This window comes from Mangifera indica, unplaced genomic scaffold, assembly GCF_011075055.1.
Source record: "Mangifera indica cultivar Alphonso unplaced genomic scaffold, CATAS_Mindica_2.1 Un_0112, whole genome shotgun sequence".
Lineage (NCBI taxonomy): Eukaryota > Viridiplantae > Streptophyta > Magnoliopsida > Sapindales > Anacardiaceae > Mangifera > Mangifera indica.
Window position 1 is genome coordinate 1 of NW_025401204.1, and position 71259 is coordinate 71259.

Here is a 71259-nt window from a genome sequence, read left to right on the forward strand (position 1 = left end):
AAATGGTAGCATCTGTGGGGCATACATGTGAGAAATCTGTTGATTTGTTGACTCAGTATATGAGTTACAAGGTATCCGGGCCTTGTCCTGATGATTGGAGCTTGGTCAGAAGCTGATTTTGCGTGGATGCGAGCCTTTGCCTAGAAGGAGATGCTTTGCTAAGTCTATTCCTAAGGTGGGTCTTCAATCTTTTCCTAATTCTCTTTGGAAACCTGTTAATGATAAAATTGTTACTTGGAGTGGTCTTGGCTGTAAGAGTTTTAATTGTTCTAATAGTAAAAAGTTGAGTAGGGAATGTGTTGGTTGTTTTGATTTGGTTAATGGGTATGAGAATCAAAGATATGTTTACGCCAGAGGCAAGAATGATTTTCTTATTGATGATGTGTTAGGTTTGGGAAGTGGAGGAATTAGAATAGGGTTTGATATTGGAGGTGGGTCTGGTACTTTTGCTGCTAGAATGGCTGGGAGAAATGTGACTGTGATCACTAATACATTGAATGTTGATGCTCCATATAGTGAATTTATTGCTGCAAGAGGGCTGTTTCCCCTGTATTTGAGTTTAGATCATAGGTTCCCTTTTTATGATAATGTGTTTGATTTGGTTCACGCATCTAGTGGATTAGATGTTGGAGGCAAACCTGAGAAATTGGAGTTCTTAATGTTTGATCTCGACCGAATTCTGAGGGCTGGTGGCTTGTTTTGGTTGGACAACTTTTACTGTGCTGATGATGAGAAGAAGAGGATTTTGACTCGTTTGATAGAACAATTTGGGTATAATAAACTAAAGTGGGTTGTGGGGGAAAAGGCAGATAATGGAAAATCCGAAGTGTATCTGTCTGCTGTTCTACAAAAGCCAGTGAGAGTGTCATGAGACGGTGAAAAGGTAAGCATACTGTTTAATGTATCTAGCCTTATGGACACGGAATTAGTGTTAGTTCATTGTCTCAGAGATCCTCATGAAATTCATTTGAATGTGGAATAAGTGATGTTTCTGTTCCCCTAACAGAGGTGGGGATGATAATCTGTTCTATAGTTGAAAAAGCTTTTATCTATTTTACTTCATAAATCTGTCAATATTTTAGATTTTTCACTTTCTCTGAGAATTTTTAGTCTATGTTCTCATGTCTGAAGTCTGATCCAATTAGCGAATTTATTGTTTTCAGATGGGAATACAGATGAACCTTGTTTAATGGCTGATTTGCAGTATGTTATTTAAATCTGTTAAATGCGTTGGGTGCTTCTGGACTTGTGTGGTCTCCTCAAATTTGCTATCTAGTTGTAGTCAATAATTTCACTGGTCCTTGCCTTTTTATCTTTATCCTCATTTGATGAAGCAATTGCACTATATACAGCCATCCCTATTCCTGGTTTTTGTTTTGAGATTTACAAACCTTAGAAAAATCACACTTCAAAAATTAGCTATTGAGATTAGAGAGTCTAACATCATATAACATCTGGAATCCTAGCATACTATCACGCTTTAAAGTCCTGACGTCCATGCGGACCAACTATACATTAGCTATACTTCCTAATATTGTAGTTGTTTGGATTGTCAATAGTTGTTAAAATTGGTATTAGAATCATCTCCACGTCTTCCAACATACATGCTGCACGATTGTAGTTGGAAGACGTGGAGATGAGTCTAATACCAAATAATACGAATCTTAAGAGAATCATACCTCAAAAACTAACTGTTAAAATTTAAAAGTCTATAACTATAAAAACCCCACACTAAAAGCTATACTTCTCATTGTGAAATCCAAATCTTATACCTTGTACTTGAAATCTTAATAATATATATGGTTTTCTTTTCTTCTTCTTAAAACCCTGCATTAAGGAATCTTGAGTGATTAATCGAGGCACATTTAGTATGCACCCCCTACACCTGCTGAAAGGACTGAGTTAAGGTTTATCTTCTTTCTCGTGGAGCACTATTACCATGTATGTGATGTAGTTTATCTCCATTTTTGTGCTTGAATTTTCTTTTGCTATTTTCACATAAATTTTCATTTTGGAATTGGGTATTTATGGCATTGCCCGATAAGGTACAGGTCCTGCCCAGATTATTCCTATTTCCTAATCAGGAGAAAGGCAAAATCACCTTTCATCTTCTGATAAGCATTAATATGATGATACTAATATTAGTAGTTTCATTTCCTCTACTCTTAACAAATGTAAAAATAAAGGTGATGGCCTCTACATCTTTCCTTGAAGCAATGTTCACAGCACCATCCATATATTTTGCCAGTGGGTATCACATAATAATCACAAGGCCTTCTCCTTCCATAAACAACGCAGTAAGCAAGAAAATCTGGGATTCACTGAGCGCCACTTCGACCACCACCTGCCGTGGAACATTCAATGCGTTGCATCGCAGCACTGTTGAGAAGCTTCATTCCCTCTTCACTCATCTGCTTAACTTCTTGAGGTGACAGAATCCTGATGCACCGGACACACCCAACAAATTCTCTGTATGCAAGCATGGAATCAACACCATCAAAAACTTAGCACTGGAATGAAACACCAAAATTTTTTACGTGGAATTGCACTTAATAATCAACACTTACTCCCAAGGATCATCTCCGATAAGTAAAACGTCGTTTTCATAATCTACGTACACCAGTTTCCATTCAGAGCCTCGCGGGTCACTTAGCAGACCCTCAAGTCCAAACATTTGCTCAATGGCAGAGCATAGTTCATCATAATTTTTAAAAGTCGTGACATCAATGGACCTCCCAACGGATCCTGCCTTTTGAACCTGTCAGCCAGACAGAATTTGATATCCATTGGTTAAGTGCCATTAAAATTTAAAAACAATAATGATTCAGGATAAAGTTTGTATAGCAGGTGAATGAAGATTCAGCCCATCGCTGACTTTTGTCAGTAAGCAGCCTTGCCAACCTGATGTTTCTCCGAGGAAACTCAGACATTCAATACAAATGAATTCATAATTTGAAGTCCATGAATTTATAAGCAATCTATAGGGCATGATATAATATGTATAATGAGAAGGTAGAATTTTAGTACCTTGGTATATGTCCGCACAGGCAGAGCTACTGGCTGCCACGAGGCATTTTGCAATAGACCGCTCTCATCAAATTCCACATTACTTGAAGATGTGCCACCTGAGTTGTCTTGGAAGTCCTGCTTAGAGACAGCCTGAGAATCTGCTAGGCTTGCAGAAGTAATCTGAGATTGGACATCCTGGCTGGAGCCGAAATTGTTAATTAAACAGTTACAAGGATTCTGGAAATTAGCATCCTTCAATGTACAGAACCCATCCATAATTGTACTTGAGATGGAATGATCAATCATAGCGCTTGCACCATTAGTAGCATCAATGTTAACACAGGTGTAAGTCCCACTTTGATTATTGCTAGCATCCGACAGATCCCTCAACGCATTGGAGTTTAGGCCACAGGGATTGAGCTGAGCAAATGGAGTATACAGGTCAACTTGGGTTGAGAATGTCAGATTATTCAGATGATGATCCCACATTTCCTGGCCTGGTGAAGGTAAAGGGGGATTGATTACTTCAGGGAACACTGCTGAAGGGTCTGGCATTCCAGACATGGTTAATGGCCCTGTTGTTTTACCATACATACCAGCAAGTGATTGACAAGAGGTGTGCAACATCCATTCATCAGTGTCAATGAAAGGAAGTAATCCATTCAGATTACCAGAATCATATTGGGGTACATTAATCTGTGGCCCGTGCAATGCAGCTGATCCCTGTTGTGACTGCATTGACCAAGGACTGGTTTGCAACTGCATTGGAGCCTGGTTCAGGGTATGGCACGTAAGCTGGTTTACTAAGATCTGTGGATTTAGAGGACTAGTCACCAGTTTTTCCATGCTGCTCTCTCCCATAGAAGTTAAATGAATAAGCTGATCAGCTGATTGCTCAGGCTCTGATCCGAAATTGTCATTATTAGTTCCAGCTGATGTTTGCTTCTCACATTTGCTTGGGGGATTTGGTTTCAATGAACTTATATTTGTGGCATCATTTTGGTCAACACATAATCGAGAACTATTTTGGTTTTCTATCCTTGCATTTTCTGACTGGACATGCTGAGGTTTCTGATTCACTACAGCCTGCAGGGTCTTTGCCTCTTCTGCTGGTACTGGAGCTCCCTTGGCATTGGACGATTGTTGCAGAGAAGCAGCACAGGTTCCAGAACTATTACCAAGCTGAGGTTTCAACATCATCTTGATTAATTGCTCAGAACACAGGTTTGATAACGGAGAGTATGGCATAACCCCATTTCCAATCTCAGGACAGATGAGAGGCCTTTTCAATAAATTTCCAAACTCAGTTTCTGTTCCTGGGACCACAATTATGGCAGAAAGATAGGTATCTAACAAACACAAACAGACACTGAACAAATTAGCAATAAACAGACAAAACTCACCTAAAAATCCAGAAGAAAATGGTCGTTTAAGGCCTGATGTCAGAGACGGAAATATGAATAGACTTTCAGGAGTCTCGATTTCCCATGGACTAACCCTTTTCTGCTTATCACTACAACCTGGCTCATCCCACTCTACCTGTTACAAAGCAGAAATCTGGGTCAACTGTCAAACCGGAAAACTACACACAGGACCAGCTTTTACAACCAAGAACATAATGAAGAAATTCATGTCAGATCAGAATTGAATGACATCTAGAAATAATCTACTGTACCTGAAGATTCCGCCATTTGGAACCAGGCCACCTCAGTGGATCCAAATCACTAACCCCAACAATTGTTCCCATAAATCTGTGGAAAACAAGAGAAAAGATTAACAAACCATAACAGAAGCAGAAACAGAAGAGATGAGATATCAGATTCCATTTTTTGCAATGTGAAAAGTGCAATACATTTACTGGAAGCAGATGAGAAATTCTGTTACTACCACCCTTTCTTCTCAAGATACCTAAACCTAGAATGAATAAGTAGTCAACACCAGAAACAATACCTCCGTTTACCCGACTCCTCTGTTTCAAACATCATTCCAAACCGCATACCAACAGAAATTTGGGTCCCAAATACAGACTTTCTATATTTAGCCACAGGAATAACGAATTCTGCAGGGCATGCCCTACAAGATAGCATGATCAAGGACAAGTTTCAAGAATCAACAAGTTATGGAGAAAGAGGGTAACCGCAACTGGGAACAGAATAAGTCAAATAATCTATGTTATACAAACCTTGGGTTGTAGAAAACAGTAAATGGGCTACGATTGGAGGCAGCATAAGCTGCAGCAGCAAGCACACCAATGTGCATGCTATCGGCTGATAATACCGAAGAAGGTAATGCTGTTTGTTGGCGATTTGCATGCCTTACACCAACCAATAACTGTGATTTTTCATCCCTTCCAACATGAAACGAACTACAGTGAGATAATCATGTTCGTATAATTTTTATTGTGAATTCATTAAACAATCCTGAAAAGCATAATTTGTCTTGAACCCATTAAAGTAATTTATTACCTGTTTAAGCACAAATTGTCAACATAATAGTTTCCTAAATAAGTCAGCTACGTAACTAGACTATTAAGCATTTATAACACCACATGAAGGAATTAACTGAATAAAAAGTTTTCCACATAGCAAATTGAGTCAAGTTTCATCACACAAACTAGGCCAATTACAGCAGATTCCATTTTATAGAAATCACATAACCAAACCAAGCAATGATTTCATGAGAGTTATTGGGTAAAATGAGGCCACAACAAGAAAAAGTACTTATTCACATTGAATGAGCAAGAACAAATGACATATTTACATAACCAACGTAGGAAGTTACCTAATAAATAAAACAGAATCACCAGCTCTGAGCCTTTTAGACCCAACAAACAAACTCCACCCTGTTGTGAGAAGGTGCCTTTTTGGCTGCCCTGCATAAAGCAAAATACTATGATCATACTGACGCCGATCAACTGCCAAGAATATACTTAGAAAATATGAATTATCTGAATTCCAGAAGCACTTCTTCCATGCATTATCAAATTAACAGCAATATATAATAATATCAAAAATTATAAAGAAAAGCATCCTCACCGCGGTATATATGGCGAAATGTCCAGGTATTATCATGCAGGTCACGAACAACAAGTTCTTGTGTTGGCGGTTGCATTGAATAATCCTGAAAGAAATATAATTCCATGCTTAAATATAAATACACCATTCCGTCATTACTGCTTGCAAGGTTTTCCACCAGAGATAATGCTCACCAATGGAGGAAAGAGCTTTTCTGCAGCTCTACGTGGCACTGAGAAGCCACCATGTGTGCTTGTATCACTTGCAGTCAGAGTTTTGCAGAAAAATTCGGTTGGATGTTTGCTGGGCTCTAGTCCAAGGTCCGGTATCAGGAAGATGTCCTTTTCCTTTTTTTTAAAAGAAAAAAACATGTTTTATGAGAACAGTATAAACATATGCAATTCTTACTGGGAATTTGATGGTCTGCCAATATACATTTCTAAGGCTTCAATATTTCATATCGATACATTCAAGAACTTTCTTAAAAGGTAGGAAGATCAAACTTACAGAATTCAATGGCTGAAGACTCATTTGGGCATAGACTTCATCCGAATCTTTGTCTGCCTATAACAGATTGCATATAACAGATTAGAATATGTGGAAAATGGATGGCTTAATGCCGTAAACTAGTACTATATAGAGAGGAAATTTATAATCAGCCAACAAGACATACATGTAAGGTAACATTGTGAACTTGGCACAACAACTGAGATGGAAGATTAGGATAGTTGGGAATTTGAGAGGTTGCCGATCTCTTAGTAGATGCTGCCACCTGATCAATCAATAAAAATTTTCATAAATTACAAATGACGGAAAAGTGGCAATTAGAAAACTAGAATGCTCTTATTTTCACACTGAATATGGTTTTCAAAACACTCTCACTACATTATCGCTTCCAGTTGTATTATTACTAATACATCTTGTAGTTTATACTTAATATTGAACTCCTTTAATCACAAACTATGAGAGAAATCTGGCAACTTTTTATTACTAAAATGATAACACCTGATTCTCCCAAAAAGTAAGGAAAATGTCACAGAAGTCTCATTCAAAGGCACATGCATGCCAATATTCTCCGAATTAATTCCCACAGAAAGCCAGAGTAAAACAAGAAGTAAAACAGATACGAGCAACGTTAGTGTCATGTCCCCAAGGGATAGCTTGAGTGACAAAAAAGAAAGTTTCATATATAGGAGAAAATGGGTTCAAGTCTCCTCACATTTCAAGATTTAAAAAAAAAAAGTTGGTCCCTTGGCTTCTTATGAACCAGCCAAAAGGCCTGTATATTTGCTCAAGGGAAACAACCAATTCTCCGTTAAAGCCATGACAAGGAAGCAAAATATAATGGGGCTATCCAGCTGGTATGTAACATGTAATCTTTCAAAAATGCTTAAACCTTACCTCAGAATCTCACAAAAAGAAGAAGAAGAATTTCATTGACCAAAAAACCGATTGAATACCCACAGGTTGCTTCCTCATACTTTTATATCATAAAACAAAGGTTTTTTTAACTATTTATATATTTTCTGGTAGCCAAATAGTATATATTTCTGTATAGAGAAGCAAAAGAACAAGAATTAGAAATACATGCAGACCTGTTCACTATGTCCCTGAGGGAAGTAATACACATGACTACCCGGATGAGGCAAAGAAACAATGGGACCTGCGCAGGCATGCCATAGCTCCGAATTCATAGCTTTCCTTGCCCCTGAAATCAACCAAGACAAGTTTTTTATACGATAAGACTCCGGCAATGCTTCTTCAAAACTACATTAAGTGCATCAAGACAGTTAAAAATTATAAATAATTGGCCATCAAAACCATTTTGTTTAACTTAGGTATGCTCAAAAGATGACTATTGAAACCTTTTATACATTTCAATTCACAGAAAAAAGGGAAAATTTTAACGCAAAGCAAAAATTAAATTTGTGAAGCAAGCCAAACCAACAATCTTGAAATGCTTCTTAAAAAGCATGTGTTGAAAATGCAAAACAAACCAGACTGATCCTGCATTTCTTTCAACAACTTCATTTCCTCGAGCAAAGTAGTTTGTGCTCGACCAACCAAGCCTCCAGCTTTGATCTTCTCTTCAACAGAGCCCATCATCTTCATAACAAAACGCAAAATTCAAAAGCTAAAGCCTTTTACCCATATTTCATTTGTCTTTTTCTTTTATTCCAATCTTCCAAAACTAGGATCGACCCATGTCATGGAATCTACGGTTGTTGACAATCAACCAATAAAAGTAAGCAAAAGTCCAAAGTCAAGGAACAAAGCCTGCAGAAAAGGTTGGTAGCTACTGAAAAAAAAAAAAAAATTCTACAAAGTGGGTGGGGCTATAACGCAACCAAAAAAAAAAAAAAACCATCAGTTTGCATCGAAGCACGCCAACCAAAGTATGAACCGTCTCCCTTTCTTCTTGTTTTTATCTCCTTCAAAGAAACCGACCTTTCAATGAAACCCACTCATCGTCATAATAACACAACTGAACTGATTCCTTCTTTAAGCCAAAAGCCTCAACATCACCCCCTCCTTCTCTCTCTTTCTCTGTCTACATAAAGTAGCTATATACTTGGTTCAAACCGGAAAGAGTATGCATGCTCTTATCCTGCTCACACACCTTCAGTAAAAGGCGATTCCCTTGCAGCTTCAAACTGTGTATAAATATTTAAAGATCAAATGATAGAATGAATTATAAAGAAATACAAAAAGCAGAGCAACACCAAGCAAACACGAAAACTCAACAGTACTTGAACTGTTACACACCGTATCCAAAAGAGAAAAGAAAGTTTTTATCTTTCAAAAAGGAAGGAGGCCAGTCTATATTGTCTCGGTAGATGGCGCATTGTAGCATGTGGGTTAGGAGTATCACCTCACTTTCAGCTTTTGCTTACCTTACCTCCATTTCTTTTCCTGCTCTATTTTGAAAATCTTCGCAAAATCATATCATGATATCATGCATTATATTTACACCTCATTTTAAATTCTTTAGCTAAAGAGACATATAATTGAACAGTAATTGAAGCAAACTAAAAAGAAAGGAAAAAGGGTTGTCTCTATGCTTTTGCGCTTGATATTTGACCGTTCATTACGCATGCAGTTCACGCCAAATTAATAGTGGCAGAGCCAGAGGCGCAGGTTAACCTGTGAAACGTGTCACTAGGCCGAGTAATGGGTCGTGGCTGGCGGGCGCCGATTCTCATTACAGTACAGATAGTTGTAATAATGTTGATTCATTGATTATTATGATCATCCCTTCATCATTCATGCCAAGAGCCTTCTTTAGGCATAATAGTTAACAGGGGATTTTGCAGATAAAGCAGGCATATTTTGTTGGGTTGAAAATGGAAGATATTTCATATTTGTATCAAAATGACAAAGATTATTTGGTGGGTGGAGCACTCCTGGGACAATCTGCTAATAAAGGGCAAAACAGAAAGAGGGAGAGAGAGCTTGAGGTTTTCCGAATGAGATAAATCAGTCAGACTCAGTCATGCTGTGAACATGACATGATGATAATATGAAACGATGTATTTGCATGGTTGAATACGCAAGGAAACAAGCCTCACGTACGTATCCCCATTCGTATATAGAGATTTCCTACAGTGTAAAATGGGCAAAAAATCAGCCCTTGTTCTACCAAGTACGAAATTCAAATCTTAGACTTAACCAAATCTTCTTAAAATTAGGAATGTCTAATATTCGGCAGGCCCGAAAGGTGGTAAGAGGATTCCCCTAAGAACAGGAATAAGGACGACTTCAATCCGTCTTCTCCCTTATCCGTCTCTTTTCTAGTTCATTCGTCTCCTGTGTAATTCTTATCATATGTAAGAATTATAATATGTTTATGCTTTTAATAAATATTTTATTATTTATATGTAATAATAGGATAAGAGGGAGAAAAAAATTTTCTAGCAAAGATGATGACAAGAAGTAGATGGGAATTTTTTCTCTAAGAAGTGGATGAGTTTTTCTAATATCTTCGTATAAAGATGGAACAGAAATAATACAAAAATTCCTTCTATCAAGATAAGAGTGGGATGAAGATAAAAGATTACAATATTTGACTTTTTTTTTTTTTAATTTCATTACTAATTTTTTATTCATCTTAATATATCAATCATTTTCTAATGTATCGGATTGCTGGACATGACATAATGTATTATATGATGTTATTTCCCATATCAAGGTTGGTGAGAAACAGTGATTCGGCAAAATTTAAAACTAAAGTTCTCAAATCTTCACGAAGGAAAAGCAATCTTGTCAACTTTTTTTAATCGCCAATCCCCAGACACGTTATTTTGTATAGGAAACGTAAACAGCGCATGCATTTACATGGATGTGGGTCATTCGTGATGGGAAGGTTGGGATTTGATTTGGTTTGGAGATCGAGCGGCACGCGAGCTTAGAGTTGGAGGGGCCTCCAGTCCACTCTGGTGCACATAATTCAATGGCTTTGGAACATAAACTCGCCGTATCCTCCTCAGCTTAATTTTTAACTCTAAAACGATGCGTTTAACCCAAAACCCATCAGTCTTCTTCAAAGCACACATTGGGTTCCAGTTCATTCCACCGTATAAACCTTACTGCTTGACCTAGGGCTGCAGACGAGCCGGCCTCGTCAACTTTGAGACCTCTAGTGGTCCAACTTTGCTTCCTTTGACCAAGCGATATCACACAGCAAAATCAAGATTAGTCTTGTTGATGGGAAGTGAGTTAAAATTGATGAAGAGGGGCCTCCGAGATCGAGTCTGGGATCCACTGTTCCACGACATGATGTGAAGGGACCATTGAGTTGCAATAACAAAATGCTGGCTTCATCGGGGCCCTGATTCATCCCTTTGAAAGATTTATATTATAACAAGTTATATATGCATTCGATCTAAGGGAAGAAATTTCAATTTAAATTCAATTCGATTCAAATCTTATCTTTTTAATATTATTGTATCAAAGTATGTTTTGTTGATTTTTTTTCTTCATTATTCGTTTTGGATTTGAATGATTTTTTTCTTTTACAATTTCAAACAAGTCGATATAACATTCTAACTAGTTTAATATATTAATTACTATCAAGATACTATCTACCCATCATAGTTTTGTTTGTACAATTTACAAATTAACATACATCTTAACAATCCACTAACGAGATTTAGCACTTTGTCTCAATATCATTCAAAAGCACACGTAAAATTAGTTTAAATATGATTTAAAATATTTCAATTAAATAATTTGATCCACTCCTAAGATATTACTCATTTTGTCATTCTAATTTTATTTTTATATTTAACACCTATATTGTAACTTAAAAGTTTTTATGCTTTTTTAATCAGACAATATAATGTAACTATATTTATTCAATGTCTCCCGCATGCCTTGCGGATAAGATATATGATATAACTGCATTCAAACTCCATCCGATAATAAGACTCGAATACACCCATTTTTCTTCCCCTAATAATTGAAACTAGGCAACGCGCCATGATTTTGCACTAGGAAAAAATAAAGGGGTGGGAGAAATGATTCCATGGCATATCAGGCCTTGTTAAATAAAGAAAATGCGAGATAGACAGAAGAATATTGATGTATAAGAGACAAAATTCCATGCCCAATCATGGCCGCTCTTGTGGACCGATGATAGAGTGTTGTTATTATTATAGTTACGTCAAGTCCTGGAAAGGGTCCCGTTTCGGTCAAGTTGGTAAACGATGATGAAAAGTGAAAAGCAATGCAAACACTCAGAGAGTAGTGATGGCATCTCTACAGACAGATAGGTCAGGTGGTGACTGGTGAGTATACTCATAAATTTGACAGAGAAAGAGAGCATAACGTAAGCCAAAAGCATAAAAAATGTCAACAAGGCGGAGGTGGGAAAGGGCGTCCAGTCCAGAGATGATTGTTGGAAGTGAAAGAAGAGCTAGCGTGGTATGGGTGGGGGGACATCGAAGCAGTATTGTAAGGTGTAGGGATGTAAGCAGACATTTGCTTCTGAATCTTCTGACTTCTGACCACTCACTACTCCATTCCGTCTCCAGCTCTTCTTTTCTCTTTTATGGCTTGTGGGCCGAGATTCAAGGCTGCTTTATTGGCTGTTCTATAATAGATGCGAAAAAGTGCCTTTCCTTTTGTCTCTCTCTTGTCTCTACCCATTCGTTTTCCATCCCACTATTTTCATCGTCAATTCTGTCTCTGGTTTTGCATCAATGATGCTGCCCTTTAGTCAAAATGCCTTACAACTTTAACAAGTAATCACAATTTGTTATAGCTTTAATTAATGTTTGATTCGGTATGAGATATTTGAACAAGTAAAATTCAAATTGATTAAAATATTAGTGTTTAAATTGTCTTAAATCAGATATAACATAAATTTATTTTCTGAGTTTAATTTGAATCTCATTTTATCTATTTCGAATAGACTTTATTAAATTAAAACCAATTTTAAGTGAATCTTGTTTGGACTTGGCATCGATTGAATTCAACTATAGTTTTAATGTTAAGTATGACATATTCTATCTTTATAATTCGTTTTTTGGTGAAAGTTTGATCAAAATCCAGCAAAAATAATTATTCTTCAGCTAATATAAAAAAAAGCCTTGAATGTCCATCATTCTCTAGAGTAGGTTAAGTTTGGGCTTAACATAGAGTGGATTTGATTTAGATTGAGTTTAAGATCAATTAGAACTTACATTAAATCTATAATATTTAATTTAAATTCAAATTTATTTAAAAAAATAAATAATATTATCAATAAGATAAATAATATTATTAAATTGATAAATCTGAGTCATCTCGTATCAGAACCACCCAGAGTTCTGTCAAGACCACTGCCTTGGAACATTCTTTCACTATCCTTTTGGGCCATAGTCCTGAACATGGCAACAAGAGGCCTAATTGACAACAGTCCCAAATTCAAAGCCCAAATGGACGGGTCTATTAGATATTTACACTCTTTATTCAAGCCAAGATCCACACCAGAGCACAAGCTTCACCTGACTAAAACCCTAAAAGGGGAACCCGGGTCTCGTCGGGACGAACTGGAAGGGTTTTAGAGTAGCAGAAGCTAGAGTACATAGAGCAGAAATATTTCGTCTCTGAAAATTGTGGTGATTGGGTTTAAACTAGAGCTGTAAATGGGGAGATTGAAAGTATGAGATGCTAATTTAGTTCTCTGCTTTTCAAGTTCGTTTTTACACCCCTAACTGCTTTTGATTTTTTTCTAAAATGTTTTGTTTAATTACAGCTAATGTATCTTTTTTTATTTTTTGAATCTTGTTCTTAATTTCGCTTCTCTTATGACACATGAACTTGTAGGAATTAGTTTACATGGGTATTTCGTGTTTGGTATATTTCAACATTGATTTGGATTAATTTCTGTTGAAGCCATTGGGATTTCATGATCTGTTAACGAGCTTATGAGGCCATTTTCGAAGTCTGATACTTGTTTATATATCAAATTTTTACTCATTAGTCTAGCCTGGCGTTTATGCCCATCGGTCTTGTTATAATTTTCTTAGTTTGTTTTATATTGCAGATTTAGTGAAATATTTGATGGTGTTGTACTGGCTTACGATGTCAACATTCTGGATGAAAGTGCAAAAATCCTTTCTGGGATTCATCCGTATTTTGGTGTGAGGCTAAAAGCAGAGCTCTTACTTTTTTCTCCAAAACCAAATATGCTCTTAGGTGGGTTTTTCAGGATCTTTCACATTCTTTACTACTCATTATCTTATATTGTTATGAACATACAATTGTTTTCATTATTTAAGCTACTATCAAATTAGGAAAATATTATGAATTTCATATGGTTTAAAAAAATATGATTTTCCAAGGATGCATAGCAGTACATAATCTTAATCATCGTTGCACATCAGTCATCTTGCACATTCATTTGGTTTCTAATAATGTTCCTATTTCAGAAGGAAAAGTAGTGAGGCTTACACAAGAGTCCATTCATGTTATTGTTCTTGAGTTTTCGTCTGCTACTATAGTAGATGATGACATATGAGATGAGTTCTACTATAAAATTGTATGTACTACATATTATTTTGTTTTGGTGTTCTTGGCATTCTCTCCCTTATTTCTCTGGATTGATTTTACAACTGTTTCTGTGGAAAGTCAATAAAGATTACTTACAAAACTTCCTTATTTCAAACTTAGAAACATGGTGAAGAAGTTTTTGCTAGCAGATCCCATAAGCAGCATGTGATAACGGTTGGAACCATGATACGATTTCTGGTCAAGAGGTGACACATTGCGTTTCTAGATTTGTATTTTACTTGCCCTAATAGCTTCCTATAGGAAGTACTCTTTTATTTGCGATTGAGTGACAGTATGCTTAATATCTAAAGATCAATTTAAACTCTGTTTTGATGGTATGCTTCATGTATGAGGCTTAAACTTAGATTTTATATTGCTTGATCTCTTACCCCTTCATATTTGCAGTTTTGATGAGGAAATCCTTCACATCTTTGGATCCTTAAGTCCAGCTCAAACAGGTAGCATCCGTTGGTTGGATAGGAAATCAGAAGATGTTTCAGTTGATAGGTTTAAACTTATCTTGGACTCCTAGCACCTTGAAGTTTTAAAACCTGCAAAACCTTGATCCTAGTACACCTGCTTATGACTATAATTGCTATATGATTATGTAGGAGTACTAGGAAGAGGAGGGAGGGTTTGGAGATAACAGAAATGCTGGACAATGGGATCATTGGCGATGGAGCATCTTCATTGAGCAACGACCATTGGATGAAAGAAGCATAGATAAGCCGAAGATCATTAGAATTTGCTGTGGATTTCTCATTTGTGTAAGGCATTTTCTTGTCTAGGTATCTTTACAATTATTTAGATTAACTAGTCCGATTATTATTAAAGATTCTAATTTTTTTTGGTTAGTGTTGAATTGTCTTGTGATTTTCCCTTTAATCCCAATGTTTGCTGGTTTCAGGTCTGAAAGCTTTGTACTAGTATAAACTCAGACTTCATAGCCAATTAGCCATGTTTACTACCACCTGGTGGGTTCAATATGATGATCTCTGGATTTCGATTGGGCGATTCTCCTCTTTTTGTGGATGTAGTAACACATGTAGATTTCAATTGGTCTATTCATAGGACTGATGACTTCACATGTGAAATCCTTATTCTATTATCACATTCATTTCTGAGAACCCTGCAAACAAAGAAGGAGAATAAGGCTTAGCAAAAGATAATGGGCTCAGAGTTGCTGGAGCTTAACTCAAAACTTGGGCATAATCACATTATGTAAAGTCAAAGTAAAAGTCTGAACACACTGCTTTGATTGTGTGAAATAGGTTTCTTTTGTTCAAGATAATTTAAGTCTAAACATATGAATTGGCTTGTCTATTTTCCTATTTGCAAGACTAATTATGCCCTATGAGCTCTGTTTTATTTGAAAAACATCAAAATGAGTCCCCGGATTTGTTCTTTCGATACCATTTGCTATCGATTGTGTCTGTTTTAGTATTCCTTTGTGTATTTTGCTTTCACTTGCTATTACAACTCAGGGCATGCATAGGTTGAGTAGAAGTTGCATGCTTGGATATAGCAGGCTGATTCCCACTTGACGCAATCGATCGACAGGTGAAATTTTGTTCTTGCTAAACAAAATTGTTCGGTTTCCTTTCAGATCTCAGGACAGCCATTTAGAGCTATTTTAAAATTTTTGATATAGCCGAACTGAAAACTCATTAAAAAGTTGGCGCTTCATTTGCTTTGTACATTTGACCTACTACTAACATCGATATATAAATTACAAGTTACTTTTAAATGAATACTTCATAGCTTCTTTCCCTAGTGATACGATTCATATTCCCTCTCCCCCCCGGTAATAATAAGTCCATACATCTTGTAACCGACTGATAGAAGAAAGCAGAGTTGCTTCTGAGGATATATTGTTACTATTTTCTGGTAAGACTGCACCAAGGGTATAATGCAAGATAATTTTGTATGTATTAAATCTTTCGGCAAGGCCCATCAAGGGATGGATCATGCCCCAATAATTTCTATGGTAGAGGGGATTCAAACCAAACTGGCTTAGTTTCGAATTTATGTTTGACTCAAACAATTTGAGTTTGAGATGAAACTTTAGTTTGATAGTTTGATTTGAGTTCAAAGGTTTATCAATAATTTTTTATCGAAGGTTTTATTTTTTTTACAATTTTTTTTTTTTGATGACTTGTTTGTCTTCTCAAATATCATTATTTATTATTCAAGTCAATTTGAATTTGAATTCAAATTGAAGTTAACTGTTTCAAATTTTAATTGAATTTGAGTTAGCTTATTTTCAAGTTTAACTAGATTCGAATTTACTACAAGATTATAAGGTAGTAATTAATCTAATAACTATTAAATTATGTAACTAAAGAGTTTTGAAATTTATATATTATCAAAAGAATTCGAACCCGTACTCTCATGGTGACGCCCAACTTCTTTGTCCCTTAACTAGTACTTCGGGGCAGCACTTAATATATTATTGTTACAGCTAGCAATACTTTGCCTTTGTTAACATCCTAGTCATCTGCAAAAAGACACTTTGAGATTATTTCAGATAAGGATTTTATATAAAGAATAGGTCTCTTCCCTTTCACGGGATTGGCCAATCCATATAATTATACAACTAATGGAATGGGACTGTGACATTAAGGGATAAATCCACCGTCCAAAATGTGGTCAGAAAAGCTGGAACAAAAAGAGAGGATAGATTTTTGCTTTGGAGAGTGCGCTGACATAACAAAAGCAGAAGCTCTGGATTAAAAATAATATGATTAGTCCGTTCTGATGGGTTCTCTAGTTAATACGGTTGTACTGAAATGAGTAGATAGTGCACTTTCTATCTGGGCTGTCTTCTCCTTTAGGTTGCATGGATAGTGGATTACAAGCTGTACAAATAATGAGGTCTGGCCGTGTACGGTTCTCCATCTTCCTCAATCACAATATTTCTCACCGTAGGCACTTGCACCTCTGTCATGACATGGATTAATGAGAGAACAAGTTATTTTTATTTGATTCTTCTTTTTTCCTTGGTGACTCTACTCCTCATCTCATCTTACTATTTACTGTTTCAGTCTAACTCTATTCAAATTAATTATTTTGAATTCAAATAAATTTAAATTAACAACTATTCAGATAAGCTCGAATTCAACCTTAGTTTATTATCTTAATGATTCTAAATAAGCTTAACTTACAGACAATTATGCATAGAAAGAAGACTCCGCCGGTGAGCTTAACACACTGTATGCTTAAATTTGGCATTCAATGTTATAGATAGTTCAACTTCATAATAAATGGCATGCATGCAACTTGGAGAAAAGATTATTTTTTAGCAAGTGGATTTTTTCTTATTATGCAGCACCGCACCAACCTCCAAAAAGTAACCTTGTCTTCTACCTCTTCCATCCCACGAACGGGATCAGGAACCAACCAAAGAGGTCGGCAGATTTGGAACCAGCTTCTTCTTTTTTATATTGAGTCGATTGGTTTTATTTAACTACACAAAATTTAGTGCATATTTTCAATCGTCAAGTACGTTAAAATCCTAATAAAGTTGTCGATACAGTGTTTTTAAAATTGCATCTAATTGTACAAGATTAATGGATGAGGATGATGATGATCAAATACAATGTTCTGAACAATGGAATCGTAAAAATATAATCTTGGGCTGTCATGTTTTGAGTTCGTGTTGATGAAGAAGCTGTCAAAGATCTAAGAAACCCGGCATATGTATCTTCTCATACTAAGTGTAATTATTTGTTTAGTGTGCATTCAAGGCAGGGGTGGCTTAGATTCAAACCACGCTGAGTATGGGGTTGAATCAAGTTTGGATTGACTCTATAATACTCATCTCGAATTCAAACTCATTTGAACTAGTATATAGTATTATTAAAGGATTGTCGATGTCATTAAAGAGGTGAAAAATATGACCGATCAAATGAATAATATCACTAGATAGATAAGTGAGTCAAGCTATTGAACTAAAATTTTAACTCAAGATTAACGGATCGGATCCATGCCTAACTGATACAGGTGGATATAAACTAAACCAAGTCTGATCATCTCTTGATTTAAGTTTGATTCAGATAAAAACTGGTTCAACTCAATTTAGCTCAAGTTTTACTTAAATTCATAGTTTAAATTTGTAGTTTGGATTTGTAGCTAGAGTTGGACTTGAATTTGTGATTCAAGTTTGCAACTCATTAACATGCAAGATGATGTTATTGTACCCAATCATGTACAAAAACAAAAATAACGTCATTTTGTAAATGAGTTATAAACTCGAACCATGAATCTAAATCATAAGTTTACGTTATGAATTAAACAAAACTAAATTGAACATCTCTAACTCTAATTTAACTAAGTTTAAAAAACGAACCAACTCTTTTAACTATACTCGGTTCAAAGTTAAATTAAACAAATTTGAATTAAACCGAACTGAGTCAAGCCGGCTTATGAAAGAAGCCAAAGCTGAAAGACACCCACACGTTTGCTTGCATTTTAAAGTGTTTGATAGCTTAACCACGCCAGGAATAATGAAGACAAATCACCTAAGCCAGCCAAGCTAACTTTCATACGCCGAAAGTTGGTGAAATATAAATCCAAATTACAAGCGTCTGTTCGTGCTCAACAAATGCTTGTTATTTTGTCTCTAAACAGGCCGTGCATGTGCCAGTGAAGTGATTATACTATACAATTATTTCTCATTAGCATGCCTTGTCGGCCTTAATCCAAATTTATTTACCAATCCAAAAGCTTGGTGGATGATGAAAAACGATAAAACAGATTCCTTCCCACAACACTGCCGACAGATCATTCTGTCCACCTTCCATTACTAATTTACACATCTTTTATAGGCCAGAGCGTATTACACAGAATGCAAGCAATTCATGAGTCTGAGAATTACAAAAAGAAAAGTCACCCCATTGGAGAAGGAGAGGGTGGGTCCGTGAGCGCGAGTGAGGCCCGTGACATAGTTCAATACAACTAAGCAGTTGCGAACCTAGACTTTACTTTTCTCTCAAGAACTTCCCAGGTCCTCAATTGTATTATCCATTTTAATAAAATAATAAGAAAATTTTATTGGCCTATTTGGCGGTGGGGGACTCTTTCTTCATGCTTCCAAGAATAGAAGACAACCCCGTGGCAGCTTTACACAATCACGTGGCATAAATGTGCAGAATTGAAGCCCAGTCAACCATTGCTGCCACGACATTTGTTATAACTATGAGAGCATATTATCTTCGAACCTAAAAGATGGTTTGAGTACTTAAAAAAGGAAATTTAAAATTTTTTAATATTATATCAATATTAAAATTTTAAAATTTATCTTATTTAATATAATTAATTTTAATTTAAGATGACGATTCAATTTAAATAAAGTTTTTTATTATAAAAAAAATTCTTATCTTATAATCTAGGATTCTAATCTACTAATCTTAACGTATTGAATTATAAAGTTATTATTTGAATTAAAATTTAATTAATATATTAATCTTATAAATATAAAAATTATCCAAGAGGAGATAAATCCGAACGAAAATATAGAAATTTAATATTACATCACTTTAGTAGATATCATGTCTAACTCTTATTTTACATCACCGTAGTAAATATCAAACTTAACTATCTAATTCTCAACACCATAATTGTAAAATATCTTCCATAGAATTATTAATTATATATATCAGTTGATGATAAAAAATTTTATCAATAATAATTTATCACGTGATTATACATTATTGTTTATACTCGAATTTGTACTTATTATTTAAACAAGTAGTTTTACACATTTTTATAATCTAAATGGATACATAAGAATTATATAATTACAATTTTAGCCATCCCTAATATCAGCAAATATTCTCCAAATCTTCCTACAATTTTTGTCTTAACAAAAGCAAAGAAAATAAAAACAATTTTGAAAACAAAAGAAAACAAAATTGGACAATTTTTAGTGCATGATACAGTCTATTTGTTATTATAGAAAGATTATATTCCATTATTTTCTGCTAAAAATCGAATTATTTCAAACATTGAATTGAACAATGATCCTTAAATCTTAACAAGTGGGGTACTAAAATTGGTTCTGTGACATTTTGGGCGCATGTACCCTCACTGACATTACATACATGTGGACCCATGTATGTGATTGGATCATTCGATGATCAATGAAGTGCCACGTGTTATGATCATAGAGGAATGATTAGAAAAATAAGTTTGGAAGGGGGTAAATAGAGTGATTGGGAGGAAAGACTTTGGCAGTTTGTTTTCAGCCACACAAAGAAGAGGAAAGAATGGGGCATCCTTGCACATGGTGCATTGTTAGATATGGAGAGGAGAAATATGGAACGGGATTCTTTTGGGAAAAATTACCTTTTAAATTTTTGGTAAATTTGAACTACTTTAGAACGAATTTGCATTTGCATGTGGTGGTGGATTACAACTTTTAATAAATTATAATCAAATCAAATCGAGATTAACAAATATCAGTTCGAACTTAATTTAAATTCAAAACTTTAATTTGTGTTCGGCTTGTACATGCTAATATACGATGCACTATATAAAAAAATATCATTTGAGAAGCAGAAAGTGAGGTGAGCTTCATTGTTGGTATTGATATTAAGTCGAGTTTAATTTGATTACCTTAAAGATTATTGAATAATAAATGATTATTATATTTATTAAGATTAACATGTATTAATATTTATTATATTGTGTTTTGTTGGTAGTAATAAAATAATATTAATATGTTATTTTACTTTAATACCCTTATAAAAATTATTGTTAATAAATTAAATTAAGATTATATTTGGTGAAACTAACTTGTTTTATGTTAAAGTTTTTTATTTGTGTACATTCTAAAATTATCTTCATGTTAATAATAAAGTTTGGTTTTTTATGTTATCAAATTATGAATTTTTTCATTTGATATATTTTTTGAAAAATATTTTCAACAATTTTTTCTTTTCTTATTATTATTTGCTAACTAGAGCCGATCTTTATTTGTACTTGACACGACTTATTAATTTGCATGCCACTCAAATATTTAAATGTGGAAATGCAACGACGGAAATTTTTTTAATGTAATTAATTTCAATATGGAGGGCAAATTCGCCAGCGTGAATCTTTATAAACCTTGACGTTCGCATTGTCCCAATCCCCCAATATTCTCTCTTATTATCACTGTTGTCAAGAGTAACTGAAACGGAAGCCAAACAGACCATACTTTCCCTTGCTCTCTCGTCTAGGAAAATGTCTGCCGGAATTGGAAAATGCAGCAAAATCCGTCACATTGTCAGGCTAAGGCAATTTCTACGGAGGTGGCGTAACAAGGCCCGCATGTCGGCTAATCACATACCCCCACCAGACGTCCCCGCCGGACACGTGGCGGTGTACGTTGGCGGCAGTTACAGGAGATTCGTGGTGCGTGCGACGTACCTCAACCATCCCGTCTTCTGGAAACTGCTTGTCCAAGCTGAAGAAGAATACGGATTCACTAACCAGGGTCCTTTGGCTTTCCCATGTGACGAGTCCGTGTTTGAAGAAGTGCTTCGATTCGTTTCACGGTCGTCGGAATCCGGACGCTCTTCTCGGTTCGTGAATCTAGAGGATTTTCAGAGAAACTGCCACGTGGGCATCAAGAAAAGACTTGATTTTTTGATTGAATCTCAACCTCTTCTCCATGGGAAATAAGGTAAAATATAATAATAAAGTTAAAATGGTTTGATTCTGACCCGGGTCTGACTCAGTCCGAGTTATCTCGCTCGTTGGTTTCAACGGAAGATTGGAAACGGAATCTTCAAGCTTAAAAGTTCAAGTACAGAGGCCGAGTTCATGTATGTGATTGACTCGGTTGAGTTGAGTTTAGTAATTCTTGTGGTTAATACTAATTCTTATGGCTTTATTCTGGCATAAATGTATGTTAAATTGGGTGGCGAGCTAAGATTTGAGCAGAGTCATAATATAAAATACTCCGGAGAATTCGTGGAGATGGCAGAATGAGGTGGGTGAATTATCCACCGAGTCGTCCCGGGTTCTGAATAGGAGTAAACAAGACTTGAAGAGGAAGGCGAAGAAGAAAAAAGAGCTCAAATTTGTAAATTTATGTGATTTATTGATTGTTTTTTCTTTATAATTTTTAAAATGAAATATTGCAGAGAAACTCTGGTATGATTCTCCATTATTGAATATTTTTATAGAAATAGAATGATGAGCCCTTGTGGGATGTTATAATGGCAACAAGCCACGTGAAAGCAGAGAGTCTGCCATTTTGCTCTGTTTTTCTCCTGGTTTCAACTCAAGTTTGTCTTCCACTTTGAATTGACACCCTTGCTTGGCCTGAATTCAAGCTGAATCCGAACGCAGGTTGGCTTGAATGTATAATCAGAGGGATGTCTAATGAGAGCGCTCAAGCTGGTGAGCTGGGATTTAGGAAAGTTCGAGTTTGGGCTTAGCCTAGGCTTAAAGTTTAAAGTTCGAAGTTCGTCTTATATATATGGTTCGAATTTATAACTAGCTTTAATAATAATCAGAATGAAGTTATTTTTTATTGTTAAAATAATATTATTTTATCGATTATTTAGATGGATTCAATTCAAACTCAAGCCAATCGAATGATTAATTCATGAATTGTATCAAGTCAAACTTCTCATAACTTGAGTTTGCTCAATTTTCAGAGGAACCTAGAACCCTAACTCGTGTTCGACTTGAGCTTTACCTATTTGAAAAAGAAAACATGGTACACAATCTGTTGAAAAGGACATGACACATTATACTGAACAAAAAGAAAGAAAACAATGTGATAACTCTGACTTTCAAGCTCCTAGTGCTTGAAAGTGGATGCCATAATTTAATTTTTTCAGAGTCCCTGTCCAGAAAGCGATGGCTGAGATTTGAGAGGAGGTTCCGAAAGTAGTAGAAAGCAGGAGTAGTGGAGAATTATGGCGACTTAAACTGGAAGAACGTATTTTCAGGCAAAGTCTAATTTGTTGCAGAAACTAGATTAGATTGGTGGTGGTGGACGGTCCCAAATCAAGTTTCCAGTATTAGGGTGTGATCGAAATGGAATGAGATTTGGGCAAATCCATTATCATCTGTTAAAAACAAAAAAGAAAGTTGGACGGTTTGGTAATGGCTTACTTCTGACCAAGCCCAACATAGCCCAAGGCACTTCTGGTTGCTATTGGGTTCTCAAAAGTGTGCTGTGTGGGTTTACACAGACCCAACTTAGCAATGCAGAATTCCAATGTGCATGTCTCACTATCAGTTGATCCTAGGCCCACCATTAGATAGGCTTATCTAAAAAACCAATTCAAGATTATCAAAAAAGACAATAAACACAGATTTAAAAATAATTTAATCTTAAATTCGATCAAAACTAATATGAACTTGATTTGTTCAATTTAAACTCGAATAGTTTAGATCAAATTCAACCCTAATTGAAGTGCAATATCACATTAATTAGAAGATATAGTTCAAGCAATATAACTTTTTCTTTACTAATTGCGGTGATGTTGATGAATTACAATCCAGGTTCCAGTTTGTATGCTCTTCACTAAAATTCACCAACCTTTTCGGTTTGCATTTACATAGAAGTAGGAATAATGATCTTATTATTGGTGAAGAGTTTTGAAAGACAGCATTGATAACACTGCCGGTTGGTGGGGGCACAAGAAGGTTGCAGGAGCTCTGTGAGTTAGCCAATAGGAATAGCAGTACGTACGGTAATGGTGGGGAATCAGGTTTGGACAGACAAAATTAAATTTCTGCCGTCTTCACCGTGCTTGAAGCCTGGCTGGTTAAACTCATGACCGGATGTTTCATGTGGGCGTCAATAATGCACAAACATGCTCCAAAAGGATCCGTCCAAGATAGGGAGGAAAATTTGGCTCCCCAATCCGACTCCCTAGCCCGCCCTTCCTCGAACAAGATAAGGATTTCTGATGAAAAAGTAGATGAAAATAACTAAAATCTATGTGATAAAGACAAATATGAAAATATTTATCAATTTATTATATATAAATAATTATTATATTTGATAAAAATAAGTAGGTATAAATAATTATTATGTTTGATTAAAAATAATAAAATAATATGAATAAATTAATTTACTTAAATACCCTTAGGTATACTTATTTTAAAATATTTTTTTTTATATTACTTGTTAGATTAATTGAAAATGAGGTTAATTTTATCCTAAAAAATATAATTATAATAAAATCAAGATTATCTTAATAATATTTTAAAACTTAAGATGAAAATGGTAATCAAATTATCACTTATATTATCTGTCATAATATTATTGATAATAAAATATTACTGTAATTTTTTATTACTGACAAACTAAACAAAGTAATTTAAGTAATAAAAAATAAATTATCAAAATAATCTATATTGACTGAAACCAAATAACCCTTTAATGTATTATTAGCCATAAAAAGTCATGAATTATTAAAATATCTCTTTAGCACCTTATAATTTTTTTTTTTTTTATGAAGAAGAAGAAAAAGGAAATTTTCTCGATGGGTGAGAAGACTGCTAGAGCTAAATTCGAATCGAGTTTATTTAAACTTAAGTCTAATAATTCAATATTTTTGAATTCAAGCTTTAAGAGTATTTGACTTGTAAAATAGATGAGTTTGAAAATTTTGATACAAATTGACCAAAACAATTAATTTTTTTATCAATATACATCAAAACAATATCCTTTTTGTATAAAACTGAACTCAAAACTTAATTCAAGTTCGACTTCTTTTAAACGAGTTAAACTCGAACACCTTTAAAATGAGTTTAACAAACATATACTTGATTTCACTAAAATGAATTTGAATTCAGTTCAATTTGAATTTACTTATAAAAATTGCCCATGTCAAGGATAGTTTTCCTCAAAACCATGAAAGTAAAAAATCTTTAATAAGTCAAGAAGGGTGACGAGATTGAGTCAATACACTATAACCTGATTTACCCTATCTCAACTACCAAATCTCCAATTGCAGTTAAAACATCCGACTGTAGCATCACAGAATTCTCTTGTTTTGACTTTAAATTCATGGGATTTGCCTGGATATGGTACCCAAATCAAAATCAATCAATTAAAGTAAAAATCCCTAATAAAAATTTCATAGCTTTTCGTTTTCCCATTGTTGGGCCAACCTGTCTCTGTCACATTCTGTTTTGGATTATTACAGAGACACGTTAATGGTAGAAATGGCCTCTCTTTTGTCTTTTGGTTATCTTTCAACTCTTCATCAAATCCCTGAATCAGAAGATGAATTATTAGGGAATTGAAACTTGATTTTGGAACCAACCTATTTTAAAGCTAATTGCAAAGTTAGATTGGACCCTTATTTTGCTTTCCTCAAATTCAAACCCATGATTGAATTTATTAACGTTGTTTTAATCGTTATTCTTACAATTCTCCCATAAAAGATATTGATAATAAATTTATATTAATTTAAGACTTTTGACTTTTGTGTGATGTGGGTACGAAATTTTTTATATCAACATAATTTTTGACTAAAGTACTTAAAAAGAACATTTGATATTGTCTTTATAATCAGTATTAATATTGATGTTTGTTCTATTTCTACGTAACAAACCTTTTAAAATTATGAGTTATGATCTATTTTGATCTTCATTAATCTTAGTCTTGAAAAAAAAGATAGAAAGAGATTAAAAAAAAAAAAAAACTCTGGATTTGTAATTGAGATGAAATTTTTTGTCATCCGCATGGTCCACCACCCATGGCTCAAGGCAACAAATGCCAAATAAAGGACTATAACGTTGAATTGAGGGCATTAATAATGGTAATAAGATCAGCCGAAAAAAAGGAAAAATATACGATCATGATCTCCATTGGGGGCATCAAAAGCAAAGAAAAAGTGCAGTGCAAGACAGAAGTACCAGACTCCCCCAAATCGAATCCAAGGAAAACAAAAACCTCATTCACTTTGAGAAATCAGAGGCCATAATTCATAAAAGCTGTCTTCAGTAAGATTGGATCCTCATTCCAAAAAAAATCACTTTCTTTGGCACTTCCTTCACCGGTTACACTCGCTGATATGATATCTTATAATTGAATTTAAATTAAATTAAATTTATATTTAATTTGATTTACATAAAACCAAATTTTAATTTTAATTTATTTTAAAGGTATTTAAATTTTAAATTAATGCTGTAAACTCAAAATTTAAAAAGAATTTGACTTTAATAGCCTTGTCAAAACTAACCCGTGCATGCACGTGCGTTCCAACAGATTGTTTCCGTTTTTACACGTCATTTTACATTATTATATAAACATGCGTGCAAAATAATGTGACTTAATTAATACTACTTACTAAATTACAATAGATTTTGGTGACAATCTTAAGGCACATCTGTATTTCCTAACAACTATCCAATCTCATTTTGGTAAATAGTAATATTTTATTCGAAGATGCTTATTCGTTTTAGCTGTCAATGGAATTTTTTCTTTTACGATTCTTGCCAACAAGGAACCATCCCTTTAACTTCTTTAACCTTTTTTTTTTTTTTTTTTAAATAACTTTTTGTTTGCTTTTTAATACCTTTTGTGGTTGTGGTGACAGCAATACAAATTAATCTTTTAAAAATTAATAAAATTATCTATTCGAGATTAAACATGGGCGGATTCAAATTCATTTTAAATCAATAAAGCTTAGTTTTGAGTTCGAATTTGTTTGAGTAAGGGTTCTCATAGATGATGAAAACTAAGAATCGTTAATAAAGTCTAGTTTTGAATTCGAATTTGTTTGAATCAATAAACGGTTCTCGCGAGCCAAACACGACTCACTTGAACCCTTAGCAAAAGTCAGTGTTTCTAACTTTACCTAAATATAGGATTAGATTCAAAGTAAGTTTGTTTGGGTTCAAGACAAGTTTAGTTTGGATGAGCCTGAACATGAGTTCAAGACAACAAATACAAACTCGATCACAAACATATGAGGGAGGGAGCTCAACAAACCTGAACCCAAACCCGAGTCAAGTCTAGTCCAAAATAAGTCGAAAATGAGTTGGGCCCTATTCAAACGTGACTCGACTTGTTTTCAACCCTAATTGAGACTATTCTAACTATAATTCCACTCATTTCAAGATGAAAACCAAATCAATACTGGCCTAATTTAGCTCAAATATAACCTATAAAGGGGTGTAAGAAGATAATGTTAGATTGTATTCAAGGTGAGCTCGAATAAGACCGTATTTATGTTTTAAAATATTAACTTAAAATCAACAAATTAAGATTCAAACTTACCTCAAATATAATTTTACTTTAAATTTATTATAAGCTAATATCAATTTAAATATTTAAATTAACGAAAAAATTTAATTTATTTTATAAAAGGAAGTGTTAGAACTCGTTCTAACTTTGAGCTCAAACATTGTTCTCTCTGATTTATTATTTATTAATTTCAGCACATTGTTTAATAATTAGTTTAAAAGTGGGATAAGTGGATGGTTGGTTGACATTTTATTCTATTATAAGCATACAATAATCGATCACTTACCTCCAATTAATTGAAGCTTTCGAGGAAATGAAATGGGGCCTAATGGGTCAGGTTGGGGGGCATGGCAAGACAGGATAAAATTGGACTGATTGGTTCAAATGCTAGGCAGATTATTGAGTAAATAATATAACTTGGACTTTATAAAAGAAAAAAGAGAGCAGGCCTGAATTATAATCGAAGGCTACTAAGTAAAAAGGCTAAAATAGCCTCGGCCAATATTTGTAGAGGAGGATATGGAAGGCATTGTAAGATTTGTGTGTGCCTAAAATCGTGAAATTAATAACTCATAAAATTTTCTATTGTAATTATTAATTATTAGTTTCGGTGTAATGTGTTTTGTCGTGATTGAGCAGGTGAGCGTTATGCTTCCCTCTGCCGACGCTGTCCGTTTCGATAATCAACATCCGGGTTGGATGAAACGTGGTCGTTTTCTATTTGAGTGGTCTCCACATGATGATGGAATAATGACAATCAACCACTTCCAGTGTTTTAAAAGCCCGATAGATTTGAACCGATGACAAATCCGGTCTGAGTTATTGTAGCCGTCAGATCGGATTAATCCATATTAAACTGAAGGGCCCTCATATTCATTCATAAACCCTAATTTTAACCGTCAAGAATTCGATTTGTAAATGGTAGAGTCAGTGAGTAACATGTGAACTGTCAAATCACGCCGACATCTCAAACGACTGTTCCTTCTTGATTTCCCGATTTCCTCGTCTGACGTCACATGTACTGATTCGATGTCGACAAGAATACACAGGGGCAAACACATCACAGCCGTCGATCACAATTATATAATAAATGAAGCATTAAATGAGAAAGGTGAAACAGAGCTGCGGCTGATAGACAAGCAAAAGTAAGTCAGATAAACAGTAGTAAGTTTGACGGTAACAACATAGAAATGCAACAGTACTTAACTAAGTGACACGTGGCCTATATAAAAGGATAAATTTGAAGTCTCCCCTGATTCAAAGAATTCTTAAATACTTTCGATATGTCAAAAATTTAGACCCTCGCTCATTATCTACCTTAGTTAAATTTTTGGTTAATGTTAAAGTTAAATAAAATTAAACCTCATTTTTTTAAGTTTAATAAATTAATAAATTTTTTAATCAAAATATTTGAAAACTTCAATTTTCTTTTCATTAGAATTTTATTTTTTTATTTAAACTTTTTCAAGATATATATATTTGTTTTTAATTAAAATTTAAATATTAATTTATCAATTTTAAATTGAATATTATTCAAATTTAGTTTGAATTAAATATAATATTTTTAATGCTTTAATGGGTGGATTTTGAGAGTTTTTTCCCCTATTAAAAGGAAAACAAAACCTTAAGCAATTGAAGTGGTAGAAAGAAAGAGACGCTTAACCTGTAGAAAACGACATGGATGCCTGCGCTGCACTTCTAGATACCCAAAACAAAAATCTAACGTGAAATCTCAGAGTCCCTGGAGCTGATAAAACTCCAAATAACCTTTACCTGTGTTTTCTGCTTTTTTCCGTTATTCTCGTAACGTTGACAATCCTGACCAGTGCCCACACAAAATTTAGTGGTAGATTATGCTACGTACGGTCAACAGTATTGATTTTGTAAAAGAAAATGCATTTCACATTTTTTCCAGAGTGGTTAGTCTTTGACATCCAAGCAAGTGACTAGTAAGAAGAGATACTGGGTTTGCTTCGGTTCAAAGTTGTAATTTATCGATGCAGGAATTTGCACCACCGTAATGACATAATTATTTAGAGATATTACGTAAGAGTGATGATAAAATTATAATAAAGAAAGTCTATACCTAACGAAAATATATCATTTATATTATATTGGTCTAGGAATTCGACTGCTCAGATTTTGTAATTACGTGTACCTAGACACCATAAATTTTTACATGATATGGTTATCTATGTGTAATTAAGGAAGGGCATGAGCCCACAATCCAATTTGACTTAAGTTTAACTTAAATAAAAGGTAATTTAACTTAAATTTATTAAGTCAAAATTAAATCAAATAAAAATAATTTAATTTGAATTTGATTCAGTTTATGGTTTGAATTTATAATTTAGATTTATAATTCAAATTTTTTATTTATTAATAAAACGATATCGATTTATCTAATAATAGATAAAATAATATTGTTTTAATAATTATTTAATATAATTTAAATTGAATCATAAATTAAATTTAAATAAAATTAAGTCATTTATCTTGATTATAAGTCAAATCAAATTAAATTTTTTTTAAATTTTAATTTAAGATTAACAAATTTAAGTTAATCTGCAACGTGCTATAACGGTTTTGTGGGCTAAATTAGTTCATTTTCTAATTGGGGTAATTACAGTTTGTTATGTCCTATTTACTGTTGTAATTAATCCAGTGATTTGATTGGAGACTTTATTTGTCTTCAATTTATCATGTGGATGTTATCTCCCTGGTGAAGGCACAATTTTCAATTCTGACGCAACAAAGGAGTCGGAAGGCTATCATTTCTACTTTGATCTCTTCAAATCAACACCCGCAGCTCATAACTTGGGCACTGGCCCTACATTTTAACCTCCTGTGCTGTCATAGTCTGATGCAACAATTCTCACCATACTCATTCATTTGTGAGGGGAAATAAACGGCGCAAATGTGATCATCCATGAAAGCAGATGCATCGCCAATACATGGAATCCCCCGGCTCATTACTCTTCGGCTTATGAGCTGTTGACGGTGGTGGTCCAAAGTCCTAACATGCAATCAACTCAAACACAATTTTGCTAATTATCGGATACAGCTCAGCAGCTTAGCTTCTCCCACAAGCGTGAGGGACCCATTCGCCATTTTAAATTTCTCAAGGCTATCTATGTCAATTCATTATAAACTCCACAACGATGTAAAACAAAAAAACATACTTAAATAAATTATCAGTCCGGGTTTCAAACTTACCAAATTAATTTAGAAGTTAATGTGTTTGGAGCTTAGTTAAGTCTCATAACCACCACCACTGCCACCACCGCTCTCTCTTCCTCCGCCGTCGCAACCACCTCATTGTTTTGAAACCTCTGTAAGTACAGATCTTTCTTGAACAAATTGGATGCTGCGCTTTCTTTTTCTATCTCTTTTGAAGTCACATTACTTCTGGTAGGCCTGTTTTCGCCGCTAATCATATATACAGTTTAGTTTGTTATTATTACCTTTGTTGCCAATTATGCTGTTGCTTGCTCTTAAAAAGAGTAATGTGTTTTCCATTTTTTTTTTCTATTTTTTGAAACCAGTCTTTGTTATTATTTAAAATCTCTGTGCTTCCAAGTTTTGTTTCTTTGTCTGTTTTTGTCGGTGTGGTTTCAGTTCTATATATCTTCCGCTTCAAGGTTTGTTCCTGCTATAAACAATGTCAATACCTCATATTCTTATCTGATCCTGAAATAATCACAGTGTTGCTTGGTGCAGTATCATTTCAGTTAGTATTTTCAGTAGGAACTTTTGCGATTGTTTTCCACTTTTCTCTTTTTCTTATCACTAGTTCTCACAGTGTTTCTGATTAATTTGGATCTCATTTCGTCTATATAAAGGTTTTATTCTTCTTAACTTTAATTTATGACTTTTTATCATCCATCTGAAGTTTCCTTCTGACTCTTAATCTTGAGCTATTGGAAGCTTTACAATCAGATCTTTAAGAGGATGGTACCGTCGTTGTTATACTCTTACTAGAACAACTGAAACAGTGATGTTCTTGATTTTTCAATTAAAAAAAATTCAGTTTTATTTAATTAGAACATAATGCAAGCCATTGTTTACACATTTTTGTGAGTTGCTTTTTTCTATTTAATCGGCTGTAATTCACATCATATCTTCATTTTTTTTTCCCGATCATCTCCTTTCACCACTTTAATAGGCTCTGGCAATAATTTGATCCGTATTTACTTGAGAATTTTTTATTTTTACAATAAAAACTAATTGCTTGTTGGGTTAGGTATGTCTGCCTCAATCACAAATGTATTCATGTCATGTTGTTTTGGAATTTAGACTGATGTGTCTACGCTAATGGTTAATTAGCAAGTTGTGGTTACACGTCAATTTTTAGTATTTGTGTTGTTTTATGCACTCGTTTGTATATCTTTCTTTAGTGGTCTTGTATCATTTTGAAGCTTAAACTTCATTCCTGTGCTAACTATACAGCTTGAGATGGACCGCCGGGGTTGGCCATGGAAGAAAAAATCATCATCTGAAAAGACTGAGAAGGTGTTAGCTGCTTCAGAGTCTGTTGGTACTGCTCTGGCATCTGTTGGATCCCGAACCAATCAGGTAGGTAGTGCCCTTGAATGCATGCCATTTGTGCCTTCCCTTTTTGTGCCATCTGCAATCTCCAACTTTACTGCTTGTAACTGCTTTTCCTTTTCCCCTTGTTTCCCTTGTCTTTGCTTTTCCTTCTTGTGGGATACATAAACATAGGTCATAACAGAATATTTCTCAAGCACACCCTTCTTGTTGATTTGTGTTTCTACTTACATATGAATAGTTATAGTTCAGTCATGCTCATTGAAAGCTGTGAATGCACATTTCAATTTCAACTATTGTAGTCAGATGATTTGCCACGTTGAGATTGTATGGAATAAAATGTTGCTTTGATATAAATGGGTGAAATAGTGACTGCAGGTTTGATTGATAAAATGAACGAGGATACATTAATTAATTTCAAGCCTCAATGTAATTATTTCTATTGTTTAAAATTAATTTTTTTAATTGCATACATAACAATATCTGCTAGCCCCCTTTGCTGAATTGACAGTCTTGTTCAGCATCTCCTTTTTCCTGCCCCACAATGAATTCAATATTAGGTTCTTAAAAGCTCCATGGGTCTCACGGATGCATTTTTTCAATGTGCATAGGGGTGGTGGGTTATAGTTAGCAGTATCTGTTTTACGAGGTTAATTAATTTCAGTGATACTTCTTTTGTAGTTTAAATTGTTCTTCTTTGTTGGTATCTTCTAATTTGACAGGATAATTACAAAAAGCCAACATATGTTCAAATTTCTGTGGAATCATATTCTCATCTGACTGGTCTGGAGGTTCAAGTGAAGACTTATGAGGAACAAATTCACACACTGGAAGATCAAATTAAAGACTTGAATGAACAGTTGTCCATTGCCCAAACAGAGATTACTACCAAGGACAACCTGGTGAAACAGCATTCAAAAGTTGCTGAAGAGGCTGTCTCAGGTATGTTGCAGATCTAATCTGAATACAATACTTTTGTTACTCAAAGGCTTTTTGAAACTATTGGGTTTTTGATTCATCTAGTCTTTAAAATTTTGAAATGAGACCTTCATTTGTGGTAGGTTGGGAGAAGGCTGAAGCAGAAGCATTGGCATTGAAAAATCATTTAGAATCTGTCACACTACTGAAGCTTACTGCTGAAGATCGAGCATCACATTTGGATGGTGCTCTTAAAGAATGTATGCGGCAGATACGAAATCTGAAGGAAGAACATGAGAAGAAACTGCAAGATGTTGTTTTCACAAAAACTAAGCAGTGGGACAAAATTAGGCTTGGGCTTGAAGCAAAAATAGCCAACCTTGACCAAGAAATCATTAGGTCTGAAGTGGAAAATGCTGAGCTTTCAAGGTCTTTGCAAGAACGTTCCAACATGCTAGTGAAGGAAAGTGAAGAAAAATCCCAAGCTGAGGCTGAAATTGAACTTTTGAAAAGCAATATTGAATCATGTGAAAGGGAAATAAATTCAGCGAAATATGAACTGCACGTGGTTTCCAAAGAGCTTGAAATTCGTAATGAAGAAAAGAATATGAGTATGAGGTCCGCAGAAGCAGCCAACAAGCAACATATGGAGGGTGTCAAGAAGATAGCTAAGCTGGAAGCAGAGTGCCAAAGATTACGGGGACTTGTGCGGAAGAAGTTGCCTGGGCCTGCTGCTTTGGCACAAATGAAGCTAGAGGTAGAAAGTTTAGGCCGAGACTATGGAGATACCCGTCTAAAGAGATCTCCTGTTAAGCCACCCAGTCCGCATTTATCACCTGTTACTGAGTTCTCACTTGATAGTGTACAGAAATTCCACAAAGAAAATGAGTTTCTCACTGAACGGTTATTGGCAACGGAAGAAGAAACAAAGATGCTTAAAGAAGCTTTGGCAAAGCGTAACAGCGAATTGCAAGCTTCAAGGAATCTGTGTGCTAAGACTTCTAGCAAGCTTCAAACTTTGGAGGCACAACTGCAAACTGGTAGTCAGCAGAAAAGTCCTTCAATGTCTATGGTTCAGATTGCTGCTGAAGGCTACTCAAGTCAGAATGCTGGCAATCCACCTAGCTTTACCTCCATGTCGGAAGATGAAAATGATGACAAGGTAAGCTGTGCAGACTCTTGGGCAACAGCACTGATCTCTGAGCACCCTGAGCTCAAGAAGGAAAAGAACATTGAGAAGTTGAACAAGGCTGAAAATGCAAAGCACTTGGAGCTTATGGATGACTTTCTTGAGATGGAGAAGTTGGCTTGTTTATCAAATGATACTAATGCAAATGATGCCACTACTCCTCCAAGCTCTGCAAATAAGAAGAAATGTGAAGTTATCATGAATGGCGATGCTTCAGGAGTGGTCAATACTGGCGAGGATTTCCAATCTGAACAGCACCATAATATGGATTTGTCCCAGAGTATCCCAGAATCTGAGGCAGAGCAGCTTCCAATAGTGCAGCTTCGATCAAGAATCTCAATGTTACTTGAGTCCATGTCCAATGATGCTGATATGGGGAAAATTGTAGAGGATATTAAACGTGTTGCTGAAGATGTGCGTGGTACACTGCATCAGCATTGTGCAAGTTGTGGTTCTACAGATGTGCACTCTTCTCATGCCTCATGCAATAGGGAGGCTCCAGGAGATGCCGAATTAAGTGCAGATAAGAAAATTGACTTCTTTCAAGATGAAAAGCCAGTTCCAAAAGCTGTATGTGTTACAAGCCAGGAATTGTTGACAGCCATTACTTATATTCATGACTTTGTGCTGTTCCTCAGCAAAGAAGTAAGGGCAGTTCATGATACATATTCTGAGAGGAATGGATTGAGCCAAAAGATTGAGAAGTTCTCTGTCAGCTTTAATAAGGCCTTGGACAGCAATGAAAGTTTGGTTGATTTCATTTTTGACCTTTCTCTTGTCTTAGCAAAAGCCAGCGAACTCAGAATAAATATCCTGGGCTACAAGGGTATTGAAGTTGAACCTAATAGTCCAGATTGCATTGATAAGGTTGCTTTACCAGAGAATAAGGTAGTTCAGGACTCATCAGGAGAAAGATATACTAATGGCTGTGACCACATTTCTATTCCAACCTCAGATTCTGAGGTTCTCGATGATGGTAATTTAGTCAGAGGCTATGAAGTAAAAACCACTGCTTGCCCACTCTCGCCAGAAGAGTTTGAGGTATTGAAATTGGAGAAAGATAACATGGCAATGGATCTAGCTAGATGTACTGAAATTATGGAGATGACAAAGTCTCAATTACATGAAACTGAGCAGCTTCTCACTGAGACTAAATCACAGTTGGCTTCTGCTCAAAAATCAAACACCTTGGCTGAGACACAGCTCAAATGTATGGCAGAGTCATACAGGTCACTTGAAATGCGTGCCCAGGAACTAGAATCTGAGGTGAACCTTCTCAGAGCAAAAATAGAAAATGTGGAAAATGAGCTTCGAGCTGAAAAGACAAGTCACAATGATGCTCTGGTTAGATGCAAGGAGCTTGAGGAACTATTACAAAGGTTAGCATCCAACTTCTTTTTGCTGTTTTTTGTTATAAGCCACAATATTTCATTTAAGAAATTTACATACTAGCCTATGGAATAAAGTATACTTAAATTTTTGTTGCAAGAAGTGGTTTTTTGGCTGTGGATTCACTTCCCTGCCCTTAGTGGACTTGGTTGTCTTAAAAAAGCTTTAGTGATTCATGTTTCTGGTACCTAGGCAATTGGTTTTTTGTTCCATTACCTCAGCATTGGCGGATTCGTTTACATATTTAGAAATTCTGGAATTGCCATGTGCTTCTAAAAACTATGATCTTATTTCTAATTTCTCCGTTTCCTATTTTAGGAATGAGTGCTGTGGTGAGGCTGATAATGATCTCAAGACCAAACAGGTGAGACTGTAATATAACCTCGAATTAGACTTCCCTGTACTTGATTTAAGTCCTTGTATCTTCCACAATTAGCTGTACACTCACTACTGTTGGTTGACTGTCTTGTAACCTTTTAGAGCTGATGGAAATGTGTGCTAAACCCCCAGTTTTATATAATACAAAAGCATACCAAAAACCCTGATTCTTGTGTAGCATATTTTTTGTTTATTCTAATGCTTGATGTATCGGTAGTTATATAAGCTTACCCATACATGAGTCCTGTGTCTGAATTCGCTTGTCTCATCTCAGGAGGAAGAGTTGAGAGCGGCAGCCGAGAAGCTAGCAGAGTGTCAAGAAACTATATATCTTCTTGGCAAGCAGTTGAATTCATTGCGTCCTCAACCAGAGCTCATGGGATCCCTATACAGCCAGAGGAGTCAAAGGTTCCCTGAAGATGAACCGACTTCTAGCAGCATGAGATTACAAGCCTTGGACCAAGCTGAGACGGATAGTGCTGTTTCTGCCAATATGCAGAGAGTAAGTGCTGAGTCCCCCTTGCATGCATATAGCTCCCCATGTAGCCCATCTGAAACCGAACCAAACATCAATAGAGAACCAATCAATACAAAACATCTGAAACACAGGCCGGCAATGTCAACCTCTTCCTCTTCTTCCTCCACCGCAACTCCAGAGAAACAGTCAAGAGGGTTTAGCAGATTCTTTTCCTCGAAAGGGAAGAACAGTAATTAGGCGGTCCAATTGCAAACAGTAATTAGGGTAATAATAAAAACATCTATCAAAAAGGTTAGAATGATGGTTTGGAATCCTGTTTATTATTGTAAGTAATGACTGTATATGATATCCATATCAGTTAATTTGTATCTTCTTTCTACTCCTGAAATTTTGTTAATTAAACTAGGCAGTTTTGGATAGGGCTGGACTCAATTTGATCGAAGTCAAGTTTAGATCACGTAGGTTAAGTTCAAGCCATGAACAACTAGGCTTGATTTTACTAAACGAGCTGAGTTTGAATTGACTTGGATTGAATCCAAAATAAATTTGTTTTCAAACTGAATTTAAGTCTCAGTTGACCAATCTCAAGCTAAGTTTTTGTTCGAGCGTGGCCTGCCTGCCAGACCTGGTTACAAACTGTTTTGAATAAACTGTATGTGGCAAATGTTATAACGCAACCCATAATATACATGATAGCATGGCGGTCGAAGCTGCGGCCTCAATCTGTTTGTTCATGTTAGTCTTGGGCCAAATAAAGTTGAATCCAATCCAAATTGCCTACACAAATTTCAATTTGAGATTAATTTGACTTTAGCTCGTTCAAATTACAAGAAAAAAAAATTGTTAAGAAAAGGAGAAAAATTACTAACGAAATCTTTTTTAGATCAAACTTAACTCACTTGAATCAAACATTGATCTAAGCCCGGCTAACTCATGCCAAGTCCACCCTTCAAACAATATTTGCAGAAGGCAAATATGCCCGGAAGCTTTCGAGTTGTCCAATGAAGTGAGAAGTGAGACTTATTTAATGATTCAATAAACAAAAATAAGAGAAATTTTGAAACACTGGTTCTAGGTCAAAGATGGAAGGGACACAGCACACTATTTTAGACTAAACTGATACAGAAATCATGGCCTTTTTCCCTGTGAACGACTCATCATCTAATGTTGTCTTCAAAGTGACGCAATACGATTCTGTGCCAGTCTGATTCATTTATCTATCGCACTATGGCTTGCTTTGCTTGCACAAGTACTCTTGTTATATTCAGCATCATCTACAGATTGTCAAAGCAGGCTCCTTGTGAGGAGGCCAGAAAAAAGTACATCCAGAATCTTTCCCAGAAAATTCCAACCACATATTGGCAAAATATCAAGATCAAATATCCAAACCAGACTACAGACCCCGTGAAAAAAAATATCTTGGGTTGAGTGGTTTCAAGTATACAGTAATATTTGAATGTTGAAGAACCCAACAAGTGTGCCCTACAGCACAGCTTACCTCCCAACATTTGTAGCTGTGGCTTTCTCTGTGTCCAGCTCCCAGCTGACTCTGACCAAACCTGTACAAGATTATCATAAATAGTGACAACTACATCATCTACTCAAGAAAAACAGCTTTCAAGCGGCAGAGTTGTGTAGAAAATGGGACTTTGAGATTGTAATCACAGTGGTAAAGAAAAGGATCACATACGATTTATTCCTCCTTAAACCAAACTCCATTGAAATTCTTAAGGAGCGGATAGTTAAACACCAATTACAGGTGTGGGGCGCTGCCTTATAATCCAAGTGGTCTTCGGTAATGAAGTTTCCATATATAAATTGAAAAGAGTTTTTGAAATTCCATGATTGAGGAGAAGGTGGGTCACATCTCTTATTCTGATCAGCTGATCACCATGTGAGAGTTTTCTTGTCCTCTTAGAAGGGTCAAATTTATGTCATTTTACTGGGAAATTTCCTTGCTACCTACATGCTTTTGTTTAAGCTCATAAAACTGCTATATTAGCATTCTACCCATTGACATTGATTGAACAAGGAAAAAGAGTCTGCTATGTCTTCCTTTTATAAGAAATAAATTTGGAGAATTGGCGTTGCTTGCATTGCATTGGTTGCTTTTTCTCTCGATCCTTGAAGTTTCAATTCATGATGAGCAATCAGAGAGGAGAGCTCAGCAGTCAGCCGACACCTCGATTAAGCCTTTTGCCGTGTTCAATTATGCTATCCCATCTGCTCAAGAAAACACATTAATGTGACATCTTAGCAACTTGATTTGATATAATCACATGACTCTTGGAGCGGACTCGCACTGAAATAGCTCAGACTTGAATCCATATTCAGTTTAAATGAGTTGAATTTGAACTGAAACTTTAACTCAAATTTGATTCGTGTGTTCTTCTAATGATACTATTTACTTTAACAGTATATCCCAACTATACTATACATCAATTCAATTTATGTACCATTGATTTATATTAAATTCGAACGAACCCTTATTTATGAGATTTAATTCACAATCTCTTTTGTGACTTTGTGGGTGAGGTTCAAAAATGTGCTCAAGTGGCCTACACTGCACTGCACTATACACCACACCATTTTCAGAAGTAAGAAAAGTCCTGAAACTATCGGCCCTGTGGAGACAGAATATGCCATTTCTATTTGCATGAATTAGCAGGGAGAGGACGTTGAACAAAAATGGAAGAAATGATCCTTAAGAGTAAAAAAAAAAAATTGACATTGAAAAGACATCTAGATTTTGAAGTCTCAAACTTACAGATTTTCTGGTAAGTCATTGAGTTAGAATCTAACCTTTTGTAGCTTAAACAGATTTGAAAGATCACAGCAAAATCTTTAGAAGATCATACTATTGAACATGTGAAACAACTTTGTCTCCATTTCAACTGCTTGTGGTCCATTTACTTCATAAATACTCTTGTTCCAACTTCTCTGCCCCACCTCTTACCCCAAAACGAATTTTACCCGGTTTGAGACCGAATCCACAACTCAATATAAAAAGAATTAGTCTCAGAATTAAACTCTAATTTGACTCAATTTTTTTGATAACAAAAAAACTTTATTAAAGTTTGTTCACTTCTTTCATTACTCTACTATTATTATAACAAGTAAGTAGATAAGTAAGTTTCAAACTTATACTTTCTTTCTTTGACATCGTCACTTTGATATCTAAATTAAGACATTCGATAATATTGTTTATTTCATCAATAGCCTTATAATAACACTGTATATCATTTTAAACAAATTTGAGTTTAAATTAGTATTATAACTTTATTGTAACTTTTGAGCTTAGACCCACTTGGATCAGACCAAATTCAATATCCTTATTCCTTTTAATGAATAACATTAGTATTTTCATGAGATTACGGTGAAAAGGTAAATGATAATATATGTTTAACTTGGAGACTGTGAGGCATGACTATGACTTAAAAAAGAGAGCAAAATTATCGGCATAATTGAATCCATTTGAAGAAATAGGCCATATAGGCCATCTTGTCAATGTAATCAATCCATTAACAACCATCCAAGCTAGGCTTTTCTTCTAAACGAACAAAACCAGCGACCAATCTTTGCATGGCATCCTATGTTTGGTGAAGTTACAGAAATATAATTTTTTCCTTTTTTTTTTCCCTCAGGGTTGAATGAACGAACAAGTTCACAGAAATTATAATTGTATATTATCTTACTGCAGGTTAGCCTAGCCAATCTCCCTAGTTCTAGAAATTGGAAAATGGCTAGCCCTGCTCTTCGTCCCCTGCTTTCCCGAAACCTCTGCCTTCCGAAAACAATTAAAAAAAAAAAACAAGTACGGAATTTGCTTTAAACTAATAAAAAAATATGAAAAATGTCACTTTATTATTTCATTACTGTGCCAAGCGATGCGTTTTTTACCATGAACAAAGGTCATGTCATGGTAAAAAAAAAAAAAAAAGAAAAGAAAATTGCTAGCAGTTGGATCATTCAACGGCCACATGCATTTCTTGGAGAAAGGAAAGTTTGGGTACCGCTTTATGGAAAAGTGTTTCTTGTATAAAATAAAATAAGGTCCTAGAATTCTAGGGTTTTTAAAAGTGTCCGGTCAGTACGGTCGTTGGTCATGACGACGATGGACCACTGTGTGTACTCTATCTGTTACTCTACCCTGCAACAGGAAAGAACACCGTCATCAAAATATCCATTTAGCTTGAGTGGTAAATAGAGCTACTCATCATATACTATGATTAAATTTGCGTGCTTATAAAATTAATCATTAGATTTAAAATTTTATTTATTTAGTATAATCGATTTAGTTTTGAATAATATTTTGATTCAAATAAGGTCATTTTGAGCTTGAGTTCAAACTCTATCGAATTAGTCAAAACCATCTATCTTTGGAATTGGGTGGCAGAGTACATGCATGCCTTGCCTACAGTGATAATGTGAAAATTATTTTTTACTTTTATCAACAAAATTATATATACCTAAATCTTGAATATTTAGTTTCATATTTAAATAATATATTATAATATAATATAATAATTTTAAAATAAAATAAAATAATATTTAAACACATAATAATAAATCACCTTAACTTAGGTTTTCAAAACTAGTTTTTGTATCATAACCTAAAAATAAGATGCCAAGCGGGAATGCAATATGTGCCGTTGGATTAGTGGGCCATCATTTAAGGTCTGTGATTATGAATTGATCAGAGTCAATCCAGGAACAGGATCTGCAAGATTTCCTAAAGTCGACATGTCACATGGGTCCTAAATCCTAATGGACGTTGATTGATCGGTGGATCCAATCCAATAATATGTGTTTTCAATTTCTTATTTTTGAATCCTTCGTATTAATCAACAGCCAAATTCACTAGACAGTTGAATTACCCAATGGAAGATGGTGAATGTTGAACACAGACTCCTCCAGTCTGTTTGATTTGATATTTGATATTATGACTGATATAATAAAAATGGTTCTATCGGCTATTTTTGGAAGTCTCTATCGCCTTTCGGCGAAGAACTGAAACCAGGATTCCAGGCTTCGGATGACTTATTCTTCACTTCATTGGAAGTAGTTCTATGACTTTGAGTTGGGAGAAAGTTTTACCTGATAACTGCTGAAAAATGGCGAACATGCGGCAGAGCACTTTTTGAATACCAAATATAACAGGCAAGACTTCTGCAACAAATTTAAATTATTTTTCCTCAATTCTGATGAAACATTCTGGTTCGTTTATTGTCTGGTTAGGTAGGTTTGAACGGCCAAACCATTGATATCAGTGAACAAAAAACATTGAAAAACGGAATCTCTGAGACAAAGAGCCTGAAAATGTTGAGCTTGTGTCTCTGATGATGGTGCTTCTGTGAAGCCCGCATGCACATCGATTCAAAACAAAATCAGCAAAAGAAGAGAAGAAGAAGAAGAAGAAGAGAACGTACGTTCATAAACTTAAAAACTTCATTAATAATATCAGATCTCTCACAGGGTACGCCAGTAGTAACTACAGCACCACACCACAGTGAGGAAAATTTCAGAGATTTACAAATCTAAACCCTGGAAATATAGATATGGGTTTCTTAGTTGGGTTAGAGTCAAAAGAAAAACCCGGTAATAATAATAATAATAAAAGAGAAAATCAGAAAGAGAAGCAATGAAGCAGCTTTCATCTTTAGCCTGTTTCTCTCCAAAAACGAACAAGAAGCTAGCAGCTAGCGGAAGTCCTTTGGATCATCATCCATTTCATCTCTTCTAGCTTATCTCATGAGCATTGATGTTAGTGACTGAAAAACGTCTTCTTCACAAGGAATGGTCAAACCCATGTCATGATTAAACCCGAATTCTTCTTCAGCTTGGTGAAGCAAGGTTTGAAACTCAGGACGAGTCAAAAAAGAAATAGGGACAATGTATCTGCTTCTGTTTTCTCCAACATATACAACAAAATGCCCTTTTGGGACGTCCAAAGGAAGCCCTTGTTCATCATCATAGCTTTGTTTCTTTCCCAAGCTTGAGCACCTCTTGAGAATTTGCTTGATTACAGCAGTCTGAGACAATTTGCTTGATTTCCTGATAGCCATAGTTGAAGTGCAACAAACAAAAGGGTGCAGAGGAAAGAGCCTGAAGACTTGAGAGAAAAAGTGAAAGTTGGAATTGGAATAGGTGTGAATAGATTGAAGAAATGTATGAGGGTATTTATGGAGAGTTGAGGGAGTTGTGAGTGAGAGGGGGCAGAGTCATGTGGGGTTGTGGGGGCAGGCAAAGGACAAAGCCATGGGTGTTTTTGGGGTGTGTGTGTAAACTGGAAAGGACATGTTGGCGCTAGTCCCATTGGCTTTACACTTCACTGTTGCCTTTCCTGAGGACACCGGGTCCCTTCAATTTCAGGCTCTCTTTTTATTCGAAATTGATAGCTCTTCCCCCCATTTCCTATGTTTCCGAATACATATTTTACTTTTCATTTCTTCTCTCGTGTAGGTTTTCCTCAATATGAGAAAAAGTATGAAATTTTCAAGTACAACCATCCATTAGTTGTCTTGATCTTGTGATATCATATATAATCGACTGATTTGAACAATTCAATAAAAACCGAGAGTTATTAAGTTATAAAACACAAATTGGATTTTGAATCGGGTTAAATCTTTACAAACCCAACAATAGTTATTGTAATTTTTTTCTTACAAAGGTTAGAACTCAAACATGAGTCACAACATTAACATAACCTAGATAGTCTCGGTTGAGACTTAAACTCAACACCTTTTCAATTGACAATGTATATGTCATCAAGTCTAATTCACTTTATGTGAGCATAATTTGAGTTTTATATTTAATAATTAAATATACAAAATTGTTTTAAATAATTTATTGGTCCGATTACCAATTAACCAAGACCAACCCCTATGCTAAGTCAACATTTGATATGATAACTAATTAGTCTTTTTGTAACAGCTAGAATCAAGTTCTAGTTGATTACTATAATACTTCTCAGTTTTGTTCTGTTTGAATTTCTAAGTTTACTGTTTGAAATTTATTCCCCTTTTTATGGGTTGTTTTGACACATTCTTCCATTACCTTGTCCTAACTTGGAACTCTGCAAACTCCAAATGGCAAATAGGACTTAAACTCATTTGCCTTTTTATGACTACTTTCGTTAATTTTTCACCATGAATAAGGGGTACCAAAACCATATTCAATAACTAGTGAGAGATTTTATAAACCCTTATTCAAATCTTACATCAATTTATTTTGATAATATATCGAGATCTAAAAACACCTTTATTTGGATGCTAAGACAAAAAATATTTTGATAGTGAACTGAAATTAAAAAACAAAAACATATTTTGGACATCAAAGCCGACAACACCCTAACAATAGACCAAAACCCAAAACGCAAAAGTAAAACCTTGTATGTCTAAATCAAATAATATTTTGATAATGAATTTGTTGTTTCACTTTCATTCACTTTATTGTGGGATTAAATATTAATTAGAGCTGAGATATGAGGCTGTAAATTTTTCCTTCTCACACAATTTCCTATACGGGACCAAATAGAAATTAAGAGAAAAATTAGAGATCCTAAACATTTAATAATTTCTTACATTATAAGATATCTAGGCATTCAGCCATCCACCAATTTTGAAATGTTTCTTCTTTTTTGGTCCATAATTCAGGGATTAACTAATAGCCCTACCAAAGTGTACCAGAATTTGCAGCTGCAGCTTCGCGTCTTCTTAATTATTTGACTTGTTATTGATATGTGGAGCAATTAATTGACTGATTTAAAGAGCTGTGATGCTTTATCCAAGCTTCGTTTGAAGCACCACGACACACCACCCCCCCCCCCCCCCCCCCCCCCCCCCCCCAACTATTATGCGTTTTATTTACCCTTATAGTTGAGAAAGTTTGCAAAGACTTTTAGTTGATTATATAGTTTTTTCTGATAGGTTGTCCAGCATCAATAGTGTTAGTATATAAGTGTGAGAAAAAATTTTATCTGTTAAGTTAACTTTTGGGGTAACAATTTCATCCAAAAATCTATAAGAATGATCGGTTGATATAAAAATCGTATCAGTAGTATGTTACTACCTCAAATGATTGGTTGTGAAAAGTATTGAACTGATAATCTGAGTGAAAGGTAGTTGGGTTGTCTCACATTGATATTGCTCCTCCGAATTGTTGGTCGTTAGAAGTATCGAACCAATGACCCAAGGAGTAGGTAGTTGGGTTGTCCTATACCCGCCGGAAAGAAAAGAGTTAGGTCTTAGTGTATAAGTTTGAATCTCATTTTTTGAGCTAGCTTTTGGACGGAAGAGACTCAATAGCAGATGGCTGCCCACAAGAGCTACTTTGCTCCACGAGACAGAGGAATTCAGCCATAAGATTGATCCTTTTTCTGCACTACTGCGAGAAGATGCGAATAGATTCAGTAACATAATAAGCAATAAAATTTAGCCAACCCATGAGTTGCTTTATCATAATGTTAGGAAAAGTAGCTCTCAGATTTGATGCTTTTTCAGCATGATTTTTCACTTTCCATGATGATGATGTGCTCTTGAAGGAAACTAAACGTGGAAGTTGCAGAAAGAGCTTCTCTGTTGATGTTTGGTTATAATAATCACAAGCTAACCTCCATTTCACCATCCTTTGTTTCCGCTGACACTGCAAAAGCGAAGAATCTTTATACAGTAATCTTGAGAAGAGAGGCCAGCCTTGAATCGGACCACCTTAATGTTCTTATCTTAAGCTATTAGGTTTTGAACTCATATTCTCTTATTCGGAATCTCATCTTTATCACTTAAGCTAGTCGTTGAGGTCATTAGTGATCAATATAGTGATCAATATCAATGCCCTCCACAATTGAAGTTTTGAGTGAGGCTAGCTCTTCCCATTTGTGACCAAAGCGATTCCTTCTTTATTTTTACCTTTGATATTTTCACAAGAAAATTATTATATCTTCACTTTGGTATAGTATCCTCTAACCTATAAAATCTCTAATCAAAATGTACAATTCCTATGAAACTTGTTCAAGTAATTATGATCAATGACTAACCACAACACTAACAATGAATTACCTCTCTTGTCTGTTAGTCACTTAGGATTGCGAATAGAGACTTTTCACTCCGAAACAATGAGAAGAAATTTCATTAACCACAACATTAACAATGAATCTCTATTTAAGATGTACCACTCATATAGAACTTGTTCAAGTAATTATAATCAATGACTAACCACAACATTAACAATGAATTACCTCTCTTGTTTGCTAATCACTTAGAATTGCAAATAGAGACCTTTCACTTTGAAACAATGGAAAAAAATTTCATTAAGTTTGAAATCTCCACAATTTAGACAAGAAGATTTTACTATTCTCTTTCATCTCATCAAGGGAAAGTTATCTCTTTCACAATTGAAATAATGTCATTTTTACATTTTCTTTACTTTATTCATATCACAATATATCATATATTAATTAATATCTTTTATCGAATCTTCAGCGTTGCTATTACACCCTAACTTATGGAAAACTCCATATTGCATACATCAATTAGTTACGATAAATTCATCGTCAGCAGGTATAAGGTTCAAGAGACTTAAAGAATTGATCAACCCGGATCATTTTTCATATTTTCTGGAACTTGGAAGATTAAGAGGAGAGCTTGGTGTTGGACACCCGTTGATGAATTGGTATTAAATGTTGTCTTTAATCAAAATGACTAAAAAGTGTGGTCCTCCTCCTCCTCCTCCTCCTCCACCTATTAGTACAAATAGTACCCGTAAAATAAGCGCATGGGTCATCATCAGACTTAAATTTCAAATCAAATGAGAACCACATTTGTGCTTCCTCCAGCTAGTTCTGATGCAGAATAGCATACCCCATCTGCCCATCATGTTCCGCAGCCCCCAGAGTCCCTCCTTTCACGGAATTTACTTGATGCAGCCCAACCTTAATACGGCTCTCTCACCCCTGTCCTTAATTTTCTCCTCCCTTCTAGTGTCAATCGGACTACCGCGTTAGTACATTAATATACCCTTGGGTCATTAATCCACAACTAACTTTATCTGTGTTTTGGTCGAAATATAATAACCACGTTTTACGCATGCAATTGGATAAGGGTTTTCTCATGAAGGGACTATCCAATTTAAGTGAGGTTTTCCCATTACTTAAAAAAAAAAAAAAAGGGTTTGAATATCAAAAGTGAAGTCATCTAAACAAAAGAGTATGAGTTTAAAATAAGTTAATGATTTATTAAAATTAAACTCTTCAGATAAAGAGTTTTATTTATTTAATATGAGACGATTCATCTGTAACTCAAGTAAGCGGTTCTTGTCAATCCAAAAAAAAAAAATAATAATAATAATAAGGAAGAGCTGGGCCATCAGGGGGTCAGCGGAAAAGAAGATACCCATGTTCTGTGAATGATATTGGTTGGTGAATATATTGAGGATAAAAACAGAGCCAAATATGACAAGGGTCCATTTTTTTTCCACCGAAAAGCGGTGAGCATCATAGCTAAAGCTAATCAACAAATGCAATTTTCTAATTTCTTGCTAATAAAATAAATAAATACACTAAAGGAAATGTCATTTATTTGTTTACCCAATTCAGGGCTATTAAGTCAATATTATTCTAATATTTTTTTATATCTTTCATTACATTGAATGTATTTAATAAATTGGTATATTAGTAATATGAGAAAATAATCCTAAAAGAAACCCTGAAGCGCCCAAGTCGCTTAGTGATCCAGGGGTGCTACCCCTATTTTCGCCTGCTCATCGGGGATCGGAGCCACTGCCTACTAACCATATGGCAAAATTTATTTCCGTAGTATCTTATAAATGAAATGGTCATCAATTTCAACATTATTACTTCATTATTTTATGCACATGAAGGCCATGGTACCTCTGCCCTAAATATGTTATTGCAAAGACAGTATTGTAAGAACATAAATGACAGACAACCCAACTTAGTTGTTCAACTAATTCACCTTACATAATTTAAAACCTTAACCTTATATCGATCTTTTATGAAGATTCGGTCCTCTTTAATATCTGCTTTCCCAATAAAAGTTCTTGTTGGTGGAACCATCTCGCAAATAGTCCACCCCCATTTATAAGATGTGCTTTGTATGAGTTTAATTATCACATTGGAAAGAGACCCATCACGTACACTTATTAAAGAAGAAGACAATACTAGCTAGGGGTTGATTTGAACTGATTTGGGTTTGAATAAAGGCTAACTTGAGCAACCTTAAGAAGATGATAAGTTGCTGAATGAGCCATCAAAGAATAAGAATAAGGATCATGAAGATAAAGAAAAAGAGGAATTGGCAGAAAAAAAAAAATTTGTAACTATTGTTAATAAAAAGTCATCAAAGAAAGATAAATCAATTGTTAACTTTTCGACAACACAATCTATTCAAACTGATTCATCTCAAACTTGAATTGGGAAGCACCAAACTCAAGTTTTGGCTTGTTTGAACTAAACACCCAATACAAGTTGTTAAAATTTTTAAAGATTATGAGCTAACAAATATCTAAAACTATATGTGCATAACGCATTGACCAATTTGATTGTGAACCATACATGTGACATTTTTCAAGCCACACAAAAGCATGACCAAAAGAAGGGAAAAGAACTATTTCCCAACAAAGTTTTAGCCTTATCTCAAAAGTATACCCATGCCTGATGAAAAACTCAAACACTCACCCATCTCTAAACCGTCGTTAAGTTTTCTATTAAATATAAAGGTAAAACTATTATTTTACTGTTTACATTCAAGTTATATAATTTTATCGTATTTTTTCTCTCCGATTTTAAAAATTAACTTTTACCCTCATCCCTGAACTTTGAAAAGTGACTTTCACCCCCCCAAATCTCTAATTTTTTTTTACTTTCCCTCTAGTTACCTGCGACGACGTGACTGGAAGGAGAGTGACGAGCGTCGTCTAGATCAAGACGACGCTTGTTGACTTTCATTGGACGACGAAGCATCGTCCAGAATGGATGACGAAAAGTCGTCCAGAATAGACGACTCTCTGTCGTCCAGATTGGACAATGCTTCGTCGTCCAAAGATCTGGACAACGCTTCGTCATCCAAAGGTGGTCGACTTCTGGATGAAAACTTCTTCGCCATCGCCGAAGAAAGTGGCTGCATTTTAGGGGGGAAAAGTGAATTTTTTAAAACTTAATTCAGGAGATAAATGTTAGTTTTTTAAATTAAAGGGGGGAAATGAGATAAAATTTTAATTACTTAATATTATTGATAAAACAATAAATTTACCCCTTAACCCTAACAGAAAAAATGTTGATAGATCCAAATAGATTAAACATTAGGTAAATATTTAAATTTTTCATTAGGAATAAGTATATTTTTGAGATAAGAGTAAAACTTGGATGGGAAATAGTCCTTTTCCCCCGAAACAATTTAAACTGAGAAGAGGTTTGGTGAAATAGGAAGAGATGGAAATCTTCCAGGGAAATGGCCCCCAATACAGCTAAGCCCTGAATCCGGAGCAGGAAGGAGTTACGGATGTACTATGAGCATTTGAATGGCACATGTACTGTATAACATAAAAGAAGAAAACATTAAATGTGTAATTAATTTGATCTAAAACGTAAATGCAAGGGAACAGCATTCTATCCTGGAGGGTCCAAGCCAGGGTGGATGATTTGTTGCCTGCCGGGTTCAGTATGACCAAATTTCCGCGTTGCCTCGTTTAGGTAACTCTGAGAGCTGATCCGCAAAGGGATTAGATGGTTCAACCACCCACCGAAGTGGGAATTAGCCTAATCTGGAGTAAGAACTTTAGTTGTATAGTTTGGATCGAATTTAGCCTGTATGTCCATTCTATAATATTGTCCATCCCATCCGATGATAATTTTCATTTTGTCAGCACTCTTTTGATTACACAATGTATCAATTCAAAAGAGTTTTAAATTAGGTATTATAGATTTAATTTGGGCCAAATGACTATTTCTCATTCAAGTTTTAATACAAATACAAATATACATTCGCGAGGATTGAAAAAACCAAACACCCATTTATGGGTTAACTTCTGTCAAATTTTTTATTAAAAATAATGGCAAAATTGTTATTTTATCACTAAACCCTAAACCCAACCAAATTTATATAATTTTTCTTACTTATTTTGAAAATATAATAATTTTCCTCTAGATTAAACTTTGAAAAATCACATTTTTTTTTTTTAGAGTTTTTTTTTTCTTCTTCTCCATCTCCGAATATCGGAATCCGATCGTGCCTCTTTGTCTCCTATTATCAATGTTTTCTTCTCCTAGATCTATCGTAAATGACGACGAAGATGTCTTCGTCTCTAACTGGAGACAAAGATGAGGTTTTCGTTGCCGTTTACGGTGGATCTAGGAGAAGAAAGCATTGGGGGCAAGAGATAAAGAGGCATGGCCAGATTCTAATTGTCAAAGATGAAGAAGAAGAAAAGAGGTGATTTTTCAAAGTTTAGTCTAGGAAGAATTATTAGTTTTTTAAACTAAAAAAAGAAAATGATATAAATTTAGTGGGGTTTAGGGTTTAATTATTAAATAATGATTTTGTCTATACCTCTAAAAAAAAATCTAACAGAAGTTCGCTCATGAACAGGTGTTTAAATTTTTCAAATTTTACAGATATGTATTTATATTTGTATTAAAACTTAAGTAAGAAATAGCCCTTTGGCCTTTGATTTAAGTTTAAACCGATCTCAAACTTGCTTAATCTAATTCCCCCTAGTGGGAACAAAGTTATTGCAAGTGAGTGGAAAAAAAAAAAACAAGTACATTATGGTTTTTATTTTCAAGCTTTGGTTAATAAATAAAAGATTATACCGCTATTGGCAACAGGCTTGACATGAACGACCCAAGGAATTAGCTATGCGGCCTAAATCACCAAAAGACAAATAATAAAATGATGTGTTTTTATTTTGAATATATATACATATTTATACGTATTATTTTATGAATAAATAATTTTAAATTAAAGATAAAATAACACATAATCAAATAATGACACATATAAATGTATACACATTTATGGACCTAAAATAGATACACATGATATTACTAAAAGAGAAATTGATCTTGGGTTTGTCGCATACACTATTTACATAAGAGTAATTCTATGTGCACAACTTATACACAAACAACGATATATCATTATGTAATTGAATAATTAAAAATTAAAAATAAAACAATACTCAATCACATGATAACACATCATTATTTGCATACAAAATTGTGCATATAATTTTATCATTTAAATAATTAGGAGGAACAGTATTTCCACTTAGAGAATTGTTGGTCTGAAGGGTGGATAGTTGGGCTAGGTTCGAATATATTTTTCCTTGAACAAACTGAACTCAAATTAAGAAAAATTCAGGTCATCAAGTTGAAACTCGGATGTTAATGTCAAAGCTCATCTCATTGGCAATTCATTTTCTTATTCCCAAACAATTTTTTGTTTTTTAAAATTCTTCTTTTCTAAAGTCTCTTCTCTTTTTCAAATTTACTGTTTACTAATTAAAATTAATCATTCTATATTTGAATCAAATTCAAATTAACCCTTATTCCCTGACTGGTGTCATAAGAAAAAAAATTTGAGTCTAGGCTGTGAATTGCTCCGCTTAGCATTCTTTTAGGGTAACTCAATTCAGGTCCACTGGTTGCAGTCGACCTAAACAAATATTGGCCTGTGATTCACCACAATTAGTGGCCCATCCTAGGGAAGAGTTTCTGTCAAGGATGAGAGAAACCCAGATGAAATAGAAAGCAATAGACTAGAACGGCTAGGATTGAAGGTTATTTATTGTCACATCTTTCAACGCCAATCCATAATCAATTCAGTAATATTAATACATCTAACACATTTTAATTTGGCCGGTAAATCTTTAATCGCGGTGGCTATTTGCCTTGTACAATATTATTAGTTATGATTTCTTTTTTACAATGAATATTCTCCTTACTCATCATGATTATTCACTTTCTTTGATATTACTGTTTATCAAATCTTAACAAGTTCGATTCAAAACCATCCTTAGACCCATCAAGGCTTGCAATGGATTGGCCGATTGCTTCTGGATCTAATCCAAGGAAAATCCCATGGATTGATCATATTATTTTCAGAAATCAAGTCAGAACGTGATATAATTTATGTAACTTTCAAAGAATTAATAACACTATGTATTACAGGCATATCAGATATAATTTAGTTGAAAGATAAACCTGAAATACCGGGAGAAGTCAAAGAAATATAATACTTAAGTATTACTTTGACAGGCCAGATATGGTAGCCGCTCAGACTAGCTTGAAAATACTCCATTTAAATCGCTTCTATCACATAATTTACTCATCAAAACCTCATATTATAGATTTAAGATGTTAAGACAGTCTGTTGCTGTGTTGCGTCTTCTGCTTGCAAGCTTTCATAATATTTGACAAGGACTCTCCATCCTCCAGGGCACATAAAACCATCAGGAGGGTTCTCTCCAGTCCTTGCATATGTTCGCATCTGGAAAAACCAAACAATACAGACAAATCAATTTTAGGAAATTAAAATTTTAAAACCACCTAAAAAATTTATAGCAAATTAAACAGATTGACTATTTCAACTTTCAAAACCAACTTTCACGAATTTCACCATTTGGTCATTTTCAGCTAAAAAAAATTAATGGTCAGGTAATGTCTCCAGTTTATGTTAGAACAAGAAGATAAAGGGCAGTGCAAATATAATACCAGGGCTGAAAATTTTACTAGTGCGGCCACCAAAAAGTGCATGCATGATAGAATACTTTTTCCAGAAGTGCTGAAATATTATATCATACACTATGGAAAGCACTGGCCTAAGCAACATCTTTTTTCTATGTTCAGCAATGTGACATGAATTAAGCTATTTCAAAAAAATGGGTTATTAAATACTTTGTCACCTTGGTTCCAGAGATGAAGAGGAAATCTTTTGCACGTGAAGGATCAAAAAAAGCCATTTTCTGAGCCACTGTGTCATATGCAGCTACCTGCAGAATAAGAAATAATGTTAAAGACAATGGAGGCAAAACACAAGAAACTCTCAGGATGGTAAAATTCACATCACTTCAGATAAGGTCCTGACATAACATATTATGATACATTTAATGTACTTGAATTTTTGCATAATAAACAAATACATATATAAAGCTTTTAGCCCTTTTCCACAAGCTCCGAAGTTTTAGAAAGTGAATGGAGATAGAACAGTGATCGCAAATGCTTGACTGAGTACAGTAAAATTTTGATAAAATCTATGGGAAATGTAATACTATCTCAATCAGAGAATCCACAAATTCAAAATTAATTTTAAAAAACAAACTTATATGCATATGGTAGATGAGAAGCCTAGATTTTTTTTTTTTTCAAATTATATTAAACCATAGAGTCAACTTGACACATTCAATCCTAAACATACACTGCAGTTTCATATGACAAATAATAAAATTGCACAGAGGGATATAATATACAGCAACAGCATGCAGTGAGAAGAAGCAACAAAAATATGTTAATCAGGGTAACAGTAGCATAGAATAATATTTACCCTGAATGGTAAAATATTTAGCTTCTCCAGACCAGGGGCCATGCTTAGCACCTTCTTCCCATGATCAGGATCATATAAATCTCTTTTCTCAGTTGGATGACCCATTCCAGCTGGATCGCGACCAACAATATAAAAATTAGCACCTGCATTGATCCGAGCCTTGGCATGCCATTGAACTTCAGTTGGGCCTGCATAATGCATGGGTGATGGAAATATTGCCACAATTGTAGTGTCAGGGTCAAGGACTCCATCTGCTAGTACCTGCAGCGATAGAAAACAAAAACGATTTGATAAATTAGTCACTTGGACACCACAATGATGTTAAAATATTCAACACAAATCATGTAGAACTTTAAATATGCAGTTCACAATCACATGATAATGCGATATTGTCACTCAACTTACAAGTAAATTATGACACTCAGCATCATGAGTTATTCAGACAATAAGTTAATTTGTTGTTTGTTTTTGACATATACAGTTAAAATAGTATGACATACTTAACATGACATCTACAAAAGACACAGACACAAAGATTTGTATCAATTTTATGGAATTACGCCAGTTTGTTGTTACAGCAATCCCAAATCAACTCAATGTTAAATATGTATGATTGAATTTAGTGCAAATACCTCACTGTGTTGTTCCATTCGAACATCCAATGGCACATCATCAGCCTTTGTGAAACCTCCCAAAGGATGAAGTAACAAAATTGGATTCTTGTAACCCATCTCCAAAAGTCGCCCGCGTGTATCATTCATCAATAAAGCATGACCATTATGCACAGGGTTCCTCAACTGAAAAGCAAAAACTGCATCTGCTTGACGGCTATTAAATTCTTTCCGTAGTTGTTTAGGAGAGAGCCTATAGTGATCAAGGCCATCATTATACTTAATGGGCTTTAACACTTCAAGATCCCCACCAATGAGCCAATTTCCAGCCGCAGTAATTGCTTCCTCAACATATGGCAATCCTGGTGCGGTTGTTCCCCAAGTTCTAGCAATTCTTTCTTCTTTGTTATGCTTATATATTTCAATACTGCAATGTAAATTATAATTCAGGAAGCAATTTTAAGCTGAGAAACTACTGAAAAATGATTGACTAATTGAATTAACACATACTTATACTTTCAATATCATGCATTAACAACTATTGGAGTTCACCAAACTGACCTGCGAAGAATTCCAATCAAGTCTCCACCGGGGCCAACCAACCCTACATTGGTTGATGACCCAATTCGCTCTTTAGTCTCGTCATCGATAGCCAAAACAATGGGAAGCGACATGTTAACTATGTTTCCATCTCCCGTTTTCAAACAGTTAAAATGCAAACTCTGCAAGTACTCGTTCTCCCTCATGAACCCTCTTAACGGACTCGCCCATCCCTCGCTAATCACATGAACCCATTCCAAGTCAATCTTCGTCAGATTCACTCTCGGCATTGATTCAGCTTCTATCATCTTGGGTCCACGCTCATTCTCCGGAACCACCAGATCCACCAGGACCCCACCATCTGGTTCGATCAAAGAGCTCTTAATCACACACGATGAAGAAGACTTAACAGAAACTGAATCCGTACTCATTCTGGGTCGATAAACAGTCAATGGGTTTGAAGAATAAATTGGTCCCGGTCGTATTCTAACGCTGTAATTTGCGATTTTTTTCCGTCCAACTCTCTGGAGATTGAGGCTAAAGCTTTCGGTGACGTGTACTTTAATTGTCAGAGACATGATTGTTGCGGGAACCCGTAATACTTAGGGATGAATATGATTGTTTAAGTAATGTGGAGATCCGCCGGATTCGGGGAAGTGTTTGTGTGGGTATGGCGAACATCTTGAACGAAGATGAAGACCAGAAGTTAAATAATGTGAGGTGGGTGAAGAGATCCACACATTTGCAAGGAGTGTTGTGACTGTGATTGTGGATGAGAGGTCGGTGGCAGTCGGCGTTTTCCAAGTTGATTTTGTTTTGCTGGGGACCAAAGCGAGCTCCCTGACTCTGAGAGGAATATATTGACAGGTTCAGATGCGAATCTGGATCATACCTTGGCCTCAAATAGCATCCATAGCTTTGCCCCGGACCCAGACAACCACATCTGGGTTCAACATTTCGAAGTTTTCAAGAGCCCTGATCAAATTTCTATATGTTGACTTTTGACCCACTCAGCTTCAGTTGTTTTGCTCAAATGTGTTTTGTTCAAGTATGGCCAAAGGACTATTTCCTACCCATGCTGTTTTACCAAATTTTCTCAGTTAACTTTAAAAATCTTATCTACTTATTTATAAATAATTAAAATTAATAGTTTAAAAAATAAAATTTTATTTTATTTATGATATTAAAAATAAATTAAAATTTTGTCTCTTTTTTATCTCCTAATATCTAAAAACTAACTATTTTCATCTAAACCTAGTTTTGAAAAATAGCATTCTCCCCCTAGGGTTTAGTTTTCAATCCCCAACACCAAATTAGGCTCCATCACCGATGACGAAGCTTTCCAAAGACATCACTATACTCCGATGGTCTCCCTTGCCTCATTTGGAGCATCGGTCGATCGAGATCTGGCCTGAAAAGATGAAAAGCTTCTTCTCTCGACGAAACTTTTCATCTTTTCAAACCAGATTTGATCGATCGTTGCTCCAGAGGAGGCAAGGGAGACCGTCGGAGCATGGTAATACCTCTGGAAAGCTTCATCGTCGACGATGGAACCAGATTTAGTATCGGGGATTGAAAACTAAACCTTAGGGGGGAGAATGTATTTTTTAAAACTTGGCCTAGGGGGAAATGGTTAGTTTTTAGGGGTTAGGGGGTGAAAAGGAGATAAAATTTTTAGAAGTTAGAGTTTCGTTAATTTTAACTGTTCATGAGTGAGTAAATGAAATTTTTAAAGTTAATGAGAGAAACTTTGAGATATTAGCATACTTTGGCTGCGAATAATCCTTTGGCCTTTAAATATTACAATCTTGGGACAAAAATTTGAACCTAAACTAGGCTCCAAATAAATTTGAAGTGGCAACACTGAATTGGACCTTGGTTACTCCCCATGAAGACTTGTTCCAGATATCTTAAAGGCCAAACGACTATTTCCCACCCAAGGTTTAGCGTTTTCTCAAAAGTCCCCCCTTTAACTATGGAAACACCAAACACCCACCCATGGTCGGTTAGATTTAACCAAACCCTAACGGTGGTAGGGGTAAAATCGTCATTTTTGCTATAATATTAAAAATAAACTAAAATAGAATTTATTTTTGCCCCCCTAAACTTTAAAAACTGAAATTTTCCCCCGCCTAAGTTTTAAAAAATTGCAGTTTCACCCTAGGGTTTGGTTTTGAAATCTCCGACGACTTCTCCGGCTCCGTTGCCGACGACCGCTCCCTTCCGAAGCAACCTCTCCTTCCGGCGATCTCTTTCCTCCCATTCGGAGGTCCGATCGGCGCCCGGAGACGTCGTGGGAGACGAAGAACTTCGTCGGGCGACTTCTTCGTCTCCCACGACGTCTCCGGGCGCCGATCGGACCTCCGAATGGGAGGAAAGAGATCGCCGGAAGGAGAGGTTGCTTCGGGAGGGAGCGGTCGTCGGCAACGGAGCCGGAGAAGTCATCGGAGATTTCAAAACCAAACCCTAGGGTGAAACTGCAATTTTTTAAAACTTAGGCGGGGGAAAAATTTCAGTTTTTAAAGTTTAGGGGGGCAAAAGGAGATAAAATTTTCAGGCGTTAGGGTTTTGTTAAATCTAACCGGCCATGGGTGGGTATTTAGTGTTTCCATAGTTAAATGGGGGACTTTTGAGAATACATCAAACCTTGGGTGGGAAATAGTCGTTTGGCCTATCTTAAATACATAACTTGTGTGGCACCTAGCTGCCCGAGTTAAGCCACTCTTTGCGTCTCAAAATTGCAGCGAGAGCGATAAAAATTGGAGCAAAATGAGTGAGAGTCGTCAACACGCAAAGACAACATAGACTCTGAGAGCAGAGAATGCTGAAATTACAGTCTATTACCAGTCTAATATGTGTTGTATATGGGGTTGGCTTTGAGTTAAGATAACTTAAATTTGTTTTTAAAAAGTTTGAATTCAACTTATTTTAAAATAGTTAAACTCAAATCTAGTTTTTAGTTTAATTTATTATTAAAATGAAATCATTTTAATAAATATTGATTGGAATAATATTATTTTGTATTAAAATTTTTAAATTTATAAATTTGATGAGTTTAATATCTTAAACTTCAAGTTTAAATTTAAAAATATTAAACTTTTAAATTTAAACTCGAGCTTAAATTCAAACAAACTCTCTTTAAATCTAATATAAATTGTATAATTAGTTCTAAGGACATACCCTTATTAAAATTTGTTAGAATATAAATTGTATAATTATTCTAAAGACATCTCTCCATGGGTGTTTTCCAATGATAAAAAATGAGAAAATAAAATATAAAATATAAAATGTTAAGGTAAAAAGGATTTTGTTTATAATTTTTAGAGTGTAGGTAATATTAATTATACTATATATTAGAAATATTTTGTATGAACTATTTTATAAACTAACAACCTCACTCAGAATAAACTATTTTCAAGCTCGAACTTAACTCAATATTGGTTGGGGTTTACCTTTAGTTAAAAATAATTTGATAAAATGAAAAAAATAATATTTTATTTGGAATAAATAATATAAAACTGTGTTATACTGAAAATTAATATCAATATTTTAAAATATTGAAAGTCAATAAAATCATTTTAAGTAATAAAATTATATAGATTGAATTTTTTTTAATATTGTTGTAGAATTGATTAAATAAATTTGAATTAAAATAAAATAATAACAAATTATGTAATTTTTAAATGTTTATATTTTAATATTTAATACTATTAATAAAATTATAAATAAAATTTTATATGTAAGTTATAATACGTTATCATATAATTAAATATTATTTTATTTTTAATTTGAATTAATTAAATTATATAATAATATATTATTATTTATATATAAAATTTTACATACACCAAAAAGGCTCATTTTCATTCAAAGTTTTTTGTTTATTCAAATTTCACCCTATTTTTTATTAAAATCCAAAAACCTGTCCGTGAAAGGTTAACTTTAACGCAAAACGTTAGGAAGAAGGGCATTTAAGGAAATGCGCCTCTCTTGATTTGAAATATTGAAACGAAATCTGCAAAAAATTAAATGCAGCAGGGGTTATTCAACTTTTTACGCTATCTCGTATAATCGCGACACGTGGATAACACTGTTCAATATGGGCAGATTTTTTCTGATTTGTGAGGAATGGGTCGGCGATTTATTAAAAAGTATTGGCGTGGCTGAACCTGTTAGGAACACCTGTCGCACGGAACAAAAAGTATCCGATTTTTTGGGAAAATAGCGGCGCAAACCCAACTGATCTGTGATGATTTGTCAGGCGTTATAATTATTAGGCATCAATGGCTGCAAAATTTTGAGGGCAATGGACGGTTCCGATTCAATTGGGAAGATTTGGCTAATAGAAGGGCGACACCTGAAGGGCATTTTTGTCATTTAACATTCAAATTAAAAAATTTGTGAATTAAATATTGTTTTTTATATCTTATCAAATAAGATACAATCACCTGTCACAAAAAATCAAAAGAAATTTGAAGGAAAAACAAGGTCCTTTTGGCACTAAGATTTTCTCTACCCCTTGCCTTTCATCTCTCTCTCTTTCCGCTTTCTTCCTCTCAAAGAAAAACCACACTATGACTAAAGCAGAAGTCACTCCAAAAAAACAAAGCAAAGTCCTTTGGTTTGGCACAAGATTTTCTCTCCCTCTTTTCACTTTCTTCTTAAAAAAAAAAGGAAAAAAAAGACCACACTATGATTCGTTCACGGCGATAACACAAGATTCTTTTCTTTTCTTTACAAGATAATGGGTTGCATGGATCATATTTTTGATATTTTATTAAAAAAGATAAAACAGTCATTTCAATTATGAACAAACAGAAAGTATTAAAATTAATTTTTTGTGGATGGATCTTTATATTTTTAATAATTAATAAAAAAGAACTTGAAAAAACAATAAATTTTAGGTAGAAATAATTCGTTTGGCTTTTTACAGATGGTTTGTATAAGTAACACTATTTCAACCGTACATTCAAAATTAAAAAACAGCTGATACATTATATTATGAAAGACAGACGGTGACGGCGATTGGATAGAGTTCATTGTAACTGTATGGGCCACTGAAGAACGCAGTACCAAATCTTTTGCTTGAAGAGTTAAATCTATCGTACTGAAGTCAGTCATTCTCCAAAGCCACGCCTCTCTTCTCCCTGTAAGTTAACCTCTGACTCTGAGGCCGCATTTCAAAAAAGAAAAATTATTTTGAAAATAAATTAATTAAAAAATTATTTGATATAAAATTTTAATATATTTGATAAAATTAGATAAAAATTAATAATTATAAATAATTATTATATTTAATTAAAAATAATAAAAATATTATTTTATTTAAAATATTTTTAAATATTATTTGTTATATTAATTAAAAATAAGATTATTTTTATTTTAAAAAATAATAATTACAAATATAATTATAATAAAATAAAAAACTTTTAAAATTTAATAATCAAATTATTTTTTATATTCCTTACCAAATCACTTATAGATAAAATTTTCAAATCTTCTATTATTTATAATAAAAAATAATGTTTATAATAAAAAATAATAAAATTATATATATTATATATATAAATAATATATTATTATATTACTAAATAATTTTAATTTAATGTTTTATAATTATAATTATAATTATAATAAAAAAAATATTTAATACCATTCACCGAAATCTCAAATTGACATTATTGCAGCGGCGCATGCGCACAGCTAATTCCCAGCTTTGGATTTTATTACCAAGATTCATTCAATGGACGGAACAAAAGGTTGTGACAACGTGGGTGAATTTGACCCGTTGGATTAAAGAGATCAAGAGTTAGGAGACATGTCAAATCATTTTTATATTTTTACAAGACAAAAGCACCCTCACTTCTTTCCAAATTTCCCGCTATTTGTTCAATAACTCAGGGGTATTGCTGTCCAACTATTTACTCTCGTGCTCGTTCTGGGCGCCAAACAGAACTTTAAAGCACGGCTTATTTTCTCTCGTTTAATTAATTTGTCCTTCCGTTTTAAGCCTAGCGTGTTCAGAGTTTTGTGAGACATTTTTCAGATTTCCAGCTCCATTTTTAGTAATGGGGGTACCAGCTTTTTACAGATGGTTAGTTGATAAGTTTCCACGAATTGTGGTGGATGTCATCGAGGAAATGCCTGTTGAAATTAACGGGGTTAAGATTCCCTTGGATACAAGGAACCCGAATCCTAATAAAATGGAATTCGATCATTTGTATCTTGACATGAACGGGATTATTCATCCTTGCTTTCACCCTGAAGACAGGGTAACTTGCAATTCAGTTTCATTTACTCTACTACAATTTCAAGTCAGTTAATTAACTGACAATGCAATGATTCTTGCAGCCTGCGCCTACAACTTTTGATGAGCTATTTCAGCGTATTTTCGATTACATTGATAGGCTTTTTGTGCTGGTGCGACCTCGAAAGCTGCTGTACATGGCTATCGGTGAGTGTTTAGTGTGAAATGTTTGTAATACTGATTATGCGGAAAAACATGTAAAAGTTTGTATGAATTGTTTCGAGCAGTAGAAATGTTTTGAGTAATTGTTATGTGTATTGTTTGTAATACTGATTATGACGGAAAATCTTTTTGAACTTTGATTAAATTGTTTCATGCAGTAGAACTGGATTCACTTATAATTATGAGTATTTTTTATAAAACTGATTACATGAAAATATCTTGTAGATGGTGTTGCTCCACGGGCTAAAATGAATCAACAGCGATCTCGGCGTTTTAGAGCTGCTAAGGATGCTGCAGATGCGGTATGTAGTTCCTTTCTTGGACACAAGGTGGTCAGATCAATGCGTGTACTGTTAGATGCAATTATCGGCAACCAATTTTTCATGGAACAGTGAATTCTGTATTTATATGCTTGATGTTTTCGTATATTAGTGGATAAAGACAAGTGCTGGAGGCTCACAAAAGTATATTTCTATGATTGCTAAATTGTAGTTAGAGTTTTGCTAGTTACACATATTCTGGAGTTACTTTTTTGATTTCATGGATGAGTTTGAGAACATATTCTACGGAAACCAAGGATAGATCATGTACTGATGTGCTCTTCCTCTTATAGATTGACTTGTTTCTCAGTTATAAGTTATTGATTGGGAAAATATTAGCCCTTTAACAGGAGAATCTAAGGCCTTCCTTGTTCAGTTGTTCCCTTTTTTTCAATTGCTATCTAGGAATTTTTTAGAGGTTGTATGGATTGTAGGTGTTTGTGTTCCAATCAACGTTCAGTACCTTTTCCTCACCCTAAACTTAAAAAAAATAGACAAAAACTATGGAAGTGAGAAAAATGAGTCATGGGATAGATGTTGATTCATTAGTTTATATTTTATAGGCAGCTGAAGAAGAACGGCTGCGGCAGAAATTTGAGGAGGAGGGCAGAGAACTCCCTCCTAAAATTGATTCTGAAGTTTGTGACTCTAATGTTATCACTCCTGGAACTCCATTCATGGCTGCTTTGTCAGTTGCGTTGCAATACTATATTCATCTTAGATTAAATAATGATCCTGGATGGGAAAAAGTCAAGGTACCATCACTGTCACTGTTCTGTGATTACCTTTGTATTTATTTATTTTTTCTAAAATCAAAATAATGTTCTTGCCCTTGGGGTTCATTACAAGATAAACAACAGTTATTTACCATTTGCTTACATTTTCTTTTTGCAGGTTATTCTTTCTGATGCTAATGTCCCTGGTGAAGGGGAACACAAAATTATGTCATATATTCGTCTTCAAAGAAATCTTGCTGGTTTTGATCCGAATACACGTCATTGCCTATATGGTTTGGTAAATTTCTCCCTTAGAGCCTATGCTTTCATTTCTGATGGCAACATTAGCTTTGATTAGGTATTGTACACCAATGCCATACCCTAATTATTCTGTGACTAACATGGTCCTTTTTTGTTTATTTTGCTAAATGCCAGGATGCAGATCTAATTATGTTGGCTTTGGCTACCCATGAAATTCATTTTTCAATCCTTAGACAGGTTTGCATTTTGCTATTGTTGTCTGCTGTTTTATTATGTATTTATGCAACATGTAATAGTGAGGGGAGATACTGTTTCATTTCCTTGAAATTCACTCACTGTTTCTGTCTTAACTGTCTTTTTTTGATGAATCAAGTTCTGTGGATTTTCATTCCAGTGTTTTAAAACCTGGACTGGCTGGTCCAACAAGAACTTGTTCAATCCAGTCTGTGTCAAGGCTAAATCTCAATTTAGCCATCAAACCGAATTTATCTGGGTGAATGTTGCCTTTTACAATAATCAAGCAAAATGCCAATGATAGTTTTTGAAATAAGGTTGTTATTTGTATTTGGATTGATTTTATTTATCAAATTTGCCTTTTTTAATAATCAAGCAAATTGCAAGTGGCCTTATTTTAAATAAGGTTGTTATTTGGATTTGGATGGATTTATTTTTGTAAATTCATTAGCTGTTTGACTGGGTCAATGCATTGTCTGGTTCCAAAAACATTGTTCATTATCATAATATTTGACAGTTGAAGCCCCCGTCTGTCAGTCTCAGACTCTCAGCGTGTTGAGTAAGCTTGCTTTGTGGTCAGATGGGTCATTTAGCTGAAGATTGTGAAGGAAAAGGAAAGAGGAAATCAGGTGAATTTGATGAGCCTTACCAGGTAAGTTTTAATTTAAATGTGCTTAATATAGTTGCTGGTGTAAATTTGTTTCATAATGTGCGAACAGGATAATTATATGTATTTTCTGGCCCCTCATTTCCCAATTTATCCTTTTCTTGACTGCAGTTTCTTAACATTTGGACTCTTCGTGAATACCTGGAATATGAAATGAGAATTCCTAATCCGCCATTTGAGATTGATATTGAATGCATTTTTGATGATTTTATCTTTATGTGCTTCTTTGTTGGCAATGACTTTGTGCCGCATATGCCTACGCTGGAGATTCGTGAGGTATGTAATCTTTTGTCAAGTTGCTGGCCAATTTTGATCTACCTATTTTAGTTTTGGGTTGAAACTTGCTAACCAGCTGTCCATTTGGAATGTTTCAACCAGAACTGCAGTAGCAGTTGTAAATATAAGGCTAACCTTTATTTCCTTTCTTTATTCTATGCATATTTTTCAGGGTGCAATCAACTTGTTGATTACAGTATACAAGAAGGAGTTTAGGGCTATGGGTGGTTACTTGACTGATGGAGGCAAGGTAATAAACTGATTGTGTTATTTGTTGTATATTTTTATGGTGTTTCGGTTCTCTAACTGCATTTGGGTTTTCTTTTTCGCTCATGGAAAATTGCTTATTTCCTTTCTCAGCCAAATTTGATCAGGGTGGAGCGTTTCATTCAAGCTGTTGGATCCTATGAGGATAGAATATTTCAGAATAGAGCATGGTTGCACCAGGTTTTTTCTTTTTTCTCCACATCAACACGGAATTCTTCACCATGAAATGTTAACTAAATATATATCTGCTGTAAATGTCAGGAATTATTTTTTATCATGTGGATGTTGGTTCCTATGGGGATAAGTCTTCCAGATAAGTGCGTTGCTGCATCAGATTTCTCCTTTTTCCCCACATGAACATTTGACTTGTTCTGCATGAGATGCAAAGTGAATATATAACAGTCGGATAAGTTTGGATTTTTTTTATAATGTGTAACCGGTTGAATGCACACCAAAGTTCTGGCTGGTTTGTTTCCTTTTCGTTGTATGACCTACTATGATACCAGTCCACGGCACTTTAGACTTCAAATTAGGTCCTTGGAAGTATTGGCCCAGGATTTCACAAATTAAGTATTTTTAATTAAGATGGTGGCATCATTTGCTGATATAGGTTGTGATGTACTAGATGTCTTTCCTTGATAAAAAGAAAATAAAAATTAAGGGAGAATATGTTGGGAATCCTTTAGTTTGAATGAGAATATAACAGTGTATATTTATTTCTATTATGGAGAAGTGAGGCTCCTAGCTGTTTTAGGCTCTTACCAGAATTGTTTTGGTTAATAGATTAACAATATTTTGTTGCAATGATTGTCATTTTAGTATGGTTTATATTTAACAGAGGCAGGCTGAACGAAGCAAGCGTGAAAAGGCTCAAGCAAAAAGTGGAGACAATGCTGAGCCCCTATCCCAACCTGATTCTTTGGTTCCTGTTTCACGGTTTCATGGTTCTTGCCTTGCTTCTGGTCCTTCAGTCCTTGACTATCAGAAGCAGGAAAATAGAGAAGGTTTGAAAACAAAGGTGAAGGAGATACTTCGCAAGAAATCTGATGCTTTTAACTCGGAAAATCCAGAAGAAGATAAGGTTTGATTTTGATGTTTCATTATGATGAGTCATATAAAATTGCTACATGATGTTTCTTTTGCTGATTATATTTTACCTTTGAAATTTTCAACAGCACAATGAGAACATAGTCTGATTGGGAATTGGGGGCAAGCCCGGTCTTTTGTATTTTATAAGGAAAACCAAAAATTTTTTTTATTGCTGGGATTGTGTGATTAAGATTAAGCAAAGTTTTTTTTAATATTATTTTTAACATTTCCTGGTCTTTTGTATTTTATAAGAAAAACCTAAAATTTTGTTATTGTTGGGACTTGAACTTTGATATAATTTGTGTATGTCATCAGTATAAGTTTATTTTTATGTTAATGTTATTTAGATTTTATATTTAATGGGTAATTATATAAAGTTGTTTTGAATATTATTTTTAACATTTATTTAAACAGTTCATCGGTTTAACCACGAGTCAACTGATCTGATCATTGGTTGAACCATATTGGGCCCTTCACTGCTTTGTTTCTAAAAACATTGGAAGAGCATATTCATTCTTAAAGCTCAGTAGCTATTTGCTTATATTTAATTAAATTTTATGGATTGTTTTTTCTTTCAAGAAGTAAATAATGAAACACCACAATTAGGCGTATTTGCACTTATAATTTGCCATGATGTAATATTTATATTGTGATGTAATTTTAAATGATAAACAGCCAAGTAGTGGGCAAAACAAATTTTTCTTATTTTGGCCATGCACATTTTTCATTTGGATGTTAGCCTTATTTTGTTTTATTAGATTAAATTGGGAGAGCCAGGATGGAAAGAAAGGTATTATGAAGAGAAGTTTGATGCAAAAACTCCTGAGGAACGTGAATATATACAAAAAGATGTTGTAAGTTCAATGAACTTTAGTGTTATGTTAATGTTTATATCTTTCAATCAGTGTTGGCTTGTCTTATGTACTTGACTTTCAATTGAGTAGGTGTTGCGTTACACAGAAGGTTTATGCTGGGTTATGAATTATTACTATGAAGGTGTCTGCTCTTGGCAGTGGTGAGCATTTTCTTCTTTTGACTTCTTGTAATTTCTTGTACTTCTTCATGAGCTTCTGATTAGTGATACAATCGTCAAAAACTTCCTAGACAATTTTGGCATTTATATTTTGGGAGACTCAAAACAGAACTTGTCAGTTATTGTGCTGTTTTTATTCATGTCAGCCTCACAGGAGCAAGTCAATCTTGAAATTGCATCCAATTTTTTCTTCAAATTTGATCTTAATGCCATTTTGGTGTTTCAGGTTTTATCCTTATCATTATGCACCTTTTGCTTCTGATCTCAAAGATCTTGGTGAGCTGGATATCAGGTTTGAACTGGGTCAGCCTTTCAAACCATTCAGTCAACTATTGGGAGTCTTGCCTGCTGCAAGGTGTGCTATTTACTTAATGTAATTATTATATTTAATTTCTGATAAGTTCCGTAGTCAGGAATGTATTGACTGTAACCTATTTTTCAGTGCTCATGCACTCCCTGATCGGTACAGAATATTGATGACAGATCCAAATTCAGGAATAATTGATTTTTACCGATCTGGTATGGAGATCTCCCTTGCTTATTTGTTATTAACTAAATGCCTTTTGAGTTTTGTCTTCTCAATATATTTCCTGTGTCAGATTTCAAAGTGGACATGAATGGGAAACGATATGCCTGGCAGGTGAATTTATATTTTTTTTCCCTTTTGTTTAGCTTTGTGTTGAAAATAACATTCTATTTAATCCCTTTCTTTACTACTTTATACATTTCTACTTGATTTTTTTAAGGGTATTGTGAAGTTGCCTTTCATTGACGAAGCCCGCCTTCTTGCTGAGGTTAAGAAAGTTGAACATACTTTGACGGTATGCTACTAAGCGTTAATGTGATGTATGCACTGTTTTCATTTCTTTTCATGAGATCATTTTATATTAATTAATCCAAATAACCTGTAAATCTTCTGTAGGAGGAGGAAGTGCAGAGAAACAGTATGATGTCCAACATGCTTTTTGTGCTATCAACCCACCCTCTCTTTGCAAGCATCAATACACTTGATGAACATTGTAAACAATTGACATGCAAAGAGCAGGCTGAAGTCAAGGAACGTATCAAACCTGAGTTAAGGTTTGTGTTGCTATGGCCAAACATTTTCATATACTTCTAGCTCTGGAAGCTGATTGCTGCTTAAGGGAGTTTGTTTGACTTTTAGGATTTTAAGTTGTTTCTGTCTAGTTTCTGCAAGTATAAATTCATGCCAGTAGATATTAATATTACCTTCTTGTTTCAATGATTCATTTGTTTCACCTGTTTCATAAAGTATGATATATATAAGGTAATTCATGTAATTAGCCTTAGAATTTTATGCCATGGTTCATTTATAACTTGGTTCATATAATTATTGAACCTAGTTTTGATCACCATTTTAACTTTTCATGTTTTTAGAAAGGAAAAATGAAGGCAAATTATGTTTTTCCTGGATATACTGATGTTCCTAATGGTTGAAAATTAAATTCGCTTGTATTGATGCTATTATGACTTTAACAATGATAGTAATCATTAAACAGTTTGAAATCACTTTGGCCTACTATGTTTAGGTTTCTCATAATTTCACATGCACATTTAATGCAGTGTTCTAGTTTATGTTTAGTTTATTTTTGGAATGTGTTGTGATTTTATTTAGTGTTATGTGCAGTGGTGGGATGAACGGTTATATCTCCCCTTGTACTGGTGATTCTCATCCTCCGATAGTCAGGTCTCCAGCTCAGGGGATGGAAGATATTGTGGGCAACCAAGTTGTGTAAGCTTCTAATTATTGAATATAATGTTTCATTAGGTTATTAAATTGAAGATACTCTAGTATTTGCTAATTGATTTTCTTTTTCCTTATCTTCCGTGGTTTCCAGTTGTGCTGAATACAAACTCCCAGATACACATAAGCACACCACCCGACTTCCTGATGGTGTCATATTTCCTAGAGGGGTAAGTACTAGTGAGGCCTATATGCTGTGAATGCATAAATAGTGAATGTAGTGAGCCATATGTGTGTCTTATATGTCTAAATCTTAGACTTGACATTTTATTCAGTTACCAAAGTTAATGCATGAGAATTCAGAATGTTAAGTAGGCTTGATTCTTTAACTCAAATGTGACACTAAAATTTAATGTAAATTTTATTATTGCAGATGGTGCAACTGGATGATCTAAACCCTGAGCCTACGCAATGGCATGAAGATTCTGCGAGAAGACCCTATGAAAAAGGAAGGTATATATGTTCTTCAATTCAGTGAGAAGCCAATGCAAAATGGGATGCTCAACTTTAGAAGTTTCTTCTTCCTGTGTTAATTACCTGTGGATTATTATAGAATGTTTTTTTTTTATTATGTTTTAAATAATTGATTTGGTTTCTGCTTTTAGGCAAAATTTCCGAGGTATCATTTCTGGTCATGAGCTGGAAGAGGCATTAGTTAATAGATTACAATTGGAGGAGGATCACAATGGGTATGGTAATCGAATGCAGTGTACACCAGTACCTTATACTGCTGCGGCACCCTATGTCCCTTCGGTTCCTTCCTATCATGGTTACAGGGGTTATGATAACCCTCGATCTTCAGTTCCTGCCCATTCCTACAATGGTGGGTATGGTCAACGCCATTTGTCATCAACTCCTCACCCTCCTTACAGGCCTCATTTTTCATATGATAGAAATAATTGGTCAGCTAACCAGGGAGAGCTTCCAATGAATTTTTGTGGCCCTTCAGGAATCCAGCTGAGCCATCGACCTAGGTACACACCTGGGAGGCCTATGGCTCAACCGTCTGGGTCAACTGCATATACACATCAAGGTGGTTACACTGGCTTTCAGTGCTACCAACCACTTGGTGCTGGTAGTGCACAGCAGTGGAGTGTGCCACAGGCAAGCCAGAGCATTCCCAGAGGCTCAGGTTATGGTCACCACCATTACAAAAGAAATCAGAACCAACAACTCCATAGTCAACCAAGAGGAAATCAGAGTTTTTATGAAAACAGAGGAAACCAGTACAAGTATCAAAATAGAGGAAACCAGGGTCACAACCAGCCTAACAATCAACCGAGAGTAAGCCATGGCCATCAACAATGTAACAATCGATATTCAGTATTGGATGAAACGGAATGACCACGGTCTTATATTTCAAAGTGATGAATATTAAGCATGAAAAAGAAAAGACCTATTATTGTTAAAATATCATCTCCAAACCTAATGCATGTTCAAGAAAGTAGAATTAGATAAGTAATTGGCTTATAGATTAGAAATTTAACTGGTTTGATATAGTGACTTGAAATCTGAAAGAGGAGGTTCAGTTTCGGGTGTAGAACAGGTGTTAGTATAGGCATTCCACATATAACTCATATCATTGCATGATGTTGAAGACAATAGCATTAGTATCACCACTGTTTTAACAGTCATTACCTAAGGCCTAAGAACGATTGTTTGATCAGATGGAACAATCGATTGTTGTGAGTATAAATTTGCTATGACTTCTGGGTTTTTAGACAGTTTTGAAAGGTTCAAGAGAGCTTAGGGGTAAGTTTTTTCCATCTGATATTAGAGACTGAAAAGTTTTCTTTTCAATCTCTTTTTAGAGAGTTGAAAAGAGCTTTGGGTTTTCGCAGAACGGTGCCAGCTATCCTTCTAAATCTCGTAGTCTCATCTTTAATTTCTCTTAACAAAATCATGGGCCCAAAGGGAGCTTTCTTATTGATTCGAATCCCAAAAATCTGATATACTAGGGCCTCTGTTCATTTTTCTCACTAATAAGGTCGCAAAGATCTAGGGAGCCCACTCTTATTTTAGAATCAAGGCTATGCACGTGTGCATTTACGGGTCACGCGTGCGATTGATTTGCTTCTGCCTTCGTTGTTGTTGTCAACTCTTTGCAAGGAAATTATTTGTGTATTAATTTTCAACTTTGATTGAAAATATAAATGTTCATTTGTTTTATATGTAGACATACACATATATATTACATTTTGATATTCAATCAGAGTTGAATAAATAACTACAGATTATATATAAAAATAAATAAAATTATGGTTATCCATTTTAAATATATAAATAAATATATATTTGATGACAACTAATTTTGAAATAAAAATAAAATAATATTTAATTATATAATAATATATATTAGTGTATATTATTTATGTATTTAAAATAAATATATATATTATTGCTGTTAACCAATGCATAGTTTAGACGATTGATTCCTCACTTTGACTATCGAGTATCCCACCTTATTTTAAAGCATCTTGTAGTGTAATCTCTCTGGAACATTTTTGCAATCGAAATTCCTTTAATCTTTAGTCTTGAAATTGCTTTAAGAGCTAGAAGAAAGTCGCCATTCGAAAGTTTTAGTAGTAGAATCCTCCATCAACGTTGAAGGAATTAATCATATTATAATGGAGCTGACGTGTTTAAAAGGGTTTTGGGTATTTAATTATAATCTAGCACTGAAATTTGAACTCAGTGATGTCAATTATGAACTTATTGATGTAAAAAAATAATTATCAGAAGCTGCACATTAATCAATAATCGTGACTAGCTAACTGTACTTATCAGCATTGTCGAGTTGGGGTTTAGATGAGTCATCTTTACGTAATTGGAGACTAAAAAAGAGTTACACGTGATAAATTAGACTTTAATACGATTAATTAATATTATGTAATATAAATTTTCATCTCTATATTTATACTTCCAGTACACATGCAACGCAGGCAGCTCTCTTGTCTTCTAGCTCCATCATTAACACGAAGCCCCTTCAGAATGTAGACAAGAAAGGTGACCTCTGCCATGGCGCCTTATAATAATAATAAATTTAATCAACTTTTGAATAGATCTAACTGGCGAACCAGAAAGTTATTCAACGGAATCAGATCCAGTTTCTAAGAAAATGTCATACAAAATCCGAAAAAAAACTTTGTCACCGACCGCACATAGTCACCACCTGCAAAGCTTATAATAAGACTGACTGACGCTCTAACTCTATGCTATCCAGCTAAATGAATAAACCCATTTGTATTTTTTTTTTAAATTAAGTAGGGTTAGGTTATTTCTTCTTCCACCTTCCAAAACCTCAAACGCCTTCCTCTTGAGATGTGTTCTTCTCTTAACCACATCCTTGGAACATTACTAACTCAACTATTTTATTGCAGTTATTACATTATTAGTCAACACACTCAAATGATCGATTCCTCTTTTCATGGAAAATGCTTGAAATATCATTCTTTAATAACATAATCTTGGAATTGTTGATCATTTCGTCTATAAGACACAAGACACATGAATCTTGCTATCTGATTAGTGGGTGAAGGTCCTGCTCGATAATGAGCGGACAGGGTAAGGGCATAACTCCTGGCCGGGTGTAGTTGTTTGAGACTTTGAGCTTAACCCATAAAAAAATCTCTCTTACGAATTCAATAAGAATCCTAGGGTTTATCTTAACTACAAAAATCCTAATATATAAACAAATTATTGTCTCGTATAGATGGCAGAACAATTCATTAGTAAACAGATTCATTATACCGAGATAGTTGAAGGGATATTAAAATAATATTAACTCTCTTATTGTTAATCCTGTTTTCGGCGACAAGAGATCTAACCATTGTTTGTATTATTCATTTCACACGCTCTCTGATTCATTGAAAAAATTGACAGGTAGATGTAGATGGTGATGTTATATACGTTTCTGTTCTCATCACTTCAATTATCTGCTGAAGACAAGTCGAATTCGGAAGTAAACAACCAGCTATTCAGTGACCCATCTTCAAATATAAAACTCCCAAGGAAGAACCTGCAACGAAACACAAGGCAACGACCAGCCATATTAGATATATCAAATAAGTTTGTGCTGATTGGATAAGAAATGTTGAATTGAATAAGAACAATATTAAAAAATTAATGTTAGAGATAAAGAAGTATTCTTTGTACATGGAGCAAGAATCAACCTTATGTATCCTTCAATCAAATTCCATCTGGAGAATTTTACTCCGTTAATCTTGAGGCCGCACAGTGGGAAATAAAGATGTGGATTTGATCCGAGAATCTTCCAGTCAATTGGCATGGT

At 34.6% G+C, this 71259-nt stretch overlaps 6 protein-coding genes, 1 long non-coding RNA gene and 1 pseudogene across 11 annotated transcripts in view; 4 read left to right on the forward strand and 4 right to left on the reverse strand.

Annotated features, from left to right (window-relative positions):
• Nucleotides 1-2: 2 nt before the first annotated feature.
• Nucleotides 3-1190, forward strand: LOC123207857 (annotated as a pseudogene).
• A 937-nt stretch (nt 1191-2127) lies between these two features.
• On the reverse strand, nt 2128-9260 carry LOC123207853 (auxin response factor 5-like). Its single transcript, XM_044625354.1, has 15 exons — nt 8790-9260; nt 8021-8677; nt 7619-7731; nt 6697-6795; nt 6531-6587; nt 6218-6370; nt 6045-6129; nt 5791-5881; nt 5192-5356; nt 4960-5082; nt 4685-4760; nt 4413-4548; nt 3028-4325; nt 2568-2758; nt 2128-2469 (listed from the first exon to the last, which is right to left on the reverse strand). The coding sequence occupies exons 2-15, from the start codon at nt 8133-8135 to the stop codon at nt 2319-2321; spliced, it is 2853 nt and encodes a 950-aa protein (XP_044481289.1). The 5' UTR covers nt 8136-8677; nt 8790-9260; the 3' UTR covers nt 2128-2318.
• An 11925-nt stretch (nt 9261-21185) lies between these two features.
• Nucleotides 21186-22587, forward strand: LOC123207855 (auxin-induced protein 6B-like). Its single transcript, XM_044625356.1, has one exon. It carries the CDS (start codon nt 21282-21284, stop codon nt 21720-21722), a length of 441 nt encoding a protein of 146 aa, XP_044481291.1. The 5' UTR covers nt 21186-21281; the 3' UTR covers nt 21723-22587.
• Nucleotides 22588-30463: 7876 nt separating this feature from the next.
• Nucleotides 30464-36532, forward strand: LOC123207856 (filament-like plant protein 4). Of its 4 annotated transcripts, none has more exons than XM_044625357.1 (6): nt 30465-30598; nt 31714-31839; nt 32535-32754; nt 32874-35298; nt 35627-35672; nt 35961-36532. In XM_044625357.1, exons 2-6 carry the CDS (start codon nt 31720-31722, stop codon nt 36399-36401), a joined length of 3252 nt encoding a protein of 1083 aa, XP_044481292.1. In that variant the 5' UTR covers nt 30465-30598; nt 31714-31719; the 3' UTR covers nt 36402-36532. The 4 variants fall into 4 exon arrangements, with proteins under 4 accessions (XP_044481295.1, XP_044481292.1, XP_044481293.1 ...); XM_044625358.1 differs by having other exon boundaries at nt 30482-30598; nt 31683-31839; XM_044625359.1 differs by lacking the exon at nt 30465-30598 and adding an exon at nt 30657-30675.
• Nucleotides 36533-41594: 5062 nt separating this feature from the next.
• Nucleotides 41595-42338, reverse strand: LOC123207854 (auxin-responsive protein SAUR50-like). Its single transcript, XM_044625355.1, has one exon. The coding sequence runs from the start codon at nt 42227-42229 to the stop codon at nt 41909-41911; it is 321 nt and encodes a 106-aa protein (XP_044481290.1). The 5' UTR covers nt 42230-42338; the 3' UTR covers nt 41595-41908.
• An 8960-nt stretch (nt 42339-51298) lies between these two features.
• LOC123207858 (ATP sulfurylase 2-like) lies at nt 51299-54852 on the reverse strand. The gene is made up of 5 exons (XM_044625361.1): nt 53893-54852; nt 53353-53758; nt 52721-52981; nt 52083-52169; nt 51299-51667 (listed from the first exon to the last, which is right to left on the reverse strand). The coding sequence occupies exons 1-5, from the start codon at nt 54447-54449 to the stop codon at nt 51530-51532; spliced, it is 1449 nt and encodes a 482-aa protein (XP_044481296.1). The 5' UTR covers nt 54450-54852; the 3' UTR covers nt 51299-51529.
• A 4994-nt stretch (nt 54853-59846) lies between these two features.
• LOC123207850 (5'-3' exoribonuclease 3-like) lies at nt 59847-68342 on the forward strand. 2 transcript variants are annotated; one of them, XM_044625350.1, is made up of 22 exons: nt 59847-60143; nt 60223-60325; nt 60566-60642; nt 61224-61415; nt 61555-61674; nt 61812-61874; nt 62452-62523; nt 62650-62814; nt 62987-63064; nt 63175-63261; nt 63920-64162; nt 64929-65024; nt 65115-65185; nt 65430-65558; nt 65646-65722; nt 65803-65843; nt 65950-66024; nt 66126-66283; nt 66852-66956; nt 67063-67138; nt 67342-67421; nt 67574-68342. In XM_044625350.1, exons 1-22 carry the CDS (start codon nt 59940-59942, stop codon nt 68310-68312), a joined length of 3051 nt encoding a protein of 1016 aa, XP_044481285.1. In that variant the 5' UTR covers nt 59847-59939; the 3' UTR covers nt 68313-68342. The 2 variants fall into 2 exon arrangements, with proteins under 2 accessions (XP_044481285.1, XP_044481286.1); XM_044625351.1 differs by lacking the exon at nt 61224-61415.
• Nucleotides 68343-70692: 2350 nt separating this feature from the next.
• LOC123207852 overlaps nt 70693-71259 on the reverse strand; it is a 671-nt gene continuing 104 nt past the window's right edge. Inside the window, exons 1-2 of the long non-coding RNA XR_006500522.1 lie at nt 71141-71259; nt 70693-70986 (exon numbers count right to left, since the gene is read on the reverse strand). The exon at nt 71141-71259 is cut by the window's right edge and continues 104 nt beyond it. This is a non-coding gene — a long non-coding RNA (uncharacterized LOC123207852). The remainder of the gene's footprint in view (nt 70987-71140) is intronic.

Excerpts from the sequence above, each read along its gene's own strand:
- LOC123207853 (XM_044625354.1), bottom strand. The coding sequence starts at position 8,135 with ATGAAGATGATGGGCTCTGTTGAAGAGAAGATCAAAGCTGGAGGCTTG. Across the intron at positions 5,357-5,790 it reads GATTCTGTTTTATTTATTAG|GGATGAAAAATCACAGTTAT; the intron begins GTAACTTCCTAC and ends TCATGTTGGAAG. Across the intron at positions 2,759-3,027 it reads CTGTGCGGACATATACCAAG|GTTCAAAAGGCAGGATCCGT; the intron begins GTACTAAAATTC and ends TCTGGCTGACAG.
- LOC123207855 (XM_044625356.1), top strand. The coding sequence starts at position 21,282 with ATGTCTGCCGGAATTGGAAAATGCAGCAAAATCCGTCACATTGTCAGG.
- LOC123207856 (XM_044625357.1), top strand. The coding sequence starts at position 31,720 with ATGGACCGCCGGGGTTGGCCATGGAAGAAAAAATCATCATCTGAAAAG. Across the intron at positions 32,755-32,873 it reads TGCTGAAGAGGCTGTCTCAG|GTTGGGAGAAGGCTGAAGCA; the intron begins GTATGTTGCAGA and ends CATTTGTGGTAG. Across the intron at positions 35,299-35,626 it reads CTTGAGGAACTATTACAAAG|GAATGAGTGCTGTGGTGAGG; the intron begins GTTAGCATCCAA and ends TTCCTATTTTAG.
- LOC123207854 (XM_044625355.1), bottom strand. The coding sequence starts at position 42,229 with ATGGCTATCAGGAAATCAAGCAAATTGTCTCAGACTGCTGTAATCAAG.
- LOC123207858 (XM_044625361.1), bottom strand. The coding sequence starts at position 54,449 with ATGTCTCTGACAATTAAAGTACACGTCACCGAAAGCTTTAGCCTCAAT. Across the intron at positions 52,982-53,352 it reads GAATGGAACAACACAGTGAG|GTACTAGCAGATGGAGTCCT; the intron begins GTATTTGCACTA and ends CTATCGCTGCAG. Across the intron at positions 51,668-52,082 it reads TCTTCATCTCTGGAACCAAG|ATGCGAACATATGCAAGGAC; the intron begins GTGACAAAGTAT and ends TGGTTTTTCCAG.
- LOC123207850 (XM_044625350.1), top strand. The coding sequence starts at position 59,940 with ATGGGGGTACCAGCTTTTTACAGATGGTTAGTTGATAAGTTTCCACGA. Across the intron at positions 60,144-60,222 it reads GCTTTCACCCTGAAGACAGG|CCTGCGCCTACAACTTTTGA; the intron begins GTAACTTGCAAT and ends TGATTCTTGCAG. Across the intron at positions 61,875-62,451 it reads ATTTTTCAATCCTTAGACAG|ATGGGTCATTTAGCTGAAGA; the intron begins GTTTGCATTTTG and ends CTTTGTGGTCAG.